The sequence below is a fragment of the Dermacentor andersoni genome, chromosome 8 (genome assembly GCF_023375885.2).
Source record: "Dermacentor andersoni chromosome 8, qqDerAnde1_hic_scaffold, whole genome shotgun sequence".
Lineage (NCBI taxonomy): Eukaryota > Metazoa > Arthropoda > Arachnida > Ixodida > Ixodidae > Dermacentor > Dermacentor andersoni.
The window spans coordinates 8693781-8765869 of NC_092821.1; positions in this window are offsets into that span (position 1 = coordinate 8693781).

Consider the following 72089-nt stretch of genomic DNA (forward strand, 5'->3'; position numbering starts at 1 on the left):
CATGGCATTGTCACTTGGAATAAATGGCATGGGTAGAAACCAACGAACTTCTGGATGTGTAACAAGTGCTATATTAGAGCACTCCAACAGGACTGGATTGTTCCTGTGAAATGTTTGATTACCTGAGTGTTAGGAAACCGTCTAAATAGATAAAATCAATGGTATTATTAAAATAATTGATTTCTCCTTTTCTAATGTAAATTCAATTGTGACTCATCATTCCCTCCATGGGCGGGAAGTGGAACTCTACTTTTATTACTAATTGGTACTGAACGTTTTCGAAACAGGGAATACGTAGAGTGTCTCAGAAGTCTTCCCCTGATTACAAGCATGCAGATGGCCGAAAATATGACACATAGCCCGACATCCTTCATTTTGAAGTGAATGTAACGTATTCAAGCGCTTGTGTACACAAACAATTAATAAATTTCGACGTGTGCTCCTTTCGTTGCTCGAAGGATATCCAGGCAATAGTCCAGTTGCACCCGTGTGTTATTTATTTATTTATTTATTTTATAACACAGTGAGCGTTTCTCAGGCTCTGACAGGAGTGAAGTGAACAATAGGTAGTACAACAGGCTTGGTGTTCCGGAACATGAATGAAAACACGCATAGCTTACATAAATAATCGAATCAAAAGTGGGCAGAGCTGTAGAATCATACAATTGATACAACAGATTTACAAAAGTGACTGCTCTTCAAAGAAATATTCAACATTCGCAACAAAAGCATCAAGTGAACATCATTCACAATATGGTGGAGCCCGTTATTCCATAGTTCTATGGACCGTGGAAAAAAATGAAAATTTGACTAAATCACATCTAGTAGCAAATGGTCGCATGCGCATGTCTTGGTTGATTCTTCTGGAGCGGTGGTGAGGTGGCTTTAGGTACGCATCTTTAGTTATGCTGATGCTATCATGATATAAGAGGAAAAGAACTTTCACACATGCAGTTAGTCGTCGGCATTCTAACGTTGAGATGCTGGCCCTTTTACGGAGAAGTGTCACGCTATCGTAGCGGGAGTAACGGGAATAAATAAAACGGAGTGCTAGGCTTTGAATTCTTTCAAGCTTCGTTTTCAGATAAGACTGATTCGGGTTCCCATCTATGTCCCTGTATTCGAGAATGGGTCTTACTAGAGTCTTATAGGCGTTTAGTTTTACATACGAGGGTGCAGCTGACAATTTTCTTCGGATGAATCCAAGTTGTCGGTATGCTTTTGTACGTATGTTATCTATGTGGGAGTCCCAACTCAATTTTTCAGTAAACGTTACCCCCAAGTATTTTACCGCGTCACAGCAGGTCCTGATAAAAGGGTAAGTAAAATAGACGGGCGCTTTTTTTTTCCTTGTTATGGTGGCGACCCGCCGTGGTTGCTAGTGGCTATGGTGTTAGGCTGCTGAGCACAAGGTCGCGGGATTGAATCCCAGCCACGGCGGCCGGGATTCGATCCCGCGACCCCGCATTTCGATAGGGGCGAAATGCGAAAACCCCCGTGTACTTAGATTTAGGTGTACGTTAAAGAACCCCAGGTGGTCGAAATTTCCGGAGTCCGCCACTAAGGCGCGCCTCGTAATCAGAAAGTGATTTTAACACGTAAAACCCCATAATCTAATCTAATCTTGTTATGCTGAAAGATGACGTTTTGCTGACATTTATTTTCATAAACCAAGTTTTACACCAGGAATCGATGTTAAGCTGTGTTAAGTGCAAATTATTTTGGTCATCTTGTGAATGAACCGCAGTGTACACAACGAAGTCGTCTGCAAATAATCTCATTACAACATTTGGAGTGACACAGAAAGAAATGTCATTTATATGGATTCAAAAAAGTGTAGGTCCTAATACTGATCCCTGTGCAACATCAGAGAAAACGTCTAGGCTACTGGATTCGGCATTCTTTATTTCGACGTATTGAGTACGGCCTGAGAGGTAAGCTGCAATCCACGAAACTATGTTTGAAATATTACCAATATTGTTATGCTTCTCAACTAACTTACGATGTGGAGCAGAATCAAAGGCCTTTGCAAAGTCAACGAACACTGCATCCACTTACAAACCAAATAGCAGCCGCGAAGTCATGTGTAATTTCATGTAATTGGGTAACTGTTGACAGTCCCTTCCTAAAGCCGTGCTGGTTTACATATAAAAGTTTGTTGCTTTCCAGGTAGGTTACGACTGCTTTGTTAATTACATGCTCCATTAACTTGCAGCAAGAGCAGGTTAGCGATATATGCCTATACATGCTTACTAAGAGCCTATTCCCATTTTTTTTTCTTTATCACTGGGACAACTTTCGCACAAAGTCAGTCGATGAGCACGGATGCGCTTTCAATGGATAAGGAGAAAATTGTTTGAAGAAGGGGAGGCGCTGTTGCGTGTATCGAGTTAGAAAAGCATTGGATAATCCGTCGGGCCCAGGCGATTTCTTTTTATCAAACTGTAGCAGCAAGTTAAGAATGCCGCATTCTGTTACGACAAGGTCTGGCATGCGGCAATGGTATTTCGTTTGACTGAATGCTAGGGCAGAAGCACGGGTGAACACAAACTAAAAATAGTGATTAAAGACATTCGCGATACAGTTTGCGTCATCTCTAACGGCTCCATCTATTTCCATTGGATCGATCGAAGACCCCGCTTTTGCGAGGCAACGCCGGAACTTTCTTGGCTCGTGTGTCATAAAATTGGTCAGCGTAATTGTAAAGAAATTGGTTCTTGCTGAAGAAATTTCTGCTGTGAGCTTTTGTGAAAGTTCCCTTATAGCATCGACATTGGTTTTTTTTTTACGCATTCTTTGTAACCTTATTTGAGGTGGATAATGCTGCGCGTAATACAAGGTGTCTTCCTATTTACTGGCTTTTTTATAGATGGAATAAATGTTTCTTCACAGTACGCTGCTATTCGTTTTAGCTTCAATCATAAGTAATTCGCGTTTTCAAATCCCGACTGTAAAAGACTATCTAGCGTTATTAAAGTGTAATCAAAAACATTGACATCATCTGCCCTACTGTAACTCTTGAAGGATATACGAGTTATACTGGTGATTTGGTTGGGAAGTTATCAAAAGTAAGTAAAAGCATTTTATGGTCAGAGATTCCATTTTCGATACTGATATCAGGATTAAGTGTCTTAGAAACGAAAGCAAGAGGGAGAGTGGAGCTGGGTTAATGAAAAGCTAAACAAAATATACAGAAGTATTTCACAACTACTGGGCTCGTTTCTACCAATTGTCAGATTTCCCCAATCAATCCCCGTTAGGTTGAAGTCTCCGACTAAGATAAGCTTAGTGCGATAGTTAATTTTATGGCACAGAAAGTCGTGCAATTCAGTAAGTCGGTGCATTTGGCCGTCAGTATATGCCGCCAACTAACACTGACGTTACATTGATAGTGGTACTGCACCACACACTCTCGTGATTGGGTATTCTTTCGTCTTTCTTAAATTGTAAGCCTTCCTTAATAGCAATGGCAACGCTCCCTCCCTGGCTATCCCGGTCGAAACGAACCATAGAATAGGAATTGGGAAGCACCTCTGAATCGTGAATGTGAGAATGCATCCAGGTTTCAGTGATGACAATTATATCGGGGCTGTATACCAGCACTACTTCTTCTAACTTTTCGGTTTGATTGACAACGCTCCTTGCAATGAAACATAATAGCGAGAGCTGAGGTGAATTTTGTAACGAGCTGGAGTGACTGTATTCATAAGCCAGACGGCTTTAGCGCTTCACGAATGTCCTTTTATTTTCATTGCTATTCCACGCATACAGATCGCTGTTTCTCGTCACTTTATCAAATAATAGCTTGACATTGTCTCCTCTGGTATGATTTTCTTGAAATGAATACCATAGTTTCCGGCGCATCTCCCGTTCTGTTCGTGAGGAGTATTCCGAGATTGATATGTTTTCGCCTTGCAACTTGGAACAGTTTCCAAGAACAGACATTTTCACAGTGAAATAAAAAAAAACGAAAAATTACTTGGTGTTCACGTGCAGTATGTTTCTTGCCGACACGATGAATCTGTTCAATAGATTGAACTTCAACTCAAAGAATGTCCTTGAAGATATCATGTGTCACGGGTTTTTCTGATGTTGCCAGATTTTCGTTGTCTCCCTGTTTCAGACCGTATACGATTAGATTGTTCCGACGACTTCTGTTTTCCAGGTCTTCTAATTTATAGCTTAACTAAGCCAGCTCCCGTTTAATAGTGTTATTCGCTTCCTCGCATTTTAGAACCTTTTCGTCATAAAGCTGAAGAGAAGCAAGATTTGTCTTTATTTCCGTAAGCCTGACCTTGACACTCTGTAGACCTGACTCTAATTGATGTTGTGATGTCCTAATTTCCGTAACAGCACTTAAAATCGCATCCAGTTTGTTTTGATCGCGCTCTGGATTCTCTTCAACGTCGCCACTAAGCTTTAGTAACACGAAAATAATACGAGATAGGTCGATACAACACTGGAACAAGCAGTGGGGACTCGGCAGCACCAGTAATCCAACACAGTTACTTCTAAAAGGACTACTTCAAAATTGTTTCTCACCAACCTGTACAAAGCAGAATACGAAGTTCAGCATCGTGTGACGTACGGTGCCGCCGAGTACACTGAAAGGAGCGGCCGGTCGCTCCATCTTTTTATGCTCTTCTGATGGCGGGATTCGCCTGGGTCGTGCGCAGAATGAGGCGTCAAGGTTGAGCAGCCCTGCGGAGCAGTTCTCTTGCGGCAGTGCTTTCGGTGGAAAAACGCGTGCATCAGTAGTCAGCATGGGATTGTGCACAATGCTCCTGGTGCATCTGTGCATGAAGGGGATGCGCAGTCGGTCGGTGGTAAGGAACGGACATGGGCGGATCCAGGCAGCCACAGGAACACCTGTACAAAGCAGAACACGAAATTCAGCATCGTGGGCCGTACGGTGCCCCGAGTCCACATCTGTTCGACATTTCGTAAGGGATGGATGTTATGATGTCCGTAATTTTACGTCGTAATGCTGCGATGCCGTTCACTGGTGTCTGGTAAGCCTGGTCGTTAACATAACCCCTAGGACACCGGACATAACTCCAAAGTGGCGTTATTTCCGGTGATCGCGGAGGCGAGTTGATGGGGCCACTACGCCCGATCCATCTGCACGGAAATGTTGTATCCAAATACTATGTACGTACACATAAAAATTGAATGTGTCGCACGTAATTCAAGATAAAAGATATGTCAGGAAAATGCTTCTGGGACACCCTGTATTTCCCCTATTAAGTAATACGTCACGCGCAATACGTCAAGCTCCAAAATTGCGCCAAACGTGCACAGACATATGTTGACAAAATATGCAGAAGCCGATTATTTGCGTCATTATGCGAAACAAAGGTGAAATGCTATCGCCTTCTCGGAAATGCAGCGCCAAAACAGGGGCCGACCTATGTAAGCACACTAGGGATTATAAGTTTTATAAATAGGGTTGAAATGCCTCAGACAGGCTTAGGACAGGTCGACCTATCCAAACGTCTGCGATTGTGTATGATGCACTTTACCTTTGTTTATACATTTTCTATCCGCCTTCTCAAAGGCATTCACCGATGATTACACTTTACTCTTTTTACTAAATGATTAACTTTACACTTTCTTTCACCCGCATTTATCGTGCGAGAGGTTCCGCCACTATGCACTCTAACGGTTCTTGCGTCTTTGGCATTCTACTCGCCCAGAGCAGGCTACACCACCAGAATGCGCCTCTGGCAGTAATTTTAGCAGTTATTAACAGTATTAGCAGTTTCAGGAACACGAGGAGATGCATTTATCAACATAATTCTGCGCTTCCTCAAAAGTAACCAAAGATGACAAGTGCCAAAACAAGCACGCTAGCTGCAACACGCATTCCACTGAATATAAGACATGATATTCACAATAGCATGCATAATATTTCCACGGACGCCTATATAAAGAAAGCAACAGATACAAAGTGATACACTGACACGGACATCATCGCCATAACAAAGTGCAGGAAAAGCCTAGGTGAGAATGTGAAACCACGTAGAATCGGCTCCAAACAAAGCCGAATGACTGTGAAGGAACAACAGGCAACAAAAAATCTGGCTCCGTTTTCCGACCTCTTAAACTCGCTACTAAAGAAACTGGAAACGCACCTTAGAAAGTTGTCTAGTTATACTAAAGGGATCTAGATTTCTAAAAGACGTGAGCAACAAGATCACGTGTGCCCTCGGAGCTTTACTTTTACGTTATTGCTAAACTCAAACTAAGTTTCATAAATTACTTCATTGTCTTTATTACAAACCTTGAAATAACACAGCAAACCGCATCAGGTAGTGGCTGATTAGATATCTCCGCATGAAAAATAAAAACATTAAACACTTGTGCTACATAAAAGAAGCAATTATTAGCGAAAGAGTGATGCTAAACTTGAAGAATACTACAAACTTCTGTACTTTTACACACAAACCACAGCTTCCTACATTTTGCTAACAGCGGCCCTCTTCAACCCCACTACAGCGTACCAAAGTAGTATAAATCTTACAAAGCTTAAAATTTGCACGAAACCAGCAAATAACGAAGCAAAATAATGGATACGGGAAATTATTTCCTGTTTAATTTAGACATAGAATTGATAAGGTAAACGGAAATGAACGTGGATGAAAAAAACAACTTGGCGCCGGAGAAGCTGAGCAGCCCCCTCGGTATTATACGCGCGTATTACCTGAGCATCTCTTCGTGTTGCGTCATAATGTTCCAGGCGAAGATTGGTCTGAGAGGTTCCTTGATCTCCGATCTTATTATCATGACAACCGCACGTGCCGTCAAACACTGCCTCAAGAGTGCTGTCAATAAATCCTGTTATCTTATGATTGTCAGATTTGACAGCATAAAGGCTTGCCTCACGCAAGCAGGGTATTCTGATCACGTTTAGGCCTAAATCGCAGAAACCTGCTTAGGAAACCGCTTTCCAAAGTGTACCTGCTCAACGGCTGCTTGTGAAGGCCATATCTGGGTTGCTACTATGCCCCCCACTGGCACAAAAATTGATCACAACATAAAGAGGTGATTTTCACGTTAAGGTGATTGACGCGGCCCTCAACAAGCTGTGAAAACTGTGAAGGATACGCAACGCAGTCGCTGATAAGATGCAAGGGTGCCAGAAGAAGCCTAGGACTATTTCTCTATCCAGTAAAAGAAAGTCTGACCCCCTACCGAAAAATGGTGGTAAGAGAAACGGTAAGCTGGCTGCGTCTAAACGCCACATTTAGCGAGCACGGTGATAAGGCTAAGAAAGAACCTCATGACTTGATAAGAACACACTGCTGCTTGTGTGGTTGCAGGCTTCTGCTTCTTGATTGCACTTTTGTGCTGCAGAATAAAGAGGAACTGACGAGAATAATTCGATCCGTAAAAATATATAAGCTTGGCCAAGACTACGTAGCACTATTTCGCTAACTTTGTCGAGGAAAGCATTTCATTCGTCTTTTGCTCATAGTTTGCGCATGCTATTCGGCATGTAAACCCGTGAACCGGCTTCTCAGAAACTATTATTGAAAGTAGCGCTTGTGCGTGTCTCGTTTCCTGTCCGATTTTCTCAAGTTTTCTCACTGAACACTAAGAGATGTCGTTCTAGGAAGGCCACAATTCAAAGCTGACGAAGAGAACACGTATGTCATTATTTGCGCTCCTCCTTTTTGTTATCTTCTGTTCTAGCTCAAACTTCAACACGAGTACCCATGACATATAGCTCAATCATTAAGCGTTACTTCAAGGGAGATGCGCTGCATAAAAATAAATGAATTCTGTGGTTTTACGTGCCAGAACTACCATCTGAATATGAGGAAGGCCAAAGTGCGAACTTTAGAGTAATGTGCCCCTCTGCGCCTTTTTGACTTGCACCCATTGCATGGTGCATTTTCGCATTTCGCCGCATTGAAATGGGGCCGCCGCGCCACAATTTGATCCCATCAATTTGTGCAATACCCACGAAGCAATTATTGCGGATTTGCGCATAATGCTGCAGCAAAAATGAATCAGCATCAGAGACACAACTCTGTCTCAAACCACACATTTGTTTTATAGGGACGCTAAAGGCACAATTGGCCGTCGTCATGATGTTCCGTTATCGACGGCGTATGCGCAAGTCGTGCTCCGAGAGTAACAGGGTCTCCGTAGACGCAGGGGGCATTTGGCTACAAAAATGCGAAGGCAAAGTAGACGCACCATCAACGCTTTGACAAATTGGTGCGTCGGCGCGTCAGCGTTCGGACTTTGACTGTTGGCATTAATGTTGGGCGCACGCATACCTAACTGATTTACCATTCCTGTTCAGATGCCAAGGTACACACTAGTTTCAGGTAAACGAACACTATGGGTGAAGCTAATTTTAACTAGTATTTTACTGGGCGCTGATTAACACTGGCGGTTTTCTACCAGCCTCACCATGCTCACCGTAGAGTAAAATTCCTTCAAGGTCACTTCTTGCGCTCCTCAGGTTGCCAACATTGTTAGGCACCTAGTGGCTGCCGGCGCCCTGTTCCTTCCACCCAGCAGTAGTTGCCGTGCGTCTGCAGTAGCAGTTCAAGCAGCAGTTCTTATTCATGGAATAAGTGTATCTCTCCTGAAGACCAAAGAAGGAACAGCGAAACAATTAGCCTTGAACAAGATTCAGAAGGCTGGTTTGCTGGGCGAGTTCTTATTCCATTACCGAGGCCAGCAGCCCGAAAATAAGCTTGCTACATAGTGTGAATTAGAGCGCAGATTGAGAAAAGCACAGTAAAAGACGAGGACAGCGCTTGGCTTCATCGTTTCCAGTCCTTATCCCGGTGCGCCCTGCCATTCACACCAGCATGGAACACCATCTAGCCCGGTCCGAATCCTTGTTCACACAAAGTTAAAAGAGAAGAAAAGAAGTGTGATAAAGAAGGTTCATAGCTGATCTTGTGTGAGCTCACTGCGCTATGGTTAGGAAACCTCTGCTGCCTCTAGCGGTGCCTAAATATTGTGAATGTCATTTAACTTGCATCTAATTACAACGTTGAACATGAATCTAATAACAAATACCCCACACTGGTCAGGGAGCTACAGATTTAAGGAACAAAAATTTAAACCATGTTAAGTATTAGACAGCAGCTTCCTGTCGCTGACCATAAAAACCCGTTCAGCGCGCAAGTGCTCAGTACGGTATCGTGCCAAATTTGCTGGAGTGAGACAGTGTACTGTTGCGCCCCAAATGGGTAGCGCGCATTCTTTGGTAGGTACCCCGGAGGAGCACCCTTAAGCATGCCCGCCTGCGTAGTGACCGGGCCCGAGACCGACCATAACGGGCAAACAAGCGGCCCACTTGGAAGTGACAGCATCTGCCACCCTCCGTGGAAGCAGTAACGAGTGTGAAGAGTAATCTTCTGACCCTGACAAGATGACTGTCGCGGAGAATAAGGCACCTAGTCGACGAATTTCTCGGAAGGAGCACGAACGATATCATGTCCTTTATTGATAAGAAAGAGAAATAATATTGAGTGAATTGTACGTGTCCCATGTGAGATTTGTCCGCAATGTTACAGCAACTCTGGTAGTACATCCATGAAGTCAAAGAGGCTCTAAGTGGTACTGGTACTCTCCTTAATAACGGACAGAGACAACAAACAGGCTGTTCATGGCGGTGGTTTTGCGTATGACGTTTCAGTTTCATATTTTCATATTCCAGTTATCATTTATTTAGGGCATTTTTGCGAATCTTACCTTTGGTCTCGTGCAGCGCAACAGTCTGGCTTAGTTGAGGTCAAAGAAACATTAGAGTTCGCTTTACCACACACAATTTTCGGTACCAATTTTTACGGTCATGCGAAGCCTGGTGGATTAAGCAGGTTTGGGCTGCTTGCTCGCCATGTGTTGCATTGTCACTGGGGATGAGTTTTCCATATCAGATCTTGCGAGAAGGTTGTGAAACCTGGTCTCCTCTCTAAACTGTAGTATTCAGCGAAGGTTTAGTTATCTTATGGCCCCTTTAGTCTATTTATTAGATAAGCCACGTCCATTGAATTGTTCGCATGACCAGATGGCCTTACGAGCCTTACCTGCATTGGTCTTCGCAAATGCAGGTAAATGCCGAATAATAATAATAATAATAATAATAATAATAATAATAATAATAACAATAATAAAATTATTAATAATAATAATAATAATAATAATAATAATAATAATAATAATAATAATAATAATAATAATAATAATAATAATAATTATTATTATTATAATAATACCCTTTGTTACAGATGAGAAGATGTTTATTGGCGGCTCCTAACGCAAAGGCGCAGCGACCGGGAACGGAGAGACAGCCCGAAGTACTGTCCAAAAAGACGCAGTGCGAGCCGAACCGAGCCGCGCGTTGGCGATGCGGCTTTGCCTCCAGACGCGTCTTCTTCACAATCTCCCCCCGGACAAAAAGAGCCATCCTGGCGCTTTATTATTCAGGAGGCAGAGGGTCGCGGTAAGGCTTGAGACGCGAGACGTGGACAATGTCACGTCCACACCGGAGCAAGTCTTCAGGTGGTGACAGTGGCTCAATGGGAAAATTGACCGGAGATGTTTGCTCCAAGACTCGGTAGGGCCCTTCGAATTTTGGGACGAGTTTCGAGGAAAGCCCTGGCGTTCGGAAAGGGACAGACAACCACACAAGAACGCCTGGACTGTAGGTGGTGTTTGGAAGCTTCTCGGTGCGGATTTCTTTCTGGCGCTGCTGTTGCTCTGCCGTAAAGGAGCGCGCTAGCTGGCGGCATTCTTCGGCTTGTCGGGCAGCGTCCGACACAGGCAGACACTCGGAGGCGTCAGGACGGTATGGAAGGAGCGTGTCGGTGGTATGCAGGCTCGCGGCCATACATGAGGAAGAAATGTGAAAATCCCGTAGTGGACTGGATCGCGGTGTTGTACGCGAACGTGATGAATGGAAGGATGCGGTCCCAGTTACCATGATCAGATGCCACGTACATGGAGAGCATATCACCAAGTGTGCGGTTAAATTGCTCTGTGAGCCGGTTAGTCTGGGGATGGTATGCCGTGCTTGTCCGATGAATAATATGGCATTCCGAAAGCAAATTATAAATGCCGCGCCATAGTAGCGGGGGCGAATTCGTTCGTACGCCTTGAAAACTTCGGCGTGGCAACATTGCGGATCGTTGAGGAAGAGGCACATATTTTTGACCTTAAGCTGCGCGTAATCACCAGAAGCCACCGATGGCCTTCAGGAGTGTAATTGCGTCGGTGGAGCAGCTGGTCACGAATGGCAAAATGAACTGCTTGCCGTGGGAGGGTTCGGCATACAGAGATGGTCGATGATGCAGATAGATAGTCGAAAAAGAAGCGATCCACGGGTCACGACGTTGTGCGGCGGCAAAGGACACAATGTCGAGAGGTGACACGGAGTGTGCGGAAATTGTTCCGGAGGCCGAGTCTGGAGGTAAAGGTGAACGAGACAGGGCGTATTCGTCGGAGTGTGTGCGTCCGCTGCGGTATACGACGCGAATATCGTACTCCTGGATGCGTAGTGCCCAACGGGCTAGGTGGCCAGTGGGATCTTTAAGGTTGGCGAGCAAACAAAGCGCCTGCTAATCTGTGACCAAGTCGAATGGGCGCCCGTCCAGCTATGGTCGGAACTTGCCAAGCGGCCATAATAAGGCGAAGCACTCTTTTTCGGTCACGCTGTAATTGGCCCCAGGCTTCGTCAGCGTGCGACTTGCATAGGCGACTACGTATTCGAGGTAGGCGGGCTTTCGTTGGGCGAGGACAGCGCCGAGACCGGCCCGGCTGACATCTGTATGTACCTTAGTTGCAGCTTACGGGTCGAAATGGTGAAGAACAGACAGGCGGGTGAGAAGACGACGCAGCGTAGCAAAGGCGGAGTCACATGCAGGGGACCAGGACGAGAGGTAAGCGTCACCGCGTAGAAGCTGAGTCAATGCCGCCATTATCAATGCGAAATCTCAAACAAAGCGCCGGAAATATGAGCATAGGCCCACAAAGCTTGTAAGTTCTTTGATCGTCTGAGGCTTAGGAAACTCAGCAACTGCTCGAAGTTTCGCAGGATTGGGTGGAACGCCGTCCTTCGACACAACATGGCCTAAAATGGTGAGCTCTCGCGCGGCGAAGCGGCACTGAGGTTGAGTTGGATGCCAGCGTTCGTTAGACAGGTCTAAACAAGTCTGAGGCGGAGCAGGTGAGTCGGAAAATCAGGCGAGAGAACCACGACATCGTCGAGGCAACACATACATATAGACCACTTGAGGCCACGCAGCGTGTTCTCCATGAGTCGTTCAAAGGTGGCAGGGGCATTACAAAGCCCGAAAGGCATCACGTTAAATCCATAAAGCCGTCAGGCGTAATGAATGCGCTTTTCTGGCGATCGGCCGCAACCATCGGGACGTGCCAGTACCCTGAACGCAAGTAGAAGGACGAGAAGAATTCTGCTCCCTGAAGATTGTCGAGGGTATCGTCGATGAGCGGGAAAGGATAAACGTCTTTGCGCTTTACCTTATTTAACCGACCGCAGTCGACGCAAAAACGAATAGACCCGTCCTTCTTGCTAACGAGAACGACAGGAGACGCCCAGGGACTATGCGAAGGTTGAATAACGTCACGGCGCAGCATATCTTCGAGTTGGGTGGTAATGACACGGCGCTCTTCGGCAGAGACGTGGTACGGTCATTGTCAATGTAGGTGTCAATGTAGTGCTGCACTTCCACCACGCGGCCCATGTGAGGTTGCGAAACGTTGCGTGAACTTCTAAAGTGATGCAGTAGATCAAGAAGGTCGGCACGTTCGGCAGGTGTGAGGGTGTCGGCGATGGCACTCGAGAACGCCTCCCTGGACGTCTCCTCAAGCGTGGAAATCGAAGATGGTTGGCCGGAGTCGACATCAATAGAGTCTCCAGGGACGTCAACCAAAGACGATGAGTCGAGGAGTTCCACGAAACAAAGGCATTCACCAACGAGCAACGTAATAGGCGCACAAAGGGTATTGCAAAAGTATATGTTGCTGCAGCTGCCAGCCATGTCAAGCGTTGCGAAGGGTAGTGGGAGACATTTACGGCTCATGAAGACGTCGGACAGTGTGAAGTTGCATCGGGGATGGCATCGCCAGAGACGGGTACGATGGCGAAGGAGCCAGGTGAAATATCTGTGTCCTCGCGCACGGTAAGTTTAGAAGGGCAGTCAGAATCTGCGTCCAAGGGTGCGTCACAAGGGTAAAATTCAACTTCGGCGCTTGCGCAGCCGATCACGGCTTTATGACGGGATAAGAAGTCCCATCCGAGGATGACGTCATGCGAGCAGGTGGGAAGAACAATGCACTCGACGTTTTAAACATTGCCCTGAATAAGCACACGTACAGTACAGGCTGCGTGCTGAGTGACGTGCTGCGCGATTGCCGTACGAAACGACAGTCCAGAAAGCGGCGTGGTCACTTTGCGCAGCCAACGGCACACTTTGGCGGCTATCACAGAAACGGCTGCGCCGGTAGCCAAAAGAGGGAATGCAGGAACACCTTCTACACAAATTTCGACCACGTTAGCATGACAAGCGTGACGACTTGGGCAGTTCGAATGGGGCGCAGTTCTTGCCTCTTGAACTGCGACGTTCAGTTTTCCTGGTCAGGTGGTGCGGGTCGCCGACGCATTGAGGAGAGCGAGCGTCGGCGAGGGGATGGCGAGTGACGGGAAGGAAATTCTGGGAGGTCGGCACGAGCATACGCTTGGGGGAAGGGATGGCTGCCGTACTGGAAGGGCGGAGAGGCGTCGCCGAACGCTTGAGGTCGACGGCGGCAATATCGGGCGACGTGTCCGGCAGTGCAGCAGATGGGTCTATTGTCAGGCGTCCTCCAAGGATTGGCTCTCGGTGGGGTCCAAGATGCAGCATGGGCTTCCGGTGGCACCGGTTGGGACTGGGTCGCGAAAGACGCCATCAGAGGCCTGCGTACTGCGTGCGCCTACGTAAGAGGCGCGGCCACAGGCAGCACTGGCTGGGCATAGGTGAGAGGCATGGTGACAGGCTGCACTGCCAGCGCAAAGTTGAAATTCACGGTTACAGGCGGATGATGGTGTGCGGAAGGGGCAACTTGAGCGACCTCTTCGGAAATGAGAGTGCGGAGCGTATTTGAAAGACGGAAGGTGGGCTCCTGAGTGGAGGGGACTAAAGAAACTTGGCGGGTAACTTCCTCACGCACGAAGTCCTTGACCCGCTTTAGGAATGTGGATGGGTCGTACATGGTATCAACGCTTGCCAACAAGTCGTCGCTTCTAAGAGCACGCCGAGTCGAAGCGGGTTGCTTCCTTAACTCATCCTAACTTTGGCATAGCCTGATGACTTCGGACACAGTGCGCGGGTTCCTGGCTAGGAGCATCTGGAATGCGCCGTCATCGATGCCTTTCAGTATATGGTGTATTCGCTCAGCTTCGGGCATTGCGACATTGACTCGTTTACAGAGGTCCACGACGTTTTCAATGTAGCTCGTGAACGTTTCTGCCGTCTGCTATGACCGGGCGAGGAAGCGTTGTTCAGAGTGCAGCTTGCGAACAGCGGGTCGGATGAACACTTCCGTAAATGTTGCTACAGAGATTGACCATGTGGGAACGTCGCCTTCGTGGTTATGAAACCAGAGTTGGGCAACACTACCCAGATAAAGGATGACGTGGCTTAACTTCGTTGGATCATCCAACTTGTTGTGTGCGCTCACCCGTTCGTATGACGCGAACCAGTCTACTACGTCTTCGTCATCGGCACCGCTGAAGATCTTGGGGTCCCGTTGTCGTGGAACGTCGGTGTAGGGGACGGACTGTGGCGTCGGAGGCGTTTGGGATTAGCTGTCGGTCATGGTGGGTGGTAGCGTTCGTGATCACAGCTCCAGGGTTTCAAGCGAAGGTGCAGCGATGGCGTAGGTAGAACACCCGCCTCGCGTGCAAGAGGTCCGTGGTTCGAATCCCGGTGCCGCGCAATTTTCCACCGGATTAAAAAAAAAATCCGCGTGTTGATAAAATTGCATAAACAGGCCTGGAGTGTGGCCTGATCCCGGTGACCAGAACCGGTAACGCACTCCCTCACCAGAGCAGGAATGGCCACCCTGGTGCAGTACTTGGCCACAACCTCCTATATGAACACAACAATCAAACCCCGGCCCTCAGTCCCCAGCAGCTGCGAAGCAACTGACCACGGCGGCGGTCAGACCTGCGACCCTGCAGAGGGTGCTAAGAATCCCTGGCTCCTGACAGGCCGCCATTGGAATATGAACCTGGCAACGTTTACCGCGAGAACGTTATCTAGTGAGGCGAGTCTAGCAGTGCTATTGGAAGAATTAGAGGGCAGTAAATGGGATATAATAGGGCTCAGTGAAGTTAGGAGGCCAAAAGAAGCATATACAGTGTTAAGAAGCGGGCACGTCCTGTGCTACCGGGGCTTAGCGGAGAGACGAGAACTAGGAGTCGGATTCCTGATTAATAAGAATATAGCTGGTAACATACAGGAATTCTATAACATTAATGAAAGGGTGGCATGTCTTGTGAAACTTAATAAAAAGTACAAAATGAATATTGTACAGGTCTACGCCCCTACATCCAGTCATGATGACCAGGAAGTCGAATGCTTCTGTGAAGACGTGGAATCGGCGATGGGTAGAGTGAAAACAAAATACACTATATTTATGGGCGATTTCAGTGCCAAGGTAGGCAAGAAGCAGGCTGGAGACAAGGCAGTGGGGGAATATGGCATAGGCACTAGGAATAGCAGGGGAGAGTTATTAGTAGAGTTTGCGGAACAGAATAATATGCGGATAATGAATACCTTCTTCCGCAAGCGGGACGGCCGAAAGTGGACGTGGAGGAGCCCGAACGTCGAGACTAGAAATGAAATAGACTTCATACTCTGCGCTAACCCTGGCGTCATACAAGATGTGGACGTGCTCGGTAAGGTGCGCTGCAGTGACCATAGGATGGTGAGAACTCGAATTAGCCTAGACCTGAGGAGGGAACGGAAGAAACTGGTACATAAGAAGCCGATCAATGAGTTAGCGGTAAGAGGGAAAATAGAGGAATTCCAGATCAAGCTACAGAACAGGTATTCGGCTTTAACTCAGGAAGAGGACCTTAGTGTTGAAGCAATGAATGACAATCTTGTGGGCATCATTAAGGAATGTGCAATAGAAGTCGGTGGTAACTCCGTTAGACAGGATACCAGTAAGCTATCGCAGGAGACGAAAGATCTGATCAAGAAACGCCAATGTATGAAAGCCTCTAACCCTACAGCTAGAATAGAACTGGCAGAACTATCGAAGTTAATCAACAAGCGTAAGACAGCTGACATAAGGAAGTATAATATGGATAGAATTGAACAAGCTCTCAGGAACGGAGGAAGCCTAAAGTCAGTGAAGAAGAAACTAGGAATTGGCAAGAATCAGATGTACGCATTAAGAGACAAATCCGGCAATATCATTACTAATATGGATGAGATAGTTCAAGTGGCTGAGGAGTTCTATAGAGATTTGTACAGTACGAGTGGCACCCACGATGATAATGAAAGAGAGAATATTCTAGAGGAATTCGAAATCCCACAAGTAACGCCGGAAGAAGTAAGGAAAGCCTTGGGAGCTATGCAAAGGAGGAAGGCAGCTGGGGAAGATCAGGTAACAGCAGATTTGTTGAAGGATGGCGGGCAGATTGTGCTAGAAAAACTGGCCACCCTGTATACACAATGCCTCATGACCTCGAGCGTACCAGAATCTTGGAAGAATGCTAACATAATCCTAATCCATAAGAAAGGGGACGCCAAAGACCTGAAAAATTATAGACCGATCAGCTTAATGTCAGTTGCCTACAAGGTATTTACTAAGGTAATTGCAAATAGAATCAGGAACACCTTAGACTTCCGACAACCAAAGGACCAGGCAGGATTCCGTAAAGGCTATTCAACAATAGATCATATTCACACTATCAATCAGGTGATATAGAAATGTGCGGAATATAACCAACCATTATATATAGCCTTCATTGATTACGAGAAAGCGTTTGATTCAGTCGAAACCTCAGCAGTCATGGAGGCATTGCGGAATCAGTGTGTAGACGAGCCGTATGTAAAAATACTGAAAGATATCTATGGCGGCTCCACAGCCACTGTAGTCCTCCATAAAGAAAGCAACACAATCCCAATAAAGAAAGGCGTCAGGCAGGGAGATACGATCTCTCCAATGCTATTCACAGCGTGTTTACAGGAGGTATTCCGAGACCTGGATTGGGAAGAATTGGGGATAATAGTAAATGGAGAATACCTTACTAACTTGCGCTTCGCTGATGATATTGCCTTGCTTAGTAACTGAGGGGACCAACTGCAATGCATGCTCACTGACCTGGAGAGGCAGAGCAGAAGGGTGGGACTAAAAATTAATCTGCAGAAAACTAAAGTAATGTTTAACAGTCTCGGAAGGGAACAGCAGTTTACGATAGGTAGCGAGGCACTGGAAGTGGTAAGAGAATACATCTACTTAGGACAGGTAGTGACTGCTGATCCGGATAATGAGAGTGAAATAATCAGAAGAATAAGAATGGGCTGGGGTGCGTTTAGCAGGCATTCGCAGATCATGAACAGCAGGTTGCCATTATCCCTCAAGAGAAAAGTGTATAACAGCTGCGTCTTACCAGTACTCCCGTACGGGGCAGAAACCTGGAGACTTACGAAAAGGGTCCTACTTAAATTGAGGACGACGCAACGAGCTATGGGAAGAATAATGATAGGTGTAACGTTAAGGGATAAGAAAAGAGCAGATTGGGTGAGGGAACAAACGCGCGTTAATGACATCTTAGTTGAAATCAAGAAAAGGAAATGGACGTGGGCAGGACATGTAATGAGGAGGGAAGATAACCGATGGTCATTAAGGGTTACGGACTGGATTCCGAGGGAAGGGAAGCGTAGCAGGGGGCGACAGAAAGTTAGGTGGGCGGCTGAAATTAAGAAGTTTGCAGGGACAACATGGCCACAATTGGTACATTACCGGGGTAGTTGGAGAAGTATGGGAGAGGCCTTTGCCCTGCAGTGGGCGTAACCAGGCTGATGATGATGATGATGAAGACCTCTAGCAATTGAGAAGAGGTTTATTGGCGGCTCCTAATGCAAACTCGCAGCGACCAGGAACGGCGAGACAGCCCGAAGCACTGTCCAAAAAGACGCCAGGAATCAACAGCGCCAGCCGAGCCGAGCCGCGCGTTGGCGATGCGGCTGTGCCGCGAGACGCGTCTTCTTCACACAGACAACAAGGTCTCGCATACAAGGGAAAACGGCAGATGTGCTCTGCCTGACGGGACCCAAGCACCTGAATACACACACTCAGAGCATGTAGGAGCAGAAAGAACATAATACACTACCGTCCCATACAGAACACAGTTTTAGGCAATGTAAACAACCGAAACATTCACAACAAGAAACATTCGTACAATTAAGGAATCCTAGGATCATAAATATTTTGTATACACAACCTATTCATTATATTAGCAAAGGAAAGGAGGTTGACCTCTGTGCCGCCAGGTGGCTGCACCATGCAAACCATTCACATTTGCGCTTCTGTTCATCCCGTGAAACGGCATGGTCAAACGTCCAGGCCCTGCCCCCTTTCGCTTGCGTTTACCCTAATAGAGGACTCGCGAAACGCTATCGAGTCAGTAATCTTCCGGTATTAAGTGACGGCCGCAAACGCGAAAATCCTAGCGCCGATCGGATAGCGGCAGTCCGATGCTCTGCAGCCAGTCCGCTCGTCTCCTGTCTTGCAGAGGGACACGATGCCGCGGCCTGACATTGCCAGTCGCTAAGTTTGCTGTCCAAAACGCAACAAAGTCGAATCACGCTGCTAGCGAAAAGATTGAGACTGACTTCGACCGCGGAGCTCTCGTCAAATGGAGCATGTTGTAACACAAGCAGACGACACTAACTGTCTGCCAGAAATGCCAAGGTGTAGTGCAAAATTGTTCTTGTGCCTTCCATTTCTGTTACTTTCTTTTTATAGAAATAAATTAACTAATATTCCAACTACTACGATCACCATTTCTTCCCCATAAAAGCGAAAAAAAAATATCGATGACGCCAATTGAGTGATTTACGTCATATGGGTAGGGGAGGCTGAAAATTCCACCGAGAAGTGTGCTGCGATAGGCAGCGATGTACTATCGGCCAAAAAAGTAAACGGACCACGGCTTAGGTGGCCGGAGCGGCTGCGGGGCCACACCGGGGCGCTGCTATCTCGGTCCGCGCGCTGACGGCGAGAGTGCCCCGGGTAACGCCAGACTTCGCCCTCACTCTCACGCGGTGCCTTGTCACGCTTGATAAATTTCTAGTGCGCTGTTTGGTTGCTCTACTGCTGGCAGTCGCGACGAAGGAAACCGTGCATCGCCGGTAGTCCAGCACATGGCGCTGTCGCACAGGGGCGGACGGCAGCCGGACAACAAACCGCGGCACTGAGAAGGAACGAAGACCCGTTCTGATTGTTGTTTTGTTTATATTCACCGCATCTTTTATATTAGTGCATGTCGCCGGCGTCCACCGCTGCTAGATTTTAGGCAACGTCGCGCAAGTAGCCGCAACAACGGCTACGGTGACGCGCGCTCTTTCACGCCGGCCCGATTGTCGCAGGCGGCAAGGTTCACTGCGGGCACGGCTTATATGTCGAGATCACTTTTCCGTCATTGTCTCCAGTAGTACGTTTAATATTAACATCAGCGATGCCTCTGAAACCTGCTTTAATTATTTACTACAATGCGTAGGCCGTAATGAAACTTTACAAAAGCACGGCCAGGAACAGATAATTGGGACGACGGATAGGAATAACTAAAGTCAGTCATGAAAGTTTATTCATGGAAACATTCGGTGGCTTGAAGGGGTCCTCAGTGCGATGAAAAGTTGCCGTCGACCGCGACGACTTGGCTTACTCGCCTTGGCATCGAGAGCGCCGCCGCTATAGCTTCGGACGTCCACGCAGCGCTTCCAACTCTCTAAGTTATCGCGATGACGTGAAAGAGCGCGCGTCACGGTAGCCGCCGTTGCGGCTACTTGCGCAATGTTGCCTAAAATCTAGCAGCGGTGGACGCCGGCGACATGCACTAATATAAAAGATACGGTGAATATAAACAAAACAACAATCAGAACGGGTCTCCGTTCCTTCTCGGTGCCGCGGTTTGTTGTCCGGCTGCCGTCCGCCTCTGTGCGACAGCGCCATGTGCTGGACTACCGGCGATGCACGGTTTCCTTCGTCGCGACTGCCAGCAGTAAAGCAACCGAACGGCGCACTAGAAATTTATCAAGCGTGACAAGGCACCGCGCGAGAGTGAGGGCGAAGTCTGGCGTCACCCGGGGTACTCTCGCTGTCAGCGCGCGGAGCGAGACAGCAGCGCCCCGGTGTGGCCCCGCAGCCGCTCCGGCCACCTAAGCCGTGGTCCGTTTACTTTTTTGGCCGATAGTACATTTTTAAAAAGTTTATAATAAATTATACGCTTTACGCGGAGTACTAACATGCGACAATGAATGATCAGAAAGACCTACTCTAACGACTCAGTACGTTTGTAAAAAATCGTCAAAATCGTTTCAAGGTCCCTTTGAGCACTGTCCATATGTGGGCCGATCCCGGCAATAGTGCAATGCCGAGCCGACCTGCGGCGGAGGTGAAGCAGGACTTAAGCACTCCCCATACGTTGACCGATACCGAAAATAGTTCGATACTGACCCAATCCGCGGCGCAGGTGAAGCGGGCGTTAAGCCCGGTCCATATGTGGGCCGATACCGAAGACAGTGGAATGCCGGACCGACCCACGGCAGAGGTGAAGCCGGCGTTAAGCACTCCATCTACGTGGGGTGATACCGAAGATAGTGCAATGCTGGGCCAACCCGCGGTGGAGCTGCGTTTCGCCATTAAGGGGCCCACATACACAGCTTCTCTTGTCATCTTTCTTCTCACAGTTGAAGGGCACTCAGTTTTTTATTTCACTGCTACTTCCATGCCCTTTCACTCTGAGAAGAAGGATGACCAGCGAAGCTGTATATGTGGGACATTTAATGGCAAACTGCACCTCCGCCGCGGGTCGCCCCTTCATTGCACTATCTTCGGGATTTGCTCACCTATGGGGAGTGCCTAACGCCTACATAACCTCCGCCGCAGGTCAGGCCCGTATTTCACTACCATCGGAATCGGCCTACGCATAATCACTATCATCATCATCATCATCGTCATCAGCCTGGTTACGCCCACTGCAGGGCAAAGGCCTCTCCCATACTTCTCCAACTACCCTGGTCATGTACTAATTGTGGCCATATTTTCCCTGCAAACTTCTTAATCTCATCCGCCCACCTAACTTCCTGCCGCCCCCTGCTCAGCTTCCCTTCCCTTGGAATCCTGTCCGTAACCCTTAATGACCATCGGTTATCTTCCCTCCTCATTACATGTCCTGCCCATGCCCATTTCCTTTTCTTGATTTCAACAAACATGTCATTTCTTCGCGTTTGTTCCCTCGCCCAATCTGCCCTTTTCCTATCCCTTAACGTTACACCTACCATTCTTCTTTCCATAGCTAGTTGCGTCGTCCTCAATTTAAGTAGAACCCTTTTCATAAGCCTCCAGGTTTCTGCCCCGTACGTGAGTACTGATAGGGCACAGCTTTTATACACTTTTCTCTTGACGGATGATGGCAACCTGCTGTTCATGATCTGAGAATGCCTGCCAAACGCACCCCGACCTATTTTATTCTTCTGATTATTTCAGTCTCATAATCCGGTTTCGCCGTCACTACCTGTCCTAAGTAGATGTATTCACCGACCACTTCCAGTGCCTCGCTACCAATCGTAAACTGCTGTTCTCTTCCGAGACTGTTAACGTTACTTTAGTTTATTGCAGATTAATTTTTAGACCTATCCTTCTGCTTTGCCTCTCCAGGTCAGTGAGCATGCATTGCAATTGGTCCCCTGAGTAGCAAGTTACTAAGGTCATCATCATCATCATCAGCCTGGTTATGCCCACTGCAGGGCAAAGGCCTCTCCCATACTTCTGCAACTACCCCGGTCATGTACTAATTGTGGCCATGCTTTCCGTGCAAACTTCTTAATCTCAGCCGCCCACCTAACTTTCTGCCGCCCTCTGCTACGCTTTCCTTCCCTTGGAATCCATTCCGTAACTCTTAATGACCATCGGTTATCTTCCCTCCTCATTACGTGTCCTGCCCATGCCCGTTTCTTTTTCTTGATTTCAACTAAGATGTCATTAACTCGCGTTTGTTCCCTCACCCAATCTGCTCTTTTCTTATCCCTTAACGTTACACCTATCATTCCTCTTTCCATAGCTCGTTGCGTCGTCCTCAATTTATGTAGAACCCTTTTCGTAAGCCTCCAGGTTTCTGCCCCGTACGTGAGTACTGGTAAGACACAGCTGTTATAAATTTTTCTCTTGAGGGGTAATGGCAACCTGCTGTTAATGATCTGAGAATGCCTGCCAAACGCACCCCAGCCCATTCTTATTCTTCTGATTATTTCAGTCTCATGATCCAGATCCGCAGTTACTACCTGTCCTAAGTAGATGTATTCCCTTACCACTTCCAGTGCCTCACTACCTATTGTAAACTGCTGTTCCCTTCCGAGACTGTTAAACATTACTTTAGTTTTCTGCAGATTATTTTTATACCCACCCTTCGGCTTTGCCTCTCCAGGTCAGTGAGCATGCATTGCAGTTGGTCCCCTGAGTTACTAAGCAAGGCAATATCATCAGCGAATCGCAAGTTACTAAGGTATTCTCCATTAACTCTTATCCCCCATTCTTCCCAATCCAGATCTCGGAATACCTCCTGTAAACACGCTGTGAATAGCATTGGAGAGATCGTATCTCCCTGCCTGACGCCTTTCTTTATTGGGATTTTTTGCTTTCTTTATGGAGGACTACGGTGGCTGTGGAGCCACTTTACATATCTTTCAGTATTTTTACATACGGCTTGTCTACACCCTGATTCCGCAATGCCTCCGTGACTGCTGAGGTTTCGACTGAATCAAACGCTTTCTCGTAATCAATGAGAGCTATATATAAAGGTTGGTTATATTCCGCACATTTTTCTATCACCTGATTGATAGTGTGAATATGGTCTATTGTTGAGTAACCTTTACGGAATCCTGCCTGGTCCTTTGGTTGACGGAAGTCTAAGGTGTTCCTGATTCTATTTGCAGCTACCTTAGTGAATACTTTGTAGGCAACGGACAGTAAACTGATCGGTCTATAATTTTTCAAGTCTTTGGCGTCCCCTTTCTTATGGATTAGGATTATGTTAGCGTTTTTCCAAGATTCTGGTACGCTCGAAGTCAAGAGGCATTGCGTATACAGGGTGGCCAGTTTCTCTAGAACAATCTGCCCACCCTCCTTCAACAAATCTGCTGTAACCTGATCCTCCCCAGCTTCCTTGCCCCTTTGCATAGCTCCCAAGGCTTTCTTTACTTCTTCCGGTGTTACCTGTGGGATTTCGAATTCCTCTAGACTATTCTCCCTTCCATTATCGTTGGGCGTGCCACTGGTACTGTATAAATCTCTATAGAACTCCTCAGCCACTTGAACTATCTCATCAATATTAGTGATGATATTGCCGGCTTTGTCTCTTAACGCATACATCTGATTCTTGCCTAGTCCTAGTTTCTTATTCACTGATTTTAGGCTTGCTCCGTTCCTGAGAGCATGTTCCATTCTATCCATATATACTTCCTTATGTCAGCTCTTTTGCGCTTATTGATTAACTTGCAAAGTTCTGCCAGTTCTATTCTAGCTGTAGGGCTAGAGGCTATCATGCATTGGCGTTTCTTGATCAGATCTTTCGTCTCCTGTGGTAGCTTACTGGCATCCTGTGTAACGGAGTTTCCATCGACTTCTATATCACATTCCTTAATGTTGCCCATAAGATTGTCCTTCATATCTTCAACACTAAGGTCATCTTCCTGAGTTAAGTTCGAATACCTGTTCTGTAGCTTGATCCGGAATTCCTCTATTTTCCCTCTTACCGCTAACTCAATGATCGGCTTCTTATGTACCAGTTTCTTGCGTTCCCTCCTCAGGCCTAGGATATTTCGAGTTCTTAACCATCCTATGGTCATTGCAGCGCACCTTGGCGAACACGTCCACATCTTGTATGATGCCAGGGTTAGAGCCTACGTGTGGGAGCTGGTTAACGTGTGCTTCACCTCCGCCGCGGGTCGGCCTGGTGGAGGTGTAGTTCGCCATTAAGGGGCCCAGATATATAGCTTCGCTTGTCATCTGTCTTCTCAGATTGGAAGGGCGCTGTGTTTTTCTTTCACTGCTACTCCCGGAGATACTTATCCCTACACTCTCAGTAAAGTTTACACCCTTTGATTCGTATCTTGTTGTTACACAACAATAAACCTCGTCTGTCTTGTCCGCATGTCCTTTCTTTAACGCGGCGAGCCCGGTACTTCCCTGTAACGAACGGCATGCGCGTTATCAGCATGACATAGCATTGCAGACAGGAAAGTAGCGGGCGCGGCGTTTTTAAGAAAGGAAACGCAAGCAAGGTAGATGACGATTATTGTTGTTGTGCCGCAGATATACACCCAAAAGGTGTAAACTTTTTTAGAGTGTATGGCACGAAGGATTCCTTGCCTAAAAAGTATACCGAGTCTCAACAGCACCTGTCAGAAAGTGCGTGTTGACCTTCGCTGTATTGCTTCAAAATCAGATGGTAGAATCCATAGTGTCACGTAGTAGTGACGGTGAATAATACAGCGGCAAATTGGTGAATGATGAAACTAAGTTTATTGAGCGAACTTCTGCCAACAAGAGCGAGCTATACTCAAAGCACAGTGATAGCAGCGAACATGGTCGGCGATCCTCTAAAACTGAACTGCCGGTAAAGCGCGTCGGCTTTTATACATGAGTCTTGAAAGGTTCTGGTGTGATCGCTGTTACCCGCGTGTATTCCAGAAATCTCTAAACAATTCGCGTCCCACATGCAATACGATTGCACAAGCTTCGGTGACAACAGACAGCAAATAGAACCTTCGGTAACATTCGAGAAATGTTCGATACATGCGGGCGTGTCCCACGCTGAGCGACAACATTTCTTAAATGGCGAAAAGCGTTCACCCGAAAAAGGTAAACAAGTACACGCGTCAATAGTGTACCCGATGAACTACTCTGGTGAAATTGGCCTACCTACTTTCCCGAGATACATGACGACTATTATCCCTGTAGTATATGCCCGCGTCTTCAAGATATGTAGGCGTGATCTACACAAAGTTTTCGAAATTTTTATTAACACTCATAGCCGTACATCAAACCTCAATCACCCAAGCATTTATATTAGAGTAAACTGTAAAAAAGAGTCGAAGTCCTTGAAATACGAAGGAAGAAATCGACAATCTATGGGGTGCTAATAAAGTTTTCATAAAAAAAGTTCATCGCCAAAATAATTACTATGTTTCAGAAGCAGGTATTTATTGCGCAGTTCTCAGATTGATAAAGTTTACGCGGACTTGTATACGTAATTTGGAGCATTTTTCTCGCAATCACACAGTGCTGGCGCCGAAGTTCACGGATGAGTGGTTCCTTTGTTCGTGAGCTTATGTTTGACATCTGGCGCAGCAGTAACGTTGCGCAATATCTGCACGAAAAGCAGAAGAAGAAATGGCGGTAATATAGAATCATTTTTCATTTGAACCGCTGTTTCCTCTTATAAGTGCTACCCCAATCCTGATTGAACATTTTTAATTAATAGCTCCTTTCTTCTTTGGACATAGCCAGTCCATATTACTACGTATAGACACCAGTTTGCCGATGGTAATAAAATTTTGCGCTCTTCATTGTGCATTCAAAATTATGTTCACTTGTATGATTCCTTTATTTCTTCTTGAAACTTGAATAATTTCTTCCTTCTTTAATATTGAATTTGTTGAATTTAGCTGCACGAGTCAATTTTAATAATGTTCGTGCCAGGGAGCGTCGTAAGCTATGTAACTATGTTGACCAAAACAATTGTTACAGTTCTGTACAACATCTAGGAAGGAGCACACAATCTTCATGCTAAAGGGGCCGATGGTGTGCACTTTGTTTCTGCATTGTTTTCTGCCTTACTTTTGCAACTAAAATAGAAATGTACTTTGCTGGTGATTTGCTGGTTCTGGCGGGCCATTAGTGCCCCAAGTCAGAGCTCTCCTTCATTCATTATTGCTAATCAACCATGCTCAGATAATCTTAGCATTACTGAAGCCTTTATTAATTACTTTAAATCAGTGTGAACCTGTGGTGATGGACGCACCCCCACATTTTGCACTGCTATTTCGTCATCACCTTTTCCTAGTATGGTAATCGCTTCAGTTGTGTACATAATCCCATACTCAAGTTCCAATACTCTGGAAATGTGCTAAGGTTGTTCCCTTTCACAGAGACGGTAATAAGCAGGAAATGTCTAACTACAAGCCTATTTCTTTAATATCAACATCTAGCAAATTATCGGAACCCATTATTCATAAATATATTATTGAGTACTTATCTGAACGTAATGTTCTTTCTCATGCTCAACATGGCTTCTGTTCTGGATTCTCGACGGTAACACAACTTCTAGAATTCTCCCATGATATTGCATCCCCACCTAACCTTAGAGGACAGCTTGATGTCATTTTCGTTGATTACAGTAAAGCTTTTGACACAGTGTGTCATTAAAAGCGTCTCATTAAGGTCAAGGCAATAATTCATGATTATAAACTACTGGGTTGGATACAGGACTACCTAAGTACAAGAACCCAGTTTGTTGCATTTAATCATGTTCACTCATCTCGTGTGAATGTTACATCCGGTGTACCACAAGGGCCTGTCATGGGTCCTTTGCTGTTTGTTGCCTATGTAAATGACGTCGTTGAAGTAATTGCGGGCACTTCTGTCAAAATAAGAATGTATGCTGATGACTGCATCCTTTATTCTACTATAAGTAGTAAGCATGATCAGTTGGAGCTGAATGAAGTCTTTGCCTGTTTTTGCGAATGGAGCAAAACATGGCAAATGCCACATAATTTTAAGAAAACTGTATCAATTACACTTTTCGAATAAAAAACACCCATTACAATTTACATATTTTAATGAAGCGCACAAGCTTGCAAGCGCCCACACGTTCAAATACCTTGGTGTTACTTTCTCCCCTCATCTGAAATAGCATGCTCACATTGACTGTATAACCAACAAGGTGTCGAGAAAATTGTGTTTTACTAAAAGAAACTTACGAGATGCAACTAAAAAATGTAAATTAACGGCATACAGATCACTAATAAGGCCTCTACTTGAATACGCGTGGGTACACTGGTTGCCACATCTTTCCAAAAACATAGACATGCTTGAGTCTATTCAGAAAAAGGCCATAAGGTTTATATATAATCGTTATGACCCCCAATTCTCACCGACATCACATGCTAGTAAGCTGGCACTAAAGCCTCTAACCCGTAGACGTACTTGTGACCGTGTTGTTCTGCTACATAAAATCGCTCATGGGAAAACTTATGTCAATGCACCTATTGTTTTCACTAACCCTTCTTCTCGGCCCAACAGAAGAAGTCATCGTCTTAACATTCTTCCTTTGAATGCATCGATTGATTGTTTTAGGTTTTCCTTTTTTCCGCATACAATTACGATTTGGAATGGCCTTGAGGGGTCCTTGCACGAGTTATCAAGTGATGAATTTGCCAACCTATTACCTAATTGTGTTCAATAATCCACTAGCTCTTCCTCATGTTGTTTTTACATTGTTTGTTTTCTTTTTGCCGCTCAAATGTATTCTTCAATTGATTGACATATGTATGCACTCACTTCTGCAATATCTTGCTATGCAAGATGGCAGTATATGTGAATAAATAAATAAATAAATAAATAAATAAATATATAAAATATAACGCGAAAGTGTTTTACGCCATGCGCCGCCGTAAATCATTCTTGTAGGTGTGCGTCACGCAATAATCATCACGTAAATCGGTGAGATGGAAGCACTTTGCTTACCTAATGTTTAGGATATTATGCGTCGATAGATGCGAAAGTTATAATTTAATAATGGAATCGGTATTTTTGTTTTCAAAATGTTTATTTGCTGCAATAAGGCTATTGCGCTATAACTTCTTTTATCACTCACTGAGCTCGTGAACAAAGAATCACCGACGATTCTGACACTCCCTAAGCAAAATTTGAGTGCAGTTTTACACGCGTTGCCATTGAGCGATGTAATGGGTGGAGAGGACAATCTGTCTCGGCTGGCAGATTGCAAACGGAGCGAAGAGTGGCACTATTGCATCGCTCATCGGAGATCGCGAGAAGCAGCGCGTAGGTGACGCATGAGCACGATTCGCAGCAGCCGCTGCAAACAGACCACCGATCATGCAATGCTTTGTTTTCATATATATTATTGGCCGAAGCGGTCGCCGCATGCTATCGGTGAACAGACGACAGCGCGTACTCTGGCGCAATCTCATATAGGTCTTCGTCGCAAAGCCCGTCTTGTGCGTCGCTCGGCTATTTTTCTCCCGCTCTCGCCGTACCCTCCTCCTCCGCTTTTCGCTCGGGGTTACCTTGCACCCTGTTCCTCCACTTTCCTCCTCGCGCTCTATTTTCTATTGCCGTTTTTCATGTCCCACTGTGCTCCGTGTTCGCTTTTTCATCCTTCGCTGTGCTCGTTTACGCGGTTACGCCAAGGGAGGAAGCGGATGCGATTTGCGAGAATGGGTGCTTAAGACCAGCGCTGTAATATGCCCGGCACCACCGGCATCTACAAGTATAGTACACATAATAGAAGTGCCTTGCTGTCAAACTAAGTCGGCACTCGCGGTAGGTAGCGCTTGTTGGCTGAACAACAAAATTAACTTTTAAGAAAGGCTCAGGAACATGGAGGAAAATAAATGGGAAGCTAAGGTGCACGAGTATCTATACTTGAAAAGCGTGGACACAGAATGGAGGAAGAGGTCCAGTAAGTTGGCAACCAAGTATAGGGTAATTCAAACTGTAAATACACAGCCAGGGGTAAAATCTTATAGGAATTCGGAAAACGAACCGTTGACTTCACCGCTTACGTCACTAAATGTGCCACTCCCAAGCCGGAGGTGGAAGAAGGCGAGGACGTGACCTATAGACGAGAAAGTGCTACCTCTGAAATGTAAGTCATATTATGACGAGCTAATCGAGAAACTGCAGAACGTTTCCGCTCGCTAACTAAATGTAACATATAAATTGAATATTATACGGCAATTTGTAAAGTATAAAAGCATGGTGCCGGACGTTTATTCAACGCAGAAGTAATTTACTAATTGTTTCATTCGGAGCCTACAGGTGGCATCGCAAGCGTAAATGAGTTGACAGAGCGCAGCGCTACGTCGTCTGCTACCAGGAGCTTGCATGATGCACGCAACAGGAATTCGCTGCCAGCACTTCCTAACTTGCGAGCGGGAAAAACCTTTGAACTGGTTCTAAGGCCACCATTACTAGCCGACTATATGAATTTTCCTTCTTTTTTCGCCCTTCATCATCAGCGCGCAGCGCCGCTTTCACTGCGATCTGCCCCACGGCGCGTCGCGCGATAGAAGCAACGGAACTTGAAATTGAACATCACAATATACAAGCGCTGCATTGCATGCGCCAAGTAAAACCGTTGAGCGTGGCGCTGGTGGTGCGCGCTGCGCCGTGAAATTGAGGATCAAATTGCGGCACCCCCGAACTAGGGAAGAAAGGGCAGCCAAATAAAGGCATCTCCACAATATCATCCCGTCTTGACTGTACAATTTTATCAGCCGAACGAAAGAAGCGCTAGACCAGCCTAGGTTAAACCTGTCTAATTGCTGAATGGTAATCTGAGAGCTGTTCACGCTGGCGGTAGCAGTGGGAATTCGATCTCACCATGCAAATATCTCCTTGGCATTTGCTCTGAAGTGGATATCACGGGAAAGCTGACCCAGCCCTTCTACCGGCCAACACAGTAACTGCGTGAGCAACTTTGTGGGCAGTGTCGGCAGCAGAGGTCAAGGCTATTGCGATAAATGCTTCGCTTCTGACCGACCTCTGGGAGCTGCAGGCGGCTGGCGACGAACCGTAGCGCGCAATTCCTTGCACCAGGTTCTCCTCGAGTTGATAGCGAATCCTGCAAATGGTCTACTTAGAAAGCTGGCAGGGGTGACGCAAATCATTATCCGTCATTTCTTCGAATGAGTATCGCACTTCCAGCCGCGGTCGGCACTGAAAAAGCAACCAGAAGCAGACGACAAAGTAATTGCCTCCGAAACAACCAACGCCCTCGCGCGCGACGCCCGCGTGTTTGTGGGGTCACGCGACTGGCGCGCGCGGCCAGGGTCGCAAGTCAACAGCCAATCCACAGCAACGGGAGGCAAAGTGGACTACCCCTTCGTTGGTTACACTCTTAGCCAAAGACGAGTTCGCTTTCGAAATGATTGACAGATGCGTGACGTGATCATCATTTGCGGTGCCGCCCCGCCGTCTTTGACGACCTCTGACGCAAGCAAAATTTTGACCAATCAGATGATGCCAAGTGAACCGCTCCCCTTCCCAACAGTTACATGGTTCGGCCCGAGGAGTCATAAGAAAGAAAGTGAGAGAAAGAGACAGGTATTTGGATACAAAGAATGGAAACAAAAAGGACCATGCAGATTTACAAGAATGAGAAAAAATTATAAGGGAAAATCTGTACGATAAAACAAATGACAGTGCTTTGCTTTTTGAGGCTCGAGTCAGTTTTCTAAGGACAAAAGCATATTGGAGCAAATATTCAGGAGTAGATGAGGCATGTGTATGCTGCATCGAAAATTCCGGAGACCGCTCAGCACATCCTAATGGAGTGCTAAGGGATTCACCCAATCAGAACAGCAGGTAACGTACACCATTAAGAAGCGCTGGGGTCTAAACTGGACGAAAGCGTAAATCGGTCAGCAGCCCAGATAAGAAGAGACATTTAGAGTATTGGTGGGAACAAAAGCAGAGAAGAGATTAATACGACCGGATATCTTACAGTTATAGCCAGCAGTACAAGGTAGACTTTGAAAAAAAAAATGAAAAGATTAAGGGGATGTGCACAAAAATGCTAGACAAATACATCTATAGCATACCTGAATAATTCAAACAGGCTAGGCGACTATTTGTCACTGGGCCTTTCAAAAGCGGCGCCACTAAATGAACAATTTTACTTATTTATTTATTTAATTTCTAATATAAATACAGCATATGAGAGCAGCAGGCAGCGTGTCTCGACCAGTGCAGCTCATGCTATCTCGAGCTCGCGCCTCCCGGGCGACTGGCGATGTGGCTGCGGCGCCGGGCATTCCTCTCCTCTACAATCACCCCCCACATTAAAAGGAGCCATCCTGGCCACTAATGGTGAACATAGAATCTTGGGGTCATAATACGGCTTCAGGCGTTGCAAGTGGACGGTTTCACGACCACGACAGCGTTGGTCCGTAGGCGGCGTGACAATATAGTTCACTGGCGGTGTCTGCGCGACAACACTGTAGGGTCCTTGATATTTGGACACAAGCTTGGATGAGAATCCAGCAGGAACGGCGGGAACCCATAGCCACACAAGCGAGTCCGGAAGAAAGTGAAGATGCTGGTGATCATCGTCAAGTCTAGATTTTTGTTTCCATTGGTCGACGGCTGTAAAGGAACGGGAGAGCTGACGGAAATCCTCTGCGCGGCGGGCAGCTTCAGAGATGGGCGTACATTCGGATGAGTCGGGTCTGTACGGAAGAATGGTATCGAGGGTAGTCGAAGGTTCGCGGCCACACAAGGGGAAGAATGTGTAGAAGTTTGTGGTCGCCTGTGGTGCATTGTTGTAGGCGAACGTGATGAATGGCAAAATAAGGTCCCGATCAGTGTGATCAGGCGCCGACGTATTCGGAGAGCATTTCGCCAAGGGTGCGGTTAAATGTTTCCGTCAGACCATTAGTTCGAGGATAGCAGGCGGTGGCGGTGCTATGAACGATGCGACATTCAGCAAGGAGCGCGTTTACGACTTCGGAGAGGAAGACACGTCCTCTATCACTTAGAAGTTAGCGAGGTGCACCATGGCGGAGAATAAAGTTTTTCAGAAGGAAGGATGCTATATCGTGAGCGGTGCCAGCAGGCAGAGCAGCTGTTTCTGCGTATCGCGTCAAATGGACGATGGCGACGACTATCCAGAGGTTCCCGGAAGCAGTGCTCGGAAGGGGTCCATACAGGTTGATGCCAATGGGATCGAAGGGCATGACAGGACACGGGATTGGTTGGAGTGGACCAGAGACATGCTGAGCAGGAACCTTGCCGCGATGGCACTGAGGGTATGACCGAATGTACTTACACAAAAAGATGTGCATGCCACGCCAATAAAACCTGGAGCTAAGCCGGGTGAACGTCTTGAAGACACCCGCATGTGCACACTGCGGGTCAGTGTGAAAGGCAGAACATGTTTCACCACGAAGATGTCGAGGTATGACCAGCAACCACTTGCGGATGCCAGAGACGTAATTCCGGCGATAGAAAAGTCTATCCTCAATTTGGAAGTGATATGTATGACGGCGCAAAGCTCGAGAAGGTGAAGGAACAGTCGACGGGTTTGAAAGGAACCGGATAAGAGTACTAATCCAGGAATCCTTGCGTTGCTCCGAAGTCAGGTCGCAGCCTGCTGGGAAAGAAAGTGCTTGGTCAACGGCAGAGGGGCAGGCATCGCCTTCCTTTGACATGGGCGACCGGGAAAGCGCGTCGGCATCGTTGGGGCGGCGGCCAGACCTGTAGACAACGCGCACGGTGAAATCTTGGAACCGCAAAGCCCAGAGAGCTAATTGACCTGAGGGGCCCTCCAACGTGGACAGCCAACGAAGTGCACGGTGGTCTGTAATCACGTTGAAGGGGCGGCCATAGAGGTAGGGTCGAAATTTACCAAGTGCCCAGATTATGGCCAAACATTCCTTCTCCGTAACGGAATGATTCTTCTCGGCTTTGGTGAGGGTGCGGCTTGCGTATACAACGACATACTCGTCGAAATCAGATTTGCACTGCGCGAGCACAGCGCCGAGTCCAACACCACTGGCGTCGGTGTGTACTTCGATCGTAGCTGTCGGGTCGAAGTGACGCAGTATAGGCGGCGAGGTCAGTAGACGACGCAACTCTTGGAAAAAGCGGACGGCCAGGCGTAGTCATTCAAGTCGCTCCGTAGAGGATGATTCAAGGGAGCAGTGATGGACGCAAAATTCCGAATGAAGCGGCGAAAATAAGAACACAGGCCAAGAAAGCTGCGCAGTTCTCTTACGGAGGAATGTTTGGGAAAATCAGCAACTGCACGGATCTTGGCGGCGTCACGAAGGATACCGTATTTAGGTACTACATGGCCAAAGATGATGAGCTGACTTGCGACAAAGTGGCATTTCTTCAGGTTGAGCTGAAGGCCGGCGGCAGTAAGGCACTGCAACACTCCCTCCAGCCTACAGAGATGAGTGGGAAAATCGGGCGAGAAAATGACCAGATCATCTCAGTAACACAGGCACGTTTTCCACTTGAGACCACGCAGAAGGTTGTCCACCATACGCTCAAACCTTGCTGGGGCGTTGCAGAGCCCGAAAGGTAGGACACGAAATTCATATAGGCCATCTGGGGTCACAAAGGCCGTTTTAGGTTGGTCTTCGCGTGCTATGGGGACTTGCCAATAGCCGCTGCGTAAGTCCATAGAAGAGAAGAACTCCGCGCTTTGGAGACAGTCAAGAACGTCGTCAACTCTCGGAGGAGGGTAAACATCTTTACGAGTTATTTTGTGAAGGCGACGGTAATCGACACAGAATCGAATCGATCCATCCTTCTTCTTAACAAGAACAACGGCAGATGCCCAGGGGCTGTCCGAAGGCTGAATGACGCCGCGCCTGAGCATGTCAGCTACTTGGTCGTCGATAACACGGCGCTCTGTCGCGGATACACGATATGGTCTTTGTCGCAGTGGCGCACTGGTACCCGTGTCGATGCGATGACAAAAAGCTGACGTGTGGCCCAAGGGAACATGCTGGCAGTCGAAAGACGAACGGAACTTGTCGAGAAGGCGTAGAAGCTGGGCGCGTTGAGAAACAGCCAACGTGTTGGCGATGGAGCTATGTAAAACATCGGGCGATGTCGGCTCCTGCGCGGGGTTACAGGTCACTTTGGCGACCTCATGAGTGGCGATGGGACCAGTCGACACACTGGGCACGGCCAACGCACTTCCTATGAAGCAAAGTGAGAGGACAGGATAATCGGTTGACGACGAGCAGTCTGCTGACGCCAGCATGAACGTCCAAAATAGCGAAAGGCAGGATGGAACACTTGCGACGAGCGAAAATTGCAGATGGCGTAAAAAGTGCGCTGGCATCAGCAACAATGTTGCATGACACTGTGGCAAGGGCAGATGAGTGCGGTGGAATTGTAACGTCTTCGGCAACAAATACTTTATCTTTAGGTTCATGAGCGTCAAGGAGTGGGGCATTACACAGCGTTTGAAATTGCACTTCAGCACGAGGACAGTCGATGACGGCCTTATTAGCGGAAAGGAAGTCCCAGCCCAAAATAAGATCGTGGGAACAAGAACACAGCACCCAAAATTCCACGATGTAGAGGAGGCCATTGATCACAACGCGAGCGGTACACGCAGCTGCAGGCGTGATGTGGTCTGTGCTGGCAATACGAAGTGACACGGTGAGCAGTTGCATGGTGACTTTTCTGAGCGGACGGCAATGTTTGGCACTAATAACTGAAACTGCGGCACCAGTGTCAACAAATGCAAGTGCAGCGACGCCGTCCACATATACACCGATAACATTAATCGGAGAAGGGAGAGGCCTTGGTCTGTTCGTGGGTGACGCAGTTCTTGCCTCTGGAACTGCGACGATTAGTTTTCCCGTTCCGGCGAAGAAGGACGACGGCGTATCGGCGAAAGTGAGCGGTGTGGAGGCGATGGTGAACGGCGGTCAACAACAGGGCGGTGGTATGAGTAGGAAGACATCTGGCTGGGGGTCTGAGACGCGGAGCATGACGGGTATGGGGAAACGTATGGTGCGGCGTCGAAGCTACGGCGGTAGGACGTTACGCAGCAACGACAAAATCGCGCAACGTGGCCAGGTACACCGCACGCAAAACATATTGGCTGGTTGTAAGGAGTGCGCCATTGTCCACTGCTGTACCGCGGCTGAACGAAGTGAGGAGGTGGACGCAGTGGCACGACCGATGGGGATGGCGCAAAGGTCGGAGGCGGTGGCCGTGCGAGAGCCTCGGCATAGCTGAGAGGTGCAGTCACCTCGGGGAAAGACGCGGGAGTCGGCACAGGCGGAGTCTCGCGGGCAGAACGGAGAGCTGCGCATACCTGCTCGTGGATGACCTGGCGAAGGCTGGCCTGCAAAAACGAAGGTGGTGGCGTGGCTGAGGACAGCAGCGAAAGCTGACGAGTGACCTCAGTACGGACGAACTCTTTTATCTGGCCAAGCAGGGAGTCATCTAAGGAGCCGCAGTCATGCTCGCGAGGGTTTCATCGGACGCAGGGGGTGCCGCGTGAGAAGGCGCTGTCTGCAGACCTCGTCGACACTCTGGCAAAGCTCAATCACCTGAGAGACAGTGCCTGGGTTTTTGGAGAGAAGCATATGGGAGGCATCATCGGAAATGCCCTTCATGATGTGACGTACCTTGTCCGCCTCCGCCATCGTCAGTTTGACACGCCGGCAGAGGTCGACGATGTCCTTTATGTAGCTGGTGAAGGTCTCACCAGTTTGCTGGAATCGGCTTCGTAGGCATTGTTCAGCGCGAAGCTTGCGCACGCCAGGGCGGCCGAAAACTTCTGCGATGCCGGTTTTGAAGCTAGCCCACGTGCGGAGATCGGCTTCGTGGTTTTTGAACCACAGCTTGGCGTCGCCCGATAATAGAAAATCGCGTTGCCAAGCTTTAGAAGATCGTCCCATTTGTTGGTGTTGCTGGCGCGTTCATACGATTCCAGCCAATCTTCAACGTCTTTCTCACCGGTGCCGCTGAAGATATCAGGATGCCGCTGACGCTAAGCACCGGCACCTACGATGGCTGGAGTAACCGGTGGGGATGTCGGGCGTGGGTAGTCAGGCATGATGGATGGGAGGATTTGAGCGCGCAATTCCAGGTTGGGGAAAACCGTAGCTCCTCCACCAGAATCTAATATAAATACAGCACAAGAGAGAAGCAGGCAGCGGGTCTCGACCAGAGTAGCTCAGGCAATCTCGAGTTCGCGCCCACAGGGCGACTGGCGATGTGGCTGCGGCGCCGGGCAGTCCTCTTCTCTACGATTTATTTATTTATTTATTTATATGCACATCCGCAATATGCGCGCTGCTGGACATGAGGGACGTTAGTAGTGACAACTTTGGCAAGAAAGAAAGCGTGGCCCAGATTCTTCCCGATCCAGCAGCGAGAAGCATGAGAGATCAAAAAACAGGTGGGAACATTTAGAGGAAAAACAGCTATAGAAAATTTCTAGAATAAGCTGGCACCAGACTCGTATGAAATCACAATACATCAAATCAATAATCTGCGTCCGAAGAGCAAGGTATAGAATGCCAGTGCCGTAGAGCATTTGCATGCAACGACGAAAATACTCACTGGATGGCGCGACACCAAGATATCCACAAGGTAACGTTGATAGGCACAGGGCTAGCTCACACAGGCAACACCAATGAGCGATATAAAATATCAATGTAAGGCACAAAAAAAAAGTTGTCAAAGTGGGTGAAAAGAAAAATATTGGGAGAAATTCAAGATTGGTTCAGGCCATGCTGACGCTTAGAGTACAGTATTGCCACGTCGTAGTGACGGTCAAGAAACACACCAACAAAACTGTCCATAAGTTGACGAACTTTTTATTGCGTGACCGTGCGCCAACAAAAGCAAGTTACACTCAAGGCACAACGATAGCAGCCAGCACAGTCAGCGATCATCGAAAACCTGGAACTGCTGGTGAAGCGCGTCAGCTTTTCTACATGACACCGAAGTTTCTTGAGTAGTTGTTCGCACCCGCACGCCTTCCAAAAAGTACTACACAATTCGTGTCACCCATACAACCAGATTACACAAGCTTCGGTGACAACATACAGAGCATAGAACCATCGATAACATTCCAGTAAGTTCCAATTATGCAGGCGCGTCTTGCGCTGAGCGATCACTTTATGTTGTTGGCGGGTGAAACGCAGTCTCGGAGGAAAGGATAAGTATACGTGCCAATACATTTGTGCTAGCTGAGCACCCAGTGATTTCAAAAGCTCAGAATAGCTCTTTATGGATAGCAGTTCTCCATAGTAACAGAACTTTCAACACGGAAAGGAAATGGCTATGGGATATTCGCATGCACGAAGGCAGAGTAAACGAAAATTTGGAGCTGCTGAGGGAGAAATATAGCATCCACCGAGTGCAAATTACATGCAGTTAACTTCATCGATGAATGAAGCAAGAATTTTCTTTGTCTACCATGTTGTTTAGGCATTATATCAAGGGCGTATAATGACGACTGCAACATAGTCAATGAAGTTGCGATGTGTAGTGGGCAAAAGGTGCAACAGAAGATCCGTTTTCTGCTGTAACCGGACAACATTGGGCTACGAGTGTGCAATGTAGAAGATTAATGCAGGCCTTCGAATATGCATAGAATATTACTGACAAATCTGGAATTGAAATTTACTACAGAGAAATTGTGAGTTCTGATCTTGAATGAAAAGATGAGCAATGGTATTATAAATTCAACAGCAAGTCATAACCATAGTAGAGCAAAATTAGCGCAAGGCCTGTTTACTCAAATCCATGACGTCATGCTACTGGCCCGTAATTTATTGCCAAGGCTGGCGTGACGAAAACCATGACGTCAAAATCAGCGCGGCTTACTCGGAAGCATACCCATTGAATTCTATGGCAGTCGCGCCAGTAGTATGACGTCATGAATTGGAGTGAACAGGCCTTGTGCTCTCTAGGTGGTGTTGATTTCGCGTGGTGCTTGTGCCACATACTAAAACCTAGTTAAACAGGCAGTTCAAACATTTTTCATCAACTTGTTAACAGGGCTTCCGTATGGAAGCCGAAACATCTTGTTTATTCAGCAAGTTTTACTTGGTCGGTGTACGTATTTCTTTGTCGCGTTCCTTGGCTTTCGCTATCCCGTTCCTAATTGATTTTCCGGGAAGCGCGCTAACATGGACTCGTTCGCCTGAACCTACAATCTCTGTTAACGCAGTTTCAACTTTGCGCATGTTGGAAAACCCCATGAGGACAACTCGCCGCTTTTTCTCCTCATCGCCGAAAGCGGCACCTGAGGCTGCGATGCCCTCCCTCCTGTCTTATCATGGTCCTTTGCTTTGTTGTCTTTCATGATCTTTTATGAGCACCACTGACGTTTCCGGCACTGCTTTCCGGCGTAGTGACTTCGGCTTGCTTAGCTGTTCTGGCTTCAGGGCGAGCGCCGTGTGCGGTGCTCACATCGAAGCGTTCACCATTGTTTTGCGGAATGGTGGCCCTCTGCTTGCTTTCTACGTTGGCCAGCTTCTACTTTTTTCTTGTGCTTCTGTTCCCTCTTGAGTTTGTTTTCTATCTTTCGAATTCGCTTAGCTAGCTTATCTTTTTCCTGGTCTAGGCAGTCAAGCCGCGACTCTAGCACAAACCTACAGATAAATGCTGCGCCGTTCGTTTCGCGTGCTCACTCAAACCGCGTTTCTTCGAACGCGTAAGAGCGCTCGCCATCAGAATAACGCATGCGGGGGTTCTCCCTATTACCAACCATCATCTCGTACTAAGAAGGCGCAGTACAAGGTAATTCTACTTCTTGAAAAAAAAATACCATTATTCTTTAGCTACTCATATCCAAGAAAAATGCCTTGGAAACTGAAAATCGTGAAAATGACTTATAAATATTGATCGGCTAACCTAACACACACACACACACACACACACACAAATGAGCAAAATATCAAATAAGAAACTTATCCCTTTAGCACGCTGCTCCTGCTGCGCTGAGAAGGCTCTTCCACTCTCCCGTCTGTTCCTTTCGTCGTCACTCAAGAGTGACGCACGCACTTCGTGGCGGCACGACCATATGACACTGAATGTTCCTTTGAAAGCGCGAAAGAGGAGCACTGCTGCAGTACACACCAGATGGATAACTCGTTTATATGGCGGCAATATGTTCTGCCGCTAGATCGACTCAATGCTAAACATTAATGTTGAGAGTCATCGTGAGATGTGTTCTGCACATTCTTGTACACATCTCCGGTGCATCTCCAGCGCATCTATTTACACATCTCCATCAGCTGATGATCACACACGGGGCAGTCAAGCTGCTGAAGTCACTTCTTTACGCTTAAATTATCTAACAATGTTAAAAAGCGTGCGCAGCGCATATGGTTTCACATCAAAACAGCTTGTTAATTAAACGGCACCCCCGATAATCGGAATATAATTCTTTGTTTTCTTGACATTCCGCAGAGGCATGAGAAACATACTTTTAAGGCAAATAATTCCGAACCTGGTTAGGGATATGTAATGTTGTCAACAAGCGTAAATACCTAATAAAATGTTGCTTTTTAATACATCTATACATCTTGCGTTAGAAAAATGCCGCTCACAAAAGTAGATGAAAATGAAAACACGACTTAGCTTCTTGGAAATGAAATAAACTGGCGTTAAGCCAGTTTGAATCACTATAGTTTGTGTTCCAGAGCTTAAGCAGCACCGAACCCAATACAGTTAAATTTAGCCACCATACGGAGAACAAGGCAGTCTTCAATCATAAGTTCACCTCCGGTTCATCTTTCTACCATCATGTATATGTTATTCGTCACAGCTCCACAGGTGTTGTGCAGTTTCGTGCTTCTGAGCATATTAAGTAAAGTACAAAGATGGGCAAGTTGGAAAGGATGCACACTTATTAATAGGCGCGTAAACAAAGGAAGGCACAGGCTCTGGGTCCTGCTACCTGTGTGTCTTCCGTTGTTTTGGAGCTGATTATTAAGTATGTTCTGTGCATATTGCTTGTCGAATATTTTCCTCGCACATAAATATCACATTGAAAGTCTTAGTAAGCATGGCCTTTAGAAAAAAGGTCTCCTTTTAAAGAAAACATTCAGCAATGTAATGGACTTGTCACTCAGTTCCCTATGCTAATTCCTTCATGCCCTAAACAGTAGTTGCACGGAATAAGCTGCCATTACACGTTGCAGCTCAAACCCATTCGCAACTTTTCAGGAACATTACCGAAGAATTACGCGTAAGTATTCATCATGTATTATTTTAACGTTTCTTCATATGTTGTTCAGTGGTTATATTACTAGTTGCGATCATTTGATTTCACTATTAGCGTGTACATACTACACGTGTATTGATAAGCATTGTTTCTTAAGGTCACAACTTACGCAGTTTCAGCGCCAGACCTCGTGTACTTGCTTTCCTTGTATATTGTGTCGATTGAATGTTGCTAACTTATGTATCTTTGTTGATTTTGTATTTTTATGTTTTGAACTTGAGTGTTGTATGTTGTATTTAACTTTGTATTTTGCTAGATATATTTTGCAGTGTTTTGCCTTTCTCTTGTTCGCCTTATTACATATATCTCCTTCCTCTATATAATACACCCTCCTGTGCGTTCGGGTTAAAATGAAATAAAAATAAAATAGTGTTACGCCACGCATTGCGATCTCGTGAGCACAAGTATAAATGAAGTGTGCCTCTTTGTACTCGCAATGTTGACAAAGAAATTTACTAAATGATAACGTTTTCTTCTTATGGATGAAAAACAAAGGCATGCTGTTTTTCTCTCGTTGCAGCACATGAAGATTTACCGGATCACCGAGTGAGAGGGCCATAGCTGTCTTAGAAAAACATGTCGTATCCCATTCCATTTCCAGAATTCCCAACACCTCTAACGTTGGAAGTTTGCTCTTAGTGCAGCTATCGTGTGGCGCCATGGCACTGCGCATTTCCACTCACAATTTGCTTGCCAGAATGACAAAAATTGTAAAGCGACAGTATTTTTAAAGCTTATCAGCATCATGCAGGCCACATTCCTCGGAACCCCCTTACCCCTCAGTTTGGTAATTCCATAATATTCTTTGCATTGTTGTGCTACCAGCAAACACACATAAAATTTCAAAAGGCTTAATTCTGCGTGAAGCTTTCCCAATATAGTAGGCGAATTGCCGTAATAAATATTGTCACCGACCAATTTAATTTGTCATAAAATGACTTTACGTGGCCAGACTTTTCTCCGTAAATCCCTAGACCACGTATGCTAATTCTCATAAAAACCTTTTCTACTGCGACATTTTGAACATTTGTCTATTATCATTAAACAAATATTTCTCTATTTGTAGCCCGCTTGCCTCCCAGCCCTTGTGTTCGAGGGCCTTGTTGAGGCCCAGTGCTATTTTCAACGACGCGTTTTACATCACTCCTTCATAGCAAAACTTTTATGGTCATACCAGATTTTACTTTTCGTACTAGATATATATTTTGCGCACTTCACAGTGCCTGACTTTTTACACCTTTTTACAGCCATTCCATATATATATTGCTTTTCATTTTTATTTCAATAAGTATTCATTGGCGCCACATTCCCCTCTGCAGGTGCTCTCCGGCGATATCTGGCCCTTGCCATTTGATTATGTGTTCTTTATGATGAGCTATGTAACTACTTAAACTCGCTAGTCTAGGGAATGCTGGGAAGTCAACATTGTTTTATACCTACGGTAGAAAACAAATTATGCGGATCGCACCAACTGTGGGAACCGACTAATGCGAAGCTGTCTGGGGCATTTGCTTTCACTTACGATAATTAGAGGTGATGTTGACGGCGAATGTTTAATTTTGTCACTTTACTGGAACACGAGAGTGGTGAGCTGATGGTAAATACCTGGCGTGCACCACTGCTGTTTGTCTGCGCAGTACACAGAACACATAGCGAGACGTGTTTACTGGAGGCGTTGTGCGCGAATCTACAAAACGTCCGAGAAGGTTAGCAACGCCATTGCCTCAAACCGCACATCGCATCATGGCGTAAATGTTAAACTTTACGTGAATTATGAAAATGTAGGCGCCAAAACAACAATCGCAATATGAGGAACACCGTAGTGGCGGACTGCGAATTTCTTGTGACCACGTGGGGTGTTTTAACGACAACTTAAAACGAGAATTTTTGATTTCGCCTCCGTCGTGATGTCGCTAGCGCGGTCGTGATCGAACCCGCTACCTGCAGCCGTGCCATAGTGGCAAAGGTACAATGGCGGGCGCAAAATTGTTGAAGTGCGATGCCTAGACTATACGGAGCTTTATTGCAGCTTTGAGTGCGCACGCCGTGCGGCAGTTGTCCGCTTGACAAACTTGCATGGCATTTATTTTTCAGAACTAGAAGAAACGCACCTTACCGTAATTTATATATAAATGATCGCAGATTGTACACAATCGCTGTCGTGTCCAGAAGCAAGTAGGGTGCCTCGCGGCCGCCTCATCGAGGGCTGCACCCATGAGGCCCAACCTCTTGCATGCGGCGGCACGCTTCGGAGCGCGTCGACAAGCGAAAGCGTCGATTCCTGTCGGAGAAAAGCGCGCACAGCCACTATACACCAGCTCTGAAGCTTGCCGACGCTCGCTCCTTGGCTGCGGTGCACTGTTGCTCGACCATACTGGCTTCAACCGTCCAAGTGCTGCCTGAAAGAGCATGCTGCAAACTGAGCTTGAGAAAATCAGTTATTGATCTGTATTCATCTTTAGATATAAATAAGTTCACTATCGCCAAAACGGCGAAGCATCAAATGCCATAGCAAATAAGCAGACAGCCATACCAAGTAAGGATAGCACTTTTATCGGCCGCATCAACTTGTAAACCTTCGCATCCCTACTGAACAAGCATAGCGTGAAGCGCGCAAAGTGAATATGAGCACATCACACTGTACGACCGCGGACACTCGCTTTTGAAACGCTGGCGTGAGCAAGCGCGGAACCAGCAGCAGTAGGCGAAGTGACCTTCATGCTGTCTATCGCTTCAACGCAAGCTGAGCGTCGAGATCACACGACACGTATCGCAACGAGCCGTCGACGCACCTAGACTTTGCCCCAACGCAGCTCGCTCTCAAGATGCGGCCGCGGCGCGCCGCTGCCACATAGGCACTTGCAGCCGGAGTAGAACGTCGCCTCCCCCCAGTGCCTGGCGAAGTTGGGTGCCTTGAGCGCGATGGAAGACGGCGCACTTCCTCCTCGCTCTCCTCCGTTTTGCGCGGGCGAGAGTGTGCCGCCATCGTCGGCTCCCCTCGCAAGGTTTCACTGGCAAATAGAGCGTAGGAGGCGCTGTGACGGTGTTATCGCCCTTGGACTTTATACGGAGCATCATGACGACGGCGACTACCAAAATGTGCCTGGAGTGTCCATATAATTGCTATGACAACAAAACACGTTTCATTAGCGAATGTATGACTGCCGCAACAGTTTCTTTTTCACTTTGAAGTACTATAGTGCACAAGGTCGCGACATTAGTGCTTCCGCTAGCTGTCTGCGTCATCGAATGCCTAAAGGATCGCTTTGCTGACACGTTCACAATCATGCCATATCATATCAAAAGCTGTCGTACAATTTCATTTTTGGCAGCCCATTGCACAGCCAACAATGTAAAAATTGGTTGTACAATGTATGATTAAAAATCTGTATTATAAATAAAGGTATCATTTTTAGTGTACGAAAGAAACGCGAAAAAGTGCGTTCGGATAAAATAAGCACAAAAAGAATTTTAACGCCTGCACGCTCACAACAAAGAGATATAGAACAAATAAAATTATCAAATTCGAAGATTCTTTACTCCTGATTCATGGTTCTGTCTAATCTTGTCCATTTCTGTCTAATTTTACCAATAGACCGCCATGCCTACGCGTACTAAAAACAACATCGGCTATAAGCGATGGCGGATTATCAAGACTTGCATGTTTCCATTTGTTTTGAGCGTGACAATATATACATACAACAACCACAGGCCTGGCCGTAATCTTGAATCTGTGTGACGCTTTAGATGCCAATTGCATAGAGACCGGCGTAATAACAGTCGCAGGTTGGATTTGTTGGCGGCCTTCCAACTCGGCCCAAAATCCAGTCGCACGCCCCCCCCACCCCCCCCCCATCATAGTCGTCGGTCGTGTCGTTGTCTGCCTAGTATCAAACAGTGTCTTTCACGAACACTGTCGTGTGCGTTGCGTGTCCAAAGAACTTGGACGATCGTTGCTTATGGCGTCTGCGCTTCGGCGGCCATCATAGGCATAGCGGCCGCTGATTGGTGCACACTGGCAAGGCGTCGCCGATATTTCCCAAATGTTCGCGCCTCATAACGCGTCTGCCTGTTCGCGACCGTTGCTTTCAATGTGTTTGACGCATTGACGCGTGTTGACTCATGCGAGTAGTTAGACCTTTAGCCAACCTAACAGTAGCGCTTCCTCACGTTTGCTCGTCAGCTTCTCCCTCTCTCACCCTCTCCCCATGTGCGCAAGTCGCCAGCGAAGAGTGGCCAGGCAAAGGCGTCTCGATTTTTTGTCCTTTCTGCTCTTAAATGTTAGTCCCAGAGTTCTCTTCTGTGTCTGATAGTTTCATAGTACTCTTGCCCTCCAGCCTCCGCACTGTGACTATCGCTCCCAAAATGGCAATGCATAAAATTCTTCAGATGCTTAGACACTCTTTTGCCGTTTGCCAATTAAAATAAGTACAATGTTTTCTGCGGTGGAGATTTTAATTTGATGTGTTGAGTGACAGCACACTGTGATCCGATTTTAATAATACTGCATGTTCTAATGGTTGCACAAACATCATTAAATCTCTGACTCGTGTTGCGCTGTAGTCAGCAACATTTCATGACACATTTGGAATGAGTGTTGTGTTGTCCCTAACGAAATCTGGCGTAGTCTGTTGTGACTTAAGCGATCATTTGGGAATATATCTCTGCGCTCTAAAACGCAGAACGATGGACTCATTACAATGTGATCGTTATTATTGACACGTGTACTTATATTTAACGGGCGACCACGTTTCGCCGCCTAACAAATGTTATCGCACAGCGCGGGACGCGTCTGCATGTATCCGAAGTTTCTGGAAAGTTATCGATGCTTCTATCCGCTGTCTGTTGTCGCCGAACCTTGTGTTATCTGATTTCATCGCGTGACTCGAATGTTGTAGAACTTTGTGGAAGGCATGCGATTCCCAGCAATTAGTGTGGAACATTCGATGACTGCTGTATAAAAACCGACGCACTTGAACCGCTGATCTGATTTTCGATGATCGCCGACCGTGTTCGCCGCTTAAATTAAAAAAATTAGATTATGGGGTTTTACGTGCCACAACCCCTTTCTGATTATGAGGCACGCCGTAGTAGAGGACTCCGGAAATTTTGACCACCTGGGGTTCTTTAACGTGCACCTAAATCTAACCGTGTTCGCCGCTATCGTTGTGCTTCAGTGTAGCGTGTTATTGTAGGCACAGGTTCGCCCAATAGAAGTTAGTTTTGTCTTTCACAGTATTTGCTACTGTGTTCTTCAACGTCACCACCACGTGACATCAAATAAAGATGTGTTCAATCAATCAATCAATCAATCATGCGCATTCTGTGACATGAAGGTTTTTTTATATGTATCTGCATGTGCTTGCGGGCCGGATGTTGGTCACATGATGTGTTATATATTGGTTGTTTTCTTCCAATAAACTTCATTTCTAAGTGGTGTATCGTGTCCCGTTCGGCTATTTTGGTCGGCGTCTGTCGTGCAGTACCTACCATGAAGCTTCACCAACTTGTCCGATTTTGCATCTTATTGATCTTAGGGCAGATAACCGATGAAGCATCACAGTCACCGAACGGGTGCCATGATATATATACATATATATATTGTAAGCACTATTAACGTACTTCGTCGTTTTCTCATCATCGTGTGAAGTTTCTTCCACGCTACATTGGCCCATACACCGTTGTGCAGCAAACATCTGCAGTGAACTATCTCGTCCTCCCAGTACCCTACGTCACTGACCGACGCCGCCGGAATGCCGAAATTGTTCACGTCTCGCGGATGAAGCCCTTCACTCCCCGTTTAGATAATGTCTAATTTGCGGCCAGGCTGGCTGCTTTCATGACGGGGGGAAGTTAGTGTAAGCACTATTAACGTACTTCGTCGTTTTCATTTGTACATAGCCATCATCATCTTCCCTGTTCTTCTACTTCTTCGCGCGTGAGCTGGGGCGTTGCCTTTTGTGAAATAAACAGCGCTGGACAACTTGATCGGTGTCGGTGTTATAATATATATATATATATATATATATATATATATATATAAGGGTAAATGTATAGGTAAAATGGCGGTAAGGTGGCCAAGTAAAATGAAGAGATTTTCACATCATAACTGCCACTTTGAACACATTTAACTACAGGATTAAACACTCTGTTCTTATTAAACACCTTGCAAATAAGTACTCATATTGATAATAATCTTTCAGTCCGAATGCATATAAACTTTTTGACTAATGCTAATAACTGAACACATTGCTTTTTTTGCTGCAAGTTTTCTTGGACTCCTGCTTCCCTTAAACTTATACTGTATAGTATGTTTGCAATATAATAACTGGAGTATGCTTCATCAATCCGGCTAATACCTACCAAAAACACAACTCTCACATTTAGTTGAAACCATACAAAACCAACCTGTACATTTTATTGTAGCTGCTTATTCCCGTACCGCAAGCATATAAAAAATTAAAACTTGCCTTGATTGGCCAGGCGTGTCAATCCAAAAACTTACCCGTTTTATTACCTCCTTGAAGCTCACTGATGTGTGTGTGTGTGTGTGTGTGTATGTGTGCGTGTTTGCGTGCGTGTGTGTGTGTGTGTGTGCGCGTGTGCGCGCGTGTGTGTGTGTTTTCTGAGACTGCCTTTGACACGAATAGTAAAGATTGGTTTGGCAAGCTGGCACCTGTACCTTGAGGTTGTGGTTCATTCTCATTGAGATACAAGGAGGTAATAACATATGTTTCAAATAAGAATTTGTGAAATAAACGGGTCAGTTCTTTATTGGCAAGCCTGGCCAATCAAGGTAAGTCTTAATTGTTGATATGCTTGCGGTACGAGAATAAGCAGCTATAATAAAATGTACAAGTTGCTTTTCTATGGCTTCAACTAAATATGACAGTTATGTTTTTATAGGTATATCCATGATTGATGAAGTATATCCCAGTTTTGATCTTGCAAAAATATTCCACAGTCTAGGTTCAAGGGAAGCAGGAGTCCTAGAAAACTTGCAGCACAAAAGCCATGTGTTCAGTTATTATCGTTAGTCTAAAGTTGATATGCATTTGCACTGAAAGATCCCTAGCAAAAAAATCTGATAGGGCAACCTAATAAAAATTCTATCAGTCTTTTTTTTCTATTGCATTATGGAACGATACAACTGATACACTGATAAAATTCCTTTTAGTTCCATTCTGGACATATCTGTGCTATTCTGCTTGTACAACTCTACTAGTGCATTGTTTTTATTAGTGTAATAGTGTATTCCTATTAGTTTGCCAGATCTATAGTCTATCAGTATCTATGTGTGTTGTATAGGTGTAGTGTGCTTCAAGGAGAAGCAAGCTTCCTGATTTGCCCAAGAAAAGAGTCAGAAAGAATGCATTTATATAATCACAAAAGACAATACATGTAAATCAAATATGCAGCCCAGGATTCGGAAAGGAAAGATTGTTGGAACAAATATACACCATACAACAGCTTAAAAAGAATAAAAATGTGATCACAGTTAAAAGAGAAAAGATGTTTACATTGGTTCACAACAAAGTTTAGCCTCTTTAAACAGGAGGTTCTTGGCAGTCAAGCCACCAAATTGGTTCACACGTACACCACGAAGATTGTCAGACTTACCAATCTGGAAAGCTATTGAATGGAAATAGTGGGTTCTTCATTATTAATTACCATGCCTTCATGGCTTTTTGCCGGATAAGTATGTCAGACATTCCAGTTTGCTTGTGGAGGGTGTCGATATACTTTCACAGGACACCGTCACTTCAGATGACCATAATGAGATCATCCGATCTTCTCTTGGAGTTTGTTGTGCGAACACAGTCTTTGTATGGATTAGGTGCAATGAATACAATGTGCACCAAATTCTGAATCTTCCTAAAAATGCGGCTAAACTAGGACCTCATTGGTCGCATTCTTCATTTGTACTTGAAGGCGGAAATGGACTTCTTGTGAAACTGGTCAGCGGTGATAATGATGTTCCTTTACAAATATTGGAACGTTATGTATTTGCTCGAAAGTTAAGGCAGCTAAAGCTAGTTTAAATCTTTCACCAGAAGCAGTGAGTTTTTTTGGTGTACAGGAGAGGAGAGCTGGTCAGCAGACAGTTTTGTTAGGTACTGGAAAGCTGTGCCTGAACTTGGATGAAAGTGAAAAACAGGCTGTAGTGCACAACCGTGGCTGTGACTTAACAAGTGTCACTGAATATTACCGAATGGTCATCAACCAAAGAACATTCTACTCCCTCCATTACACATGAACTATAAAGACCAAAAACAGTGCATTTGTCAGCTTCTCAGGTGCGTTTTTTCTCATTTGTAGAATTCTTACTGGAGCGAATTCTTGTATAATTCTGCCATGCCAGAAACTATTTCCTGTTGAACTTCTCCATGCAAAGCACCTTTCAATCTACATCAGAAGAGAGGAGCCAGTAGTTTATGTAACACCCAGTGAAGTTATGCACCTTCGTGTGTTTATGGAAATATATCACAATATTTTTGCAGCGACAATACCAAACCTTTATGAAAGAGACTAATTCCCGTGCTCAAGACATGGCAATGATGAACAGTATGTCGTCAGCCATGGTACATGAATGCCTGGTAATAACAGCTTATACCTTTAAAAAACAACAGTTGGTAACAGTGCACCATGCTTTATGGCGTTCTGTAATAATCAGCTTTTTGATATTTGAATACATTAAACAAGAGAGAACCATCAAAATTCTAGAGTGCTTAATTCTTCTTGCGATAGCTCCTTGTTTTCCTAATGAACCAGCTAGCCCAATTTGCCACTCTTCATTATTGTACTTTTGTTGAGCAAGTGCTTGGGAAATTGCATGGTCTGCATGTTGGCAGTAGTGATTCAGCTGCTGATGAACAGTCGCAGTATCCAAAAGATGACAATATTTTACAGGAATTATGCACGGTTTCGGCTCGGTGTCCTTACATGTAGTGAATGGCCCTACTTCAACGATTGACTGCCTTGAGTGGGTGATCACAGTGAACAAACAGTGCTTCACTAGCAGATGGTGAAGTCTGTATGCAGAGGCATGGAAAGCAGGTGAATATTAACGGAGCAGTTATGCTACTTGATACAACAGCACCATTTTCACAGCATGCATCTGTCTTCCTCACTTTATTTTCTCCTTTGACTCAATGTAGCTGGTGCAAGTTTATCCATTAACTGTGGCGGCATAACTAAGACACTGTCTTTTTTCTGGATGAAGCAAGCAAACTCTGAAATTTTATTTTAACACTGTATTACAGTTTGAATCAAAGACTCCGAACACTATATATGAAGCCTGTTGTGATTGTCTTCTTTGCTGTCGCGTGCTGAAGGCTACACAGGCTAAGCGGCTTTTACACATTTCGACGTGCGGTGGTTGAACAAGCACCCAGTGAAGAATGGTGTCTTCTGATTTTGCAATATTTGCACTGATGTTTAGCTGTTTTTGTTCATAAATATGTGGTTTAAAAATTGTAAATCCATGTACTTACTTGAATAAGTTCTCAGAGCTGTACTCAGTTTTGTTTAAATACTACTGTACTGTCATGTTCTAATATATTGCTGTAGATCTTGTACCAATAGCGATTCTTATCATTCTTCCTTGCTTCCTGTCAGTGTGCCATGCCAGTTTGTTCTTTTTCCACAAGCTCACTTGTGTTCTGTCACATATCACAACACTTATGAGATAAATGCAAAAGTGCATAGTCTAGAGAAAATAGCTTCATATGAAGTTGTAATATGATAAAAGCATGGGCCAATTAGACCTGGCGTTCTATACATCGTCCGCGAGCACAAATGGGCATGGTGAAGTTGGTACTTCAGTCTGTGTTCTTCCTCTTATGTGTTTGATTAAATGTGGCTAAAGTTGCTTGCTTATTCTATAGATAATGGAGTGTAAAATAAACCTTAGTCATCTTGGTAGTCATGTTGCATATGTCTTTTCCTTGTTCTTTATTGGATGGATGCATTAGCGTTGTTTTAATTTTCAAATCAAGTATGCACCATCTAGCCCAGAAAGTAGCTTTAATGAAATCACTCTGGTAGTGTCTAATTTATGGCATTCACAAACTCAGCCTGACGTGTTGGAGCTGCAGTTAGTATCCACAGTCTTGAAAGTTCTTTGTTTTGCTTTTGTGAATAAACTTTATTACAACAGTAGGAAGATAACTATGAAGAAAGGAGTCGGACAAGGAAACACCATCTCTCCAATGCTATTCACTGGGTGCTTGGAAGAAATATTCAAGCTATTAAACTGGGAAGGTTTAGGAGTAAGGATCGACGGCAAACACCTCAGCAACATTCGGTTTGCCAATGAAATTGTTCTATTCAGCAACACTGCGGACGTGTTACAACAAATGATTGAGGACCTTAACAGGGAGAGTGTAAGAGCGGGGCTGAAGATTAATATGCAGAAGACAAAGATAATGATAAATAACCGGGCAAAGGAAAAAGAGTACGAGATCGCTAGTCAGCCTCTAGAATCTGTGAAAGTGTACGTTTACCCAGGTCAACTAATCACAGGAAACCCTGACCATGAGAAGGGAATTCACAGAAGAATAAAAATGTGTTCAATTGCATACGGCAGATATCGTGAGCTCCTGACTGGCAGCTTACCGCAATCATTCAAAAGGAAAGTATACAATCAGTGCATCTTACCGGTGCTGACATATGGCGCAGAGATTCGGAGACTGACAAAAAAGCTTGAGAATAAGTTAAGGACCGCGCACAGAGTGATGGAACGAAGAGTGCTAGGTATAACATAAGAGACAGAAAGAGAGCAGTTTGGATAAGAGAGCGAACGGGTATAGATGATATTCTAAAAGACATTAACATAAAAAAATGGCGCTGGGCAGGTCATGTAATGCGCATATTAGATAACCGTTGGACCATTAGGGTGAAAGAATGGGTACCAAGAGAAGGGAAGTGTAGTAGAGTATGGCAGAAGACTAGGTGGTGCGACAAAATTGGGAAATTTGTGGGTGCTAGTTGGAATCGGTTGGCGCAGGGCAGGGGTAATTAGAGATCGCAGGGAGAGGCTTTCGCCCTGCAGTGGTCATAAATATAATGATGATGATGATGATGATGATGATGACGGCAGTAATCTTGTTTTGGATATGCATTAAACGTTGCAGATCCGTCTCGCAAAATTTGTAAATGTAATTATGTATTAAAAGAACTGGAGCACACCAGCTACAAAAATGGACTGATACTTTTCTCATGCAACTTCCCCATAGTAGTTTCACAGAATAAGTAACGCTGTTGTGCTTTGAAAACGTGTGGTTGAATTTATGTTGAAACATGTTTAGGATAATATATCTGCATACAAGCTGTAAAAAGTTTTGATAATCGCACAGCTTACACACTTCATTTTTATTTGATACTTTAATATCCCAACTGTGTTAATCTGTTCACGTGGCAGGCAATGCATTCAGGGTTGTATATTCAGTTCATTTTAAAACGCCTCTTCAGGCGTGTGGGCACCGGCGTGTGTGCTATTTCTAACATGCTTTATCAGTGCCTCAATTAGATTTCTGTATGTCGTATGATGATCTCTATCTGGATTTAAAAGACTGATACATCATGGTATTTGGTCTTGTAGGCAGCACAGTGAGATCTATCTGTTGCCTACCAGTCTGGTAAAGAGTTCTATGGGTCAGCTAGGAATATATATCACTCTTAAAAGGACCCGTACAACCTATACATATTCTTTAGAGACCTGTAGAAATTTCTATCAGTTTTTTTTGCTCGGGTACTGATGTTAGGTTTTTTAACTAGTGATGCCACTCCGAAGAGACATTAGTGGAGACATTGCCCCATTGGGCACGTGCAGCAGCTAAGCCCAGGGGGGGGGGGGAAGGAAGATATGGGCTGGACGCCGGCTTGCGAGAGCAAGGATGACGTGGCGTTGCGGCGGCGCCCTCTCACCTCACGCAACACCTGGCGCGCTAGAGCAACTGCAGATGTACCCTTTCACCCACTCTGCTCCGTAGAGGCACGCTCGCGACGTGGTAACAACCAATGCGATTTCAGGTTCCATTTCGCTGTGACGACAGACGCTGACTTTTTGCTCAGTGGGCCATTTGTTTAGTCTGTTTGAACAGAAACGGACCTGCCAGAGTTTGGTTGTTTCACGACAAAACACACAGTCATCAACAGAAAGTTTAGTTTTCTACGCTAAGTTCTTTGCGAGATCTAAAATGAGAAAAATCAAGGGCCTAAACACTCATCATTGTGGCATGCCAGAAGTGACTAAGACAGATTTGCGAATTGGAGTTGTTAACATACAAATTGTGTTTGGTCAGGGAGAAAGCATTCAGTGAATTTTAGTAATTGCAAGTGGATCAATAATAAGTTAGCTTATTCAGGAGAAGGAGGCAGTGGCACAAAGTAGCAGAATTTTAAACACTAAAAGCATCCATTCAACGCAATAACTAAGTTCAATGGAGACGATCAAGTTAGTGAACATGACAATATAGTTGTGTTTTTCATGAGAGAGAAGGTCTTATGGCAACCATGCTGACATTTGTTGTAGAAGTTTTGTGACACAATTTAGGATTATTGTGGAGATTGAAATAAATGATGTGGCAGGAAGGCTTGGCGATTGAGGCCAGCAATTGTTCCGCCCAAGTGTCTCTCATAATATTACTGCGGCAGATCACCATGCGCATTCTGTTCTAGAAGTTGAAAAGGTAATGCTAACCTGTGTAATGCATCTGTCGAATACCGGTAACAGTACGATGCTGATGCGGTGACAACGATGGCATGATTCTAGGGTCATCACGATTGAGGCATAACGACTTTGGGATGATGAGTGCAGCATGTCAATGACTGCGTTTCTACTACACAGCGTGAAGGCGGCAGCATCCGGTGGCGTGATATTACAACTAATTTGAAATGACAATGCAATGATGACGACAGATTGAAGACTGCGAATGGTGAACAATGATGCGTCCACTTGGCAAATAAAAAAAAAACATATGAGGACAGCTAAGCATGTCTTATCTGAGTTGTGATTGCGAAAGCATTAATGCCCAATTGAACGTCGCTGAGCAGTCCTTCGAGTTTTACGCTGCAAGTGATGTACCCTAGAGCTACACTGGGCCCGAGCTAGCAAGCAGCAGCAGCCTGCGGTGCTAACACCGCATACCACCTACGTGCTGCACGACGAGAGACCAGGAAACAGCAGTGGCCACCAAGGCCGGCAGGCATGTTCAGCAGCTAACCCCAGTGGAGGGGGCAGATACGGACCGGGCGACGGCTTGCGAGAGCAAGGATGACGTGGCGTCGCGGCGACGTCCTCTCCCCTCGCGCAACACCTGGTGCACTATAGCGATAGCAGGTGTACCTTTCACCCGCTCTGTTCCGTCGAGGTGCACTCGTGACGTGGTCGCAGCCAATGGGATTTGAGGTGCTGTTTCGCTGAGACAACAGGCGCCGGTTTTTTGCTCAATGGGCCATTTGACGGTTTCACATAAACAATCACTACAGAATAATGACGACGTGGTTATGTTGAGCTCGCGTTCACGCTTCGACTGCACGGACCACCCTACCTGTGTACTTTGGTACTGGGGCCAATTCAGTACGATGCAATACACTCAGCCATGGAGCACCCGCAACGATCACGCGATAGGCAAAAAACGATGTGCTTTAAACGTGCACCCATAGAGTGCCCCAATATTGCAACCAGCCGATACGCGCTTAATGAAGCGTCCGCACGGCCGCGTTTGCCTGTGTGCTATGCTATGCTATGCTATGCCGGTGTGCTATGCGAGTCTGTGGCTTATATATAATTTGAGTAATCGAAAGACTGGTGCCGAATGCATTTACTAACCAATTTGAGTCCGCGGCACTTTTATCTGCTGCTTTGAATAAGTGCGTGTTGTTCCCGCAGAAATCTACGGTTCTCGCAGATTTTTTTCTTGCCCAATGCATGTGGCGCGTACTTTAGCAGCAGCGCTCGGCGTGTTTTGACTAAAGCAATTTCATTTCAATTCTGCTCGCCACTCGTGGCGGCTGTAGCTGCTTACAGTTATACAGTTCTTTGGCTATAAAGTACACTAAGTCTAGTTAATAAATTTTATTGGGGTGTGAGGTTTTATTTTGTTAAATCGAGAACTTCATCAAATTCAAACCACTTGATTAGATCACACAACATGCCATAAAATTGATGCAAGAGCCAAAAATGTCGTTTTTGCGTACGTTCACACTTATTGTAGCAGTCGAGCATGTACTCTGCCTTAACGGAAGAAACAATTAAACATTCTTAAAAACTATATGTGAGCGATACTAAAATCACCAGAACTCAATTAGGCCTACTATACCCACATTTTTCTTTTTAATTATGGCCAACCAGGCAAGATATTAGCTGATTCTAGGTTTTCATTGCTCATGAATGTGACAGTGAAAGTATTGAATGGCATGTAGTTTAATGCAACGAAAACAAGGACACAAGAAGAAACAAAACACTGACATAATTAGGCGCTTGTGTCTGTGTTTCATTTCTTGTATTCTTGTTTTTGCTGCGCTACACTACATGCCGTTCCATTATGATCAACGAAGAAGCCCACATTGCAACCCCCGTGGAGAGAACAGGAAATTTTGTTATACACTTAAACCTTGATATAACAAAGTAGGTAAAATCGGCAGTTCGCTTCGTTATATAGAAATTTTGTTGTATTGAAAGTCGATCTGTTATGCAAATGAGTACTGTCGCCGATCGAGTTTTGTTGCATGGAAAGGTGCCATGCAATTTTTCGAATTATTGGGCAATAAAAGAAAAGCAATTTTGAATGACGAAACATTTTCTTTTGACGATCATAGGAGTCAGCGATGAATGATACGGTTTCATGCCACGTTGATATCTTCACATCAGCGGTACGAATTAAGTGACGCCATGCTTTCGCGTGCACTCCGCCCACAAAACGTTGCCCGGTCGCACTGTGACGACGCTATCATGAAAAGCGCCGGCAGCTGGGAGCGAATGCTTCGTCTGCTTCTCGTTCCAACGGGTCACCAAAACTTGAGATTGCGCAACCTTCAATACTGAACGTGCGGGAAAACAGCTTACATGACGCCACGCCATCTTGGCATGCCCGCTCTTTCCACACACAGCAGATTACCTGTAGAGCAGGGTGCGCGGCTGCGTATGCGCTCAGCAGTGCTTACAGCCAGGCGTAGTCATGGCCGAGACGCGCGCCAACTTACACCCCCATTCCGCCCCATCGCGCGCGCTTGATCGCGTTACCGCGAGCTCGCTTTCCTCCCCCACTTTGCCATTGCTGGCGTGGGAAGGCGGCACTTATGAAGCCACAAGTTCGCGGGGTGCGATAGGATCTGATTGCACTTGGACTTAATTTATACGGAACATGAGGCGGCTCCAAGCTGTTCTTGTCGCGCTGCACGCAGTTTGAGAGGTGCGTTTGCGAGCAGCCGCTTGTAATTCAATCATTTGACTATCTCCGTCCGCGGAAGTTACCATTGATAGTCTTGGCACTCCTCTGCGGCAGAAGCGAAATTTCGTTATATTGAAATTGCACACAAACACACTTCGTTATATTTCGTTATACTGAGGTTTAACTGTGTAGAGATCTGAATTTATATACCTTGTTGTGCAGCTCCTTGGGTGATGGTTTCTATGACTATGACTCATATGTCTATGACTCATATGACTCTGTATCTGTCACGTATAGAAGTTCTCTCGCCCTATTTCCCTCCCGTTCTCCTTTTCAAGGAGGCCCCCTCTTGATGCTATCCTTGTTCCACTCTTGACCCACATAATTTCATAGTCGAGGCATGTAAGGCCACAGTTCCTTATGCGATGCGGCTCTGACATCATGCGTACCATACAGAATGGTACATGAGCCTGAGCCCATGCATAACCATTCTTCTGATCAAATGTTAATTTTTAGACTTACGTCCTTTTGTCTTGCATGACAGTTATCTCTGCTGTATTGTTGCTGCTCTCTCATGTATGTATACCAATAAATTATCTTAGTCAATTTCTTCTTGAACATTGAGTCCAATCTTCGCCAACTTAAGTGTGTGTTAAATGTTAATTTTTAAGACCCATCTTCACAATCTGCCTCCACCTCATCCATTTTAGCATGCTCAATTCAGTCACTTCTGCATCCTGATTTCTAGGTGACTTTATTGAAATTGTTTAGGTTCCATATAGTATTGCTGGTCATGTATTGTCTTATAAGTTTATTAGACAGTGAAAATCTTCAGCTTGATTGGAACCTGTGTAACATAAATATTATAATGCATCTTCTAAGTTTTTCCAAACTATGTCACTTCTGCTGATTCTGTGGGCTGTCCAATTTTTCCATGTTGGCGTTTCCAGTTATCATTGAACCAAGGTATCTTTCTTCTCTATGGTTTACCCTCAAGGCTTCCCTTTCATCTACTCTGAGAAATTGGCATGTAGCTACCAGATGCGGGCAGCTAGCCTCACTACACATGCACATGCTCAGCTACTTTTGCCAACCTTTGTGCTAGATGTCAATCAGCATGAGCAAAGCAGCGAGAATGGGGAATTATGAAATTAAGGCAGAGGGTCAAGCATTAAGGGAAGTCATACTTATGAGGTGAGCCCATGTGAAGAAAAGTATTCACAAATGTTGGGAATTTGCAGTTTCCTGTTTATTGGTCTATTAAACTCTCCCTAGCTATTTCAGATATTTCATCATGTGTTGCAATATTTTGTTGCTGCCACACTTGCTACTAGAAGTTTGAGAACCTATATGTCTTGTTCAGTTGGTTCATTCATACCTACAAGCAGCAGTCTTTTCACTTTACATCAGGTATTGAATGCAATGCCCAGATATGTTCTCAGTCTACTTCAGTGGGAGTCACTAACACAGTGAATGATCATGAAGCATGTGTGTTCTTAGAAAGTGCCTTCATGTGATGCAGCTGTAAGTTAAAGGGACCCTGAAACGATTTTGACGATTTTCTACGAACGTACTGAGTCGTTAGAGTAGGTCCTTCTGATCATTAATTGACACATCTAAGTGCTCCGCGTAAAGCGTGTAATTTATTATAAGGTTTTAAAAATGCACATTGCTGCTGATCGCAGCACACTGCTCAGCGGAATTTTAAGCCGCCCCTACCCATATGACGGAAATCACCCATATGACGTAAGTAGGGCGAGCTATCGCATTGGCTGACCAGGGCGCGTGATAAATAATTTTTCCAACTTTATGGTAAACAAATGATGTTTGTAATAGTTGGAATGTTAGTCAATTTGTTTTTATAAAATGAAAGTAACATAAAGAGAATGCACAAGAACAATTTGTCAGTACAATTAAGCACTTCCGGCCCACAGCAGGTGTAATCTGCTTGTGTTACAACGTGCTGCGTCTTTGACGAGAGCTCCACAGTCAGTGTCCGTCTGTCCTTGCGCGAGCGCTATGATTCGGCTTTGTTACGTTGTGCACTGCAAACGTAGCGACTGGCACTATGTCAAGCTGCAACATTGCGTCCCTCTGCAAGCCAATAGACGAGCGGACTGGCTGCAGCGCATTGGACTGCCGCGATCCGATGGGCGTCATGATTTACGCGATTGCGGCCGTCACTTTTCACCGGAAGATTACTGACGCAATTGCGTGTCGCGAGTCAGGTATTAGGGTAAGCGCAAGGGGACAGGGTCTGTCCGTGGCCCCTTGCGTGCCGTTTCAGGGGATGAACAGAAGCGCGAATGTGAATGGTCTGCACGGTGCACCCACCTGATAGCATAGAGATCAACCACACACTGTAGCAGTAACAAAATGTATTCTTCTTCGCTGCTGGTGTAAATTCTTCGCAGGAGTGTAATCGTTAACACGTTGTTTTTGTAAATAATTAAAATGGTTTACACTTGGTTAGAGCAATATTAGTTCTTTCATTGGCTGGTTAAGCTCTGCGCCAACGGGTGGCTGGACCGTGGAGACCGATCATGCAGCTCACGTACGTCTACGCTGAAGTTCCTTCATCAGGTCGAGTTTATGCCTTCACCGTCCTGTCGAAACACTCTGCTAGTGTGCGATTACCGGAATACCAGACACGTTTGGCGCAACAACAGAATGCTCGCTACGCACGCTGCTTCGATAGCACTCGCATGGGTTTGACGGCCAAGCCGCTAGCGGAGACGTTTCGCGCAGGTGGGGGCGGGCTCCAAAACAACCGGAAGTGGACGAAGTGACGTCTCATCGTGATGCAGAACCAGTGAAGGCGGAGCTTAGCCTCCATGGCTCGGCGGACGAGTTGAGGAGGAAAAGCATGGCTAGGGAGGAGGGTAACCTGTAATCACTTGTAGTTCCATTAATACGTAACGCTTCACTTAAATTGTGGTGCGAATGTTCTACTTAAGCTGTACTCTACGCGTCTACAAAATTTGTTCGAACCGTTTAAGGGGCCCTTTAAAGTAGGGGATGCTTTCGAAAGCATGTTATGTGGCTTACATGAGAATTATTTTATGCCAGAAAGCACACAAATATTTTTGTTTATTTCTGCTGTTCTTCTTCCTTAATTACCGTCTTGATTCAGCACATATATATGAAGCAAGAGATCCTGGCTTGTTCTTTCTTTACATTAGCAAATTACATTAATCATATAATAGCAAACTTTACATAATTGAGCACACTAAAACTCACTTGGCGAGCAAAACTTGTAGTTGTCTTTTTGAATATCCCAGCTTAATATTTTAGTGCGTACATTTTGGACGTGATTCTTGAGAAGCACTACATCTGCTACAAGTATATGAGGTATACTTACTTTTGTTTAAAATAACCCTAATCTTCCTTGATAGCTGTCTTTTTTTTACTAGACAATACAAGCATGGTGCTTAATTCCAAGATAAATATGCCTGCTGTAACAGTATGCATTACACTTTGAGTATTCGATACCTACTATTTCTATTAGAAAAAATGTATTTGCCAACCTCCAATTATTTGCATTGAAATAGTGAAAAGTTTGACGGCAGCCTCTCTGGTTTGGTCAAAAGTGGCACGGTAAGTAGTTTAAAATTTGATGCCAACCATAAAAATGAAAAATAAGAGCTGGTTCAACTGGAGCTTTGTTCACAATCTTTGTGAACAAGGCTTTCATGTGGGAGCCGAAACATCTATCTTTTATGCCCGATTTTCATTTGCTTATTATTATTATTTGAATTCATCTAGCGCTAAAGAGGTGGCAATATATTTCGAGTACTACTCTTTGCATTTTGTTACCATTGCTCAGTTTACTTTAAAGTAACTTCGTGCACCACACAAGTACAACGCAAACATTTTCGTTCTTTCAAGGACGTCACAAGTAGTGGAAGGTATTCTGTGAGATTTCCTAGTGAAAGGTAATTATTGTGAGATTTCCAGTACATATGTAGTCTGCTGTACATATGCCAACTGCTGTCCAGTTGCAAGTGCAAATCACTCAATTATGTCTAAGGCACGTTTGAGCAAAAGGCAGCCAAGATTACTGTGCCACTGAGGTCTATATCCTGACATCTGATTTCTTCTCAGAAAGCCACCTCTGAAAAAACCTTCACAACAAAATAACCCAAACCTTTCTTGAGAAAAGTCATCACACTGGTCCTTGAACACTAGTTGCACAATGGCTCCTTGTGATGTAATCATGTGTACCTCAGCACCTTTCAAAGTACAGGAAAATTTAATAAGTCACAGGTACACAAAAAAGTAAAGGGATAAAACATCACACAGGAAGCCAACAGTGTTCATATCTCCATTTCAATGTGGATGTTTTTAGCAGTGAATACATGTTCTCATTAAACTGAGTCGTAATATCACAAAAGCGAAGGGCAAGGGTCTTTACGTTCTAAATTCACAAATGTGCTTTATTATAATCCACCGCAATTCAGGATGTGTTTTGCAGTGAACCGTCACGTAAGGTTTTGGCTAACTACGGGGGCCGTGTTCTGCAGCGAGGCCTCTTGCGTATTGCGGTAAAGCATAATATAGTGACAATAGCTAACCTGGCATGTATGGCTTTAGCCAACAAAAGTTCTCAAGACCATCATGCATCCTGCCACGAAAATCTGCTTTGTTGAGTGTAGAACAATATGTTCGTCGCTGACTGAAACAATACATTCCAGATTCACGTAAATCTTTCCTAAAATTGGCATGCTTCACCGCGACACACAAATATGTTGCGGTGATAACGGTGGTCGAACAGGCTGGTGCAAGTGTTTCGACAGGGGAGCGTGCCTTCATTAGGGCAACTGCTTTCCTTGGCAGTTTTCATATACGTGAGTCTCCCCCACTCCTAACAGGGGAGATTTAGCTGGACCTTTGCCAAGAGACGTACCGACAAGCGTTTGGTAGTGGCTGGTAGAGATGCGGACGTCTAAAAAGCGTTGCAAAATTTGGTTTCTTAAGGTTAGCTTATGTTGAGCGGTTAGACTTTAAAAAATGTTTTGCGGCGAAGCATAGCAAGGGTACCTGGCCTTTGATGCAAAGCAGCTTCCCACGAGGTACGCTAAACCCATGGGTAGTTATGCAGTTCCCCGCGTGCGAGTGAGTTCCCCGCGTTCGGTGGTTTCCCAGTGACATACAAAATGACATTGATTGACTGTGTTGTGAATGGGCGACGGTATTATATGCGGATGCAAAAGCGTCGTTTCGCTTTCGAAAACTGCGCTCGGCTGAAGAGAACACCTATACTCGCATATCACGAAAGCAGTTGGACAGGAAACTACGAAAATGCGTAGCTATTATGGAAGACATCAACAGTTCAGGAAAAAATAACCGTGTAAACATTAACTGGCTTACGAGGTCGCCAAACCAATGGTTCAAAGCGTCACAGCCACGTCCGAAATAGCGCTGAAGGCCGGACAGTACACTTATTAGGCGCCTCGGCGAGCGTAACAGGAAATGGCAGGTGCACGCGTACATCAGCAAGGAACACATCATATATGTCGGTGAAAGCGGTCACTCTTCACTTCTGACATGCTTCGCCGCGTAACACTAGTCTACTGCGGCGAAGCTGACGGCAGGACACCGATTTATTCAACTCATCAAGCGAGGCAGGTCCGTTTATGACGCTTGGCAACGTTTGACATTTTCTGCAATTATTTCGTTTGTTCTTTTTAATTTTACTATCTTAGTGACCCTGTATCACGCAGTAGCAGAGCTGGTGCCGCGTCTTAACTGCGTTAGTATAGGTAAGCGAGTATGCAGCCGGCACGGCGGCATTGGCTCTTGTTTGGAAACTTCAAGAGACGCTCTTCCGCGCAGCGATGCGATTTGTAATATTAAAAGAATGCGGGTGGTAATTAAATGAGCAGCAGCAAAGCTGTAAAAAAGCAGTAGTAATGCTGTTCTAAGATCCTCTCTCTCTAGCGAGATGGTCTTAGAAAAAAAGTGCGATGTAACACGATCTGATGGAACAGCTCGTCATGCCAGTCTTTTCTTACGTCCTCGTTCTTTCGCGCATCCTCCCCTGAACCAGACTACTGAATGGTTCTGCGCACGCACTGACGATCCTGACGGAGGCAATACCACTCACATAGCAGCTCTATATAGGATCTAATGGTAACGCATCAAACAGCTCACAGCCCCAAGCTTTTATTACACGCATGTAGCGGGGACAGATGAATTACTCACGCTCTAAGTGGGCACAGAATAAGAACCGCTTCGCAGCGCAACTGGCTCCGTAAGACAGACGCCATGGAAATGAACGCATGTGACATCATGGGTTATAGCGGACGTGACGTCATGGGTGAATGTAGACGTTTTGGGCACCTTTCGTCTGATTTGCCCCGGTCACACCAGGCACGGCCTATAGCCATGATGAATTCCATCATGCCCGCCATGTTTTCCACCATACCCAGCACATTTTCCACCATGCGCAGCATAAGATTCATGATGGACAATGTTGGGATTTTCAATAGAAGGATAAAAACAATAATAAGAAAAGGGGTCAAGTCATCCAATGAATAGAAACAAAAGTATGACAAGCAATGTAATTGCATACAAAAGTAATCATTCAGCTGTGCGAGCGAAATGGACTGCAGTGAACAAAGTAGCCAAGAATAGTCACGGGACATGGGTGTTAAGCGATAATACATAGGCATGAGAAACCTCGTGTCAAAATCAGCTAAAGAAAATAAGAATAACAAAAGGGGTGAAAACGTCAAGCTACCCAATCAATACAACGTAATAGATGATAAGAAATCTACCCGCATGTTGAAGTGGAAATTCCGCTATGCGAGCGAAATGAACTGCAGTGACAAAAAGGTGGCCACAGATGCAGAAAACAAGAAATAGGACATGACAAAATAATTGAAGCAGATCGTATTGCGGGGCTGGATAGCGATGGAAGTATTGTAGGTTCAAGAGGTAAGTTGGTAGATGCCTTAATGTGGAGGGATTAGATATGGTGACCGCTCTTTCAGGAAGATTGTTCTATTCTTCAATGGCGATGGAAAAGAAAATTTTGTTGGAGGCGTTGGATGAACCATGCAAGCGCTGAATCCTGAAGGAGTTGGATAAACGGCGGTATTAGTGTAAAGGAGCATGTAACAAGTTTTCACGTAGAGAAGGAAAGTTAAAATACAATTTGTAGAAGAGACAAACCATTGCAATTTTTCGGCGGAGCGCTAATTCTTCAAGGCCGAGAGACGTTTTCTTGTTAGTAACGCTGTGCCGAGATGTACACAGAGATGTTATGAAGCCTGCTGTCCGGTTTTGGGTCGCTTCGAGCAGGTTAATCAACCATGCTTGGTGAATCCTCTATATTGCTGAGGCATATTATTCCCTTTTAGAGCGAATGTATGCTTCATATGCCAGTGGTCTGACGAATGGAGGGGACATCGCAAGTTATTTTCGAATAAAGCCAAGTGTTCGAGGAGCACTCGCACACAGTTTGTTGATACGCTCCGCCTAAGTTATTTGGTTCGCTATTTCGACAGCGAGGTACCTGTATGAGTTTTTCAGTGGCAGCGCCGTCGAGTTTAGGGAGTAGGGGGAAGGAAACGGGAGAGTTTACGTTAGACCTGCATGCACTTACATTTCAAAATATTAAGCGGTTTGAGTCAGTTAGAGCCCCATCTTCGCATTCGGTTTAGGTTGTTTTGTAACATTTCCTGGTCAGTGTTACCGTAGATGCGGCGATAGATGGAACAATCGTCCGCAACAAGGTGGACAGATGACGAAATACCAGATGGCAGGTAATTTGGGAAAATTAGGAAGAGAATTGGAGCAAGAACATAACCCTTGGGTATTCCAGAGATAACTGCAGTAGTTTCAGATCCATAACTGGCGGCGATCGTGAACTGTGAACGGTCAGTTAAAAAAGCAGTGAATCCGCGATACCACTAGAGGGTCTAGTTACAGAGATACAAGTTTACAGATGAGACGTTGGTGAGGAGCGCGGTCAAATGCTTTTGAGAAATCTATATAAATGACACCTGTTTGGAAACAAAGAATCTATATTTGTGTGAAGATCAGCCGTAGATTCAAAAAGTCGGGTTTCGAATGCAAAGCCAATCCTGAAACCATGCTGTTTGGGAAAGAAGAAACAGTTTTGATCAAGGTGATTCTCAATATGGGAGTTGGTGCAATGTAAGCGAGAAGAATGAGGTTGGTCACGTGATTACAGAGGTGAGGCGGTTCAAGGCGGAGGACACCTGCGGAGCAATAAATCAGAGCGAAGTTCTCAGAAAGAAAATCAGGTGCAAGTATGTGGTCGAGAGAGCACTGCGCTAGGGCCGTCTAAATAATTACCACCTGGTGAAGAGCAATGGTAACCCGAGCTGTTCCCATCCAAACAACAACGACTGTCGCATCATCAGCGACACGTATGACTCGTGTCGCAGGAAGTGTAAGAATGGCGGAAGAGGCACTCATCACAGAGACATCTTCAGCAGCAACCATAGCTTTGAGAAGGACGCCATCGACGTAGACTTCAAGATTTTTCCGGTGGGCACGTAATGGCAGAAAAGGAATTTGGTCATGGTCGATAATGCAGCTTCACCTCCAGAAACTGCGCAATGTAGTATTCTAGCGAAAAGCGATGGCTGAAGCACGGCCATGGAGAGCGGCCGTATAGTTATGGAAAAGATGGACGGAGATTCGGCGGAGGCGACTGCGCGTAGCGGGTGCCTTCCTCAGGCACATTGGGTGCTGATAACTCGGTGCGGAGAGGATAGCGGCTTCTAGTACGGAAAGAACCAGAGTAGGTTCGGCTGCCACGGTAACAGATAGGCTTATCGGCTATTCTTCATTCCGAGGGGTTTCTGGGTGGATGAAGAGCGCACGGTCAGCGACGGGGTATGTCTGCGAAGACTGCAGCGGCGTCAGGAGTGTCATGGCTTAGACAGCAGGAAGAAGCCATGGTTCCCAAATTTCTGGCGAACAATCACCTGGCTCACACAACAGTCGGCGTGGACGGGTGGGGTACCGTTGGTTTATAAGAAGCCGGTTATGCGGCCTTGAGTCCCCGTAGGATGAGGCGCGTTGCGTCGTTTGATGTGGATGGTTGAAAAGGAGGTGCCTCGCAGGACAATGTTGCAGCGGTGTTCAGCCGACACTCCAATTGAGACGAGATGCGCTGGTATTTCGCTTGCTCCAGATGAAGGAACTCTTTGACGACCATGTCGACCGTGGTTACGCTGGTGAAGACGAGCTGATTGAACTCGTCTTCCAAGATGCCCTTCAAAATCAGGGTGATCTTGTCAGCCTGAAGATCTTCTGATCAGCTTGTAGACAAAAGGCCAGCACCTGCTGTACGTATGAGAAGACTTAGTTGACGTCTGTGTGCGTACCACCAGTTCTTTCTTGGCAGCACGCTGTCGTCCAAACGGGTTGTAGAAAAGGTCGCGGAGCTGCTATTTGAACGTGTCCCAGCTGGTGACATCGTCCTCCTGGATCCGAAACCAGACGTGAGGTTTTCTGACGAGGTAAAATAGAACATTTAGCAGCATTATATGAGAGCCATTTTATTTGCTCACCTGCTCGTACATGCTGAGCCATTCATCAACGTCAACTGTGTTTACCCTGGAGAGAATCCCGGAATCGTGGGACTTTGAGAGGGCTATATACTGGGTGCTAACCACAGGCGTTGCTGACGGCGACGTGCATCACCGGGCGGCGTGGCGGCAGACTCGAGGTGGCATCCGTTGCGAAGCTTCGTCGTCGGAAAAAGTACCCCGCACCCACACCAAATAAATATTACAGTAGATAATCTATTTACATTGTGTTTTTACAAGAGCAGTAAGCACTTGTCAACGTGGAAGTAAGTCAACATCCAGCCAGGCACGCCGTCGACATCATATCACGCAGTGCCTATTTATGAGTACCTGTCACTAAATACAGGTTTCGACGTCATCTTCTAAGAGTAACACGTAGCAATATATGTATATATGGAGCCTTAGCTAACGTAAGCGAATTCCTTCTACGAAAACAAATATATAAATAAACACTGTGCAAGATGTGTGCTATATAAGATAAATAAACATGGTTGAAGTGCTTCAGAAAAGCTGGCCGATGTGTGAAAAACTGTCGGCCCCATTTTTAATGACGGTGGAAAATGCGATTTTAAGACCTACGGTATTGGGGTTGTGAGAACCCTATGTAGCGACAAAGCGCTTTAGGCCTCATAACTTTATCTTGGATCGTGTATTTTTCTTCCTTATTTTCGTTGAACAGATTGCCTAACCATAGCTGGCACACACGGAATACTACAACTGATGATGGTCTGCGCCAGACCAAGGCAAGTCGCAGTTTGGTCCTCCATGAGGCAGGACGTGTGGGAAGTGGGCATCCCAAAGAACAATGTGGTGAACACGGTTTAAATCATGTAGCATGCCTCAGGAAGGTACCATTTAAGGCTACCACATTTTTCTCACATTTACTGCTAAATCGCCACCCAATATTTGTAGATTAACCAATTGCTACAAATCAAGGCGCCGCTTACTACTATGTCCTGCTTTAATAAAACGCCTAAATCGACACAATAAAACCCCGTCAGAATAGATGAAGTCACAACTAAATGTAGCAGGGCATTGTCAATCATACTCTTTCAGTTAAGCGCATTTTCTTGCTTGCCAAGAGTACTCTCCATCTGGAAGCGGTCGCTTTGGCTATACTAATATACCATTTTCTAGTATACTCAATCAGTTGCACTGAAAACGACACGTTCTCTACAGTGGCGTAGCCAGACACTTCGTTCGCGGTGGAGGGCTCAGCTTGCAGCTCGGCGTCCTCCTCATGAAATTTGTCAAGATATCAAATACATGATTAATAACTACATTGCCTGCAAAGATGCTGCAAACGCATTAAACGCTACGCATTGTGAAGACGAGTAAAATATGTTTTTTTTTTCATACACTAAGACACTCGTATATCCAAACAATTGAACCCTAAATAACTTATATCAATGCTTCCATGTTTTTGTCTATTTAATATGTAAAGAAAATATCACACGAACGTTGGAACTATGTCAGTTCGAAACCAGCAAGGCAGTCCATGCCGCTAATATTAAAGAAATGTAACGGCCATGAAATTAACAACTTGAGGATGAATATTTTATTGAAACTTTGTCATTGAAGAACCTTGTTTACATTTTTGTACATATGCAGCCATCAGGGAAATATCTCAATGACGCTGTCCGTTGATCCAATATATTGAGCAGGAGCAGCAGTCACCGGTCCTGTATTGTAGTGGCACCGATGTTATAGTCGCAACAGAGAGCACATATAAAGATCAGGAGTTCACCAATATATACGAGGATGAGACAAATGAAAGTGAGCAAATGCGAATACATGACAAACGGGGTACTTCAATTAAAATAGTCTCGATGAGCATTTATACATTTATCCCTCTGACTGACGAGTCGCGTGATTCCCGTTTCATAAAACTCTGTGGGTTGCCATTGAGAGTGGGACCCCTCCCCCCTTTGGCAGCTTCAAAAAGTGTATAACTGACCCTTTCAAGTCATCGTCCGAAACGAATCTGGTTCCCTTGAGCTGTTTTCTTTCAGTTGCCCCAAAATGCGGAAGTCTCAAGGCGACAAGTTTTGGATATATGACAGATGTTGCAGCATTTCCCACTGGAACTTTGCCAGTTTTATATTAATCACATCAGCTTCATGGGGACGCGTATTGTCATGGAGCAAGATGACCCCATTCGTCAATTTCCCACGTCGTTTGTTCTTCATCCGGCGTTTCACAACATCGGAAACGATTGATAGCCTTTCAAGGTTTAGCAAATTCGATCAGTAATGACCCCTGACGATCGAAAAAGAATCAACAACAACTTTCCGGTGAAAATAGAGGCATTTGCTTTCTTTGGGGCTGGTGAATTCGAAAGTTTACACAACACGCCTTGCCGTCGTGTTTCAGGCTCATAGTAGTGGCACCATGATTTGTCGCCGGTCAGAATTGCAGGCAAGAAGTCGTCACCCTCGTTGTGATGCTGGATCGGATGAGTCAAGGCAGCGCCGAACTTCTCCGTCTTCTGGCGGTGGTTCAAAATCTTGGGCATCCATTGCGCACACAAGAGCCGATGACCGAGGTATTCATGAATTATTGTGTGAACCGAACCGGGGCTGATGTTCACACGCTCTGCCAGTTAGTCGATACTTATACCCCGTTCTTGTCTAATCAGCTCATCAACCTTTGCAATTCTGTTGGTTGTCATTGCGCGGTACCTTTCGCCCTGTGTTGGATTGTCCTTGCAACTTTCACGTCATTCTTTGAATAATTTGCTTCAACGCTTCACAGTGGACAATGAAATGGAATGTTCAAATTACACGGCAGCCACTTGGCGACTAACTTATTTTTGAGAAACACCTTCAGTTGCCAGAGAATTCATGACACCACGCTGTTCAACTTTTGCAGCGTCCATTATGTCACGCAACCATATTCAACCCAGTGTATGAGAGCATTAGAGAACGTTTGTCCTCAAACCAACGTGTCAGTTTTGTAAATAAGTGACGCCTGTGTGCTAGGCGTATGCCTCAGAGATAATGAACCGAACAATTATTGTACGGGGTGGGTTGGCTCCCTTCGATTTCACTCGCCCTCATGCAAATGCGAAGATACAGCTTGATAAAGGGTAAAAAAGTGTCACTGGAAACAAAGTTCACTGCACGTATACACAAAGCCGCGCAACAAGACATTTAAATATACGTATAAGTCTCGAATAAATCTACGTATCTAAGAAAAGTCAGTGTATACAATGCGGCAAACAAGGCACATAAACATGCTGCGCAATCACAGATTCACAGGGCAGAGAATCCTAAGGCCTGCCCGCCTACTTCCACTTCCCCTGATGTATAGCACGCGATGTAAGGCGGCACGCTTCCTCTCCGCTTTTGTGCCTTGCGCACACAAGACAGCCACCATCGTATGCTCACCTATGCCACCACCACACCCTTACGCTTTCACTCGCACATACAGCATGCGGCGCACAGTCGCGATGTTATCACATAGGAATTTACACGGATCAGGGCGACCGCGACGGCAGGAATGCGCCTGTAGTGTCCATACAATTGCTATCTCAATAATATAATAAGAGAATCTGGCAAATGAAACTTCCCGTGGGCCATTACTTTCCGCAGAAGAAGAAGTAACAAAATCGATGCTTCACCATGCGGTAAGTCGCTGCGCCTCAACAATGTGTTATTTTCTTTTATTGGGTGGGGGCACCTAAAAGAAACAAAACTCGAAGAAAATCATGTTGGCCACAATCAAACGCCTACTTCGTGCACCTATAATGTGGCTACCAAAAGAATCTCGAAGAAAATGTGAGATGCTTGGCGCACTGCGAAACCATACCCATACTGCTCAGTATGTTACAACGGCGAGACAAGCCTTTCCGGAGTGGTCGCGCTCAAGCGAACACTTTGCAATCCGTCAAGTCCTCAGATTCCGGCGAGCGAGCATTGTTTCTTTTTCTCGTCTGCCAGCCGGAAAGCATACAGAACTCTGCCAGGCGAAAATCAACTCGACCAGAGAAAAACGAATGCGCACCGAAGTCGCGGTGGTCGGGGCAACACGAGAAAAACGCACGTGCTCTGGCTGGCTCTGGCAGCCCGCTGGTAGCGAGAACAAGAAAATTTGTCAAGAAGAAAGACGCTCAATGTGTCTTCGCGAATAAAAGTCAAAGTAGAAAATTAAATATGAACGTAGTTATCTTTTGTGGCTTTAGTGCCCTGACGTGTATGCTTTGGCGCTGGTAAAAAACTTCATGATATTCTTTTCTGTGACATGACGGCACAAATGAACCACCACAACGCTTCGTCTCATCGAACCTCGCTGCGTGCTTTGTGAACTTGTCTCATAGTATGTTGATTTGGCTTTTCTCGTTGTATGGTCCGATCTACGACATTAGAGAAGTCAATGCGCCATTGGCGTCAAATGTATATGACAATAAACCCACAAAGTTTCGGAGTTGCAAAAACATAAAGCATGGCTTTGGAAATGTCGTTCCAGCTTTCGCATCAAACGTTTGTGCGAACTTTATGCACAAAAAATTTCGGAATTCAAATCCATGCGCTCCGCAGATTCCGCGGCCTCCACGAAATGCCCGCTCGCCATCAAAACACACTTGAAACTTTGTGCTCGAATGGGGCTTCTTGAGTCATGTGACTCCCGATGCATGGGCATTGCCCCGAAATTTTTCCCGAGTTCGCAATGCTCGGGCTGAAATGTCTTTTCGAGCGTGAAATAGACATTCTAAACAAAATCAAGAACGATTTCCGTCGCGGGGGGTTGCTTTGGTCGGCAGTGCATGACAGCCCGAAAAAATTTCGGGAAGGCTGAAGCCCCATACCCCCCCCCCCCCCCCCCCCCCCACCGGCTACGCCCCTGCTTCTCTCCATCCTTTACCTTCGTCCGCGCGATGGCATTTTTCCTACCTGAATTTGAAGAGCCAATTTACTTACGCTGTAAGTATAGACGTTACTTTTGTGCATTAGTGTGTCGTGAAAGTTAAAATATTAGCGTGGATGTTGTATCGTGTAGAGATACAATTCGTTCGGCTGAAGCAACATTTGAATCTTGCCCTAGGAGTGGGAGCCAAGCATTTCGATAGAAATACCGGCCTGGTCGGTTAATTATTTACGAACTTCTAACCGGACCTTCGACTGAAGTGTGGTATGGTGGTGAATACTGAAGGCGACCGCATCAAGCTTTGCCGACATATTCAGAGACAGGATGAAAAAAGAACTATTGCTTTTCTTGAGGGAATGAAACAAATGGCAAAGTGGTTCATTCCTGTACACTGGAGACCTACTGACGGAATCATTTCTGAATATTGTAAGCCGAAATGGCGCTTTTTCGGTGAACGTTCAGGCAATACTACAAGGTGGCGCGCTTAATTTGGGCCCAGAGAGGGAAGTTCAGCTTCGTTTTACGAGAGCTTTGCCATCTTTCCACTCGAGTGCATCAGCGTTGTCGCTGAAGAGGCTGAGAAATTGTGTTTTACCTGCTGGGAAAAAGGGTCGTGAACAGATGGGGCATGTAATTATGTTTACGTCAGTAAGATGCTTCTCTCTCGCTGGTGGGTATATAGATGAGGACAATTCTGTACCGTACAGGTAACAGCGTCTTCGAACCCTGTAGCACAGCTGGTGGGACTCATCCTGAATCGCGGCTACTTAACGCTGCGCAAGTACTTTGGCTGAAAATAAGTTGTTTTCTGTCCTATAGCGATATTTCTCCTAACAAATTGGCGTTCCACCTTGAAATTACACACATTAAATGTACACATGCGCCGACTTCAAATGATATATTTTTAAAACAACACGTGATTCAGTTTTCCTAGTGTGCAGCTAAGTGTAGCGCAGCTGTCAGGTGAAATGAATCACGCATTTTAGAGGAACACCTGAGAGAAAGAGAGAGAGAATGAGCTTCTATTGGTGCGAGCAATAATGGGGGTGGACGCAGCCTTCTTCCGCCGGCGGCAGATATCCTCTGGGTCTCAGCGACTGCCTCTGCTAGCTGGCCGGCCCAGATCTCGTCTCACTGGTCTGAGCTGAGCAACACGGTCTCCCATTGCTGCCGGTTTTTCATTGTGCGGCCCTTGAAAGGAGCCGCCTTGGAGCATGCCCATAGAATATGCGGCAGATCCGCCCTACGCTCACATTATTTACATTGATCTTTGTAATGCATTAGATAGAACCTGCTACAGGCCAGCGGCTTAGCATAGAAGTTTCTTCGGAGGAGGCGCCAAGCCACCACCTGTTTCTTGGTTAGCTCGGGATAAGGTGGTGGGTGCAGGGCCTTTTCCAGAATAGTAATCGGTGATTTCGTTGTAGCTGAGCATGCGGCCTGCTCACGTTCCCGGCTGGGAATGCTGGAACAATAAGAGACCCCATGGTCCCGCATGGAGACCGCATTCATGAGGGACTACACCTAGGAAGAACCGCATGGTCCAGCATGGACACCGCATAAACCTGCTCGGCGAGTAAGTCGTCGAGCTATGTTGTGAGCCACCTTGTTGCTGGGAAGAGAAAAGTGCATGGGCGCCCAAATAATTTCGGTTGTCCCGCAATCATGGTCACCTTTAGTATTTATAATTTTGAGCACCTCTGTCGAGATGCGTCCTTTAGCTAAGTTATGAACTGCGATCTTTAAGTCACCTATGATAACTCTAGCTTGGTGGAGGTCACCGCTCATGCTACGCCTGATTCCTCCGCAACTTTGGGGTTGTCCGTTTTCATGGTTCCGTTTGTTCGAAGATCTCCGTCGGCATCTATCCCTACGATGGACCTCGCTTTGCGTCCTCTACAGTCCGCGGCGTCTATGTAGGCCACGCCCTCTACGCCGTGGCTTTTGCGCTCAATGTGGCGTGCC